Source organism: Vicugna pacos, chromosome 18 (assembly GCF_048564905.1).
Source record: "Vicugna pacos chromosome 18, VicPac4, whole genome shotgun sequence".
Classification (NCBI taxonomy): domain Eukaryota; kingdom Metazoa; phylum Chordata; class Mammalia; order Artiodactyla; family Camelidae; genus Vicugna; species Vicugna pacos.
Window position 1 is genome coordinate 9361617 of NC_133004.1, and position 72089 is coordinate 9433705.

Genomic DNA, 72089 nt, shown 5'->3' on the forward strand with positions numbered 1-72089 from the left:
AAGTGTTTCTCCTGCAACCCGTTCCCTTTGTGCTGGATGAACGAACGTCTCTCCACATGCTCAGTTCTCAGAGATAAGTGTGTGTGAAAGCCGTCCTTCATCTAGCTTGAAGGGAACACAAAGTTTCTTTTCAGTTGCAAACTCCACTCCATACATATATATGGGGAGGTACAAGCCCCAACTCGGTTTTACAGTGAAAACGGCAGGCACTTCAAACCGGCACTAGGAAACAGACTGAGAACCCAGAGTAAGTGTTTCTCCTGCAACCCGTTCCCTTTGTGCTGGATGAACGAACGTCTCTCCACATGCTCAGTTCTCAGAGATATGTGTGTGTGAAAGCCGTCCTTCACCTAGCTTGAAGGGAACACAAAGTTTCTTTTCAGTTGCAAACTCCACTCCATACATATATATAGGGAGGTACAAGCCCCAACCCGGTTTTACAGTGAAAACGGCAGGCACTTCAAACCGGCACTAGGAAACAGTCTGAGAACCCAGAGTAAGTGTTTCTCCTGCAACCCGTTCCCTTTGTGCTGGATGAACGAACGTCTCTCCACATGCTCAGTTCTCAGAGAGAAGTGTGTGTGAAAGCCGTCCTTCACCTAGGTTGAAGGGAAAACAAAGTTTCTTTTCAGTTGCAAACTCCACTCCATACATATATATGGGGAGGTACAAGCCCCAACTCGGTTTTACAGTGAAAACGGCAGGCACTTCAAACCAGCACTAGGAAACAGACTGAGAACCCAGAGTAAGTGTTTCTCCTGCAACCCGTTCCCTTTGTGCTGGATGAACGAACGTCTCTCCACATGCTCAGTTCTCAGAGAGAAGTGTGTGTGAAAGCCGTCCTTCACCTAGGTTGAAGGGAACACAAAGTTTCTTTTCAGTTGCAAACTCCACTCCATACATATATATGGGGAGGTACAAGCCCCAACTCGGTTTTACAGTGAAAACGGCAGGCACTTCAAACCGGCACTAGGAAACAGACTGAGAACCCAGAGTAAGTGTTTCTCCTGCAACCCGTTCCCTTTGTGCTGGATGAACGAACGTCTCTCCACATGCTCAGTTCTCAGAGATAAGTGTGTGTGAAAGCCGTCCTTCACCTAGCTTGAAGGGAACACAAAGTTTCTTTTCAGTTGCAAACTCCAATCCATACATATATATGGGGAGGTACAAGCCCCAACTCGGTTTTACAGTGAAAACGGCAGGCACTTCAAACCGGCACTAGGAAACAGACTGAGAACCCAGAGTAAGTGTTTCTCCTGCAAACCGTTCCCTTTGTGCTGGATGAACGAACGTCTCTCCACATGCTCAGTTCTCAGAGATAAGTGTGTGTGAAAGCCGTCCTTCACCTAGCTTGAAGGGAACACAAAGTTTCTTTTCAGTTGCAAACTCCACTCCATACATATATATGGGGAGGTACAAGCCCCAACTCGGTTTTACAGTGAAAATGGCAGGCACTTCAAACCGGCACTAGGAAACAGACTGAGAACCCAGAGGAAGTGTTTCTCCTGCAACCCGTTCCCTTTGTGCTGGATGAACGAACGTCTCTCCACATGCTCAGTTCTCAAAGATAAGTGTGTGTGAAAGCCGTCCTTCTCCTAGCTTGAAGGGAACACAAAGTTTCTTTTCAGTTGCAAACTCCACTCCATACATATATATGGGGAGGTACAAGCCCCAACTCGGTTTTACAGTGAAAACGGCAGGCACTTCAAACCGGCACTAGGAAACAGACTGAGAACCCAGAGTAAGTGTTTCTCCTGCAACCCGTTCCCTTTGTGCTGGATGAACGAACGTCTCTCCACATGCTCAGTTCTCAGAGATAAGTGTGTGTGAAAGCCGTCCTTCACCTAGCTTGAAGGGAACACAAAGTTTCTTTTCAGTTGCCAACTCCACTCCATACATATATATGGGGAGTTACAAGCCCCAACTCGGTTTTACAGTGAAAACGGCGGGCACTTCAAACCGGCACTAGGAAACAGTCTGAGAACCCAGAGTAAGTGTTTCTCCTGCAACCCGTTCCCTTTGTGCTGGATGAACGAACGTCTCTCCACATGCTCAGTTCTCAGAGATAAGTGTGTGTCAAAGCCGTCCTTCACCTAGCTTGAAGAGAACACAAAGTTTCTTTTCAGTTGCAAACTCCACTCCATACATATATATGGGGAGGTACAAGCCCCAACTCGGTTTTACAGTGAAAACGGCAGGCACTTTAAACCGGCACTAGGAAACAGACTGAGAACCCAGAGTAAGTGTTTCTCCTGCAACCCGTTCCCTTTGTGCTGGATGAACGAACGTCTCTCCACATGCTCAGTTCTCAGAGATAAGTGTGTGTGAAAGCCGTCCTTCACCTAGCTTGAAGGGAACACAAAGTTTCTTTTCAGTTGCCAACTCCACTCCATACATATATATGGGGAGGTACAAGCCCCAACTCGGTTTTACAGTGAAAACGGCAGGCACTTCAAACCGGCACTAGGAAACAGACTGATAACCCAGAGTAAGTGTTTCTCCTGCAACCCGTTCCCTTTGTGCTTGATGAACGAACGTCTATCCACATGCTCAGTTCTCAGAGAGAAGTGTGTGTGAAAGCCGTCCTTCACCTAGCTTGAAGGGAACACAAAGTTTCTTTTCAGTTGCAAACTCCACTCCATACATATATATGGGGAGGTACAAGCCCCAACTCGGTTTTACAGTGAAAACGGCAGGCACTTCCAACCGGCACTAGGAAACAGACTGAGAACCCAGAGTAAGTGTTTCTCCTGCAACCCGTTCCCTTTGTGCTTGATGAACGAACGTCTCTCCACATGCTCAGTTCTCAGAGAGAAGTGTGTGTGAAAGCCGTCCTTCACCTAGCTTGAAGGGAACACAAAGTTTCTTTTCAGTTGCAAACTCCACTCCATACATATATATGGGGAGGTACAAGCCCCAACTCGGTTTTACAGTGAAAACGGCAGGCACTTCAAACCGGCACTAGGAAACAGACTGAGAACCCAGAGTAAGTGTTTCTCCTGCAACCCGTTCCCTTTGTGCTGGATGAACGAACGTCTCTCCACATGCTCAGTTCTCAGAGATAAGTGTGTGTGAAAGCCGTCCTTCACCTAGCTTGAAGGGAACACAAAGTTTCTTTTCAGTTGCAAACTCCACTCCATACATATATATGGGGAGGTACAAGCCCCAACTCGGTTTTACAGTGAAAACGGCAGGCACTTCAAACCAGCACTAGGAAACAGACTGAGAACCCAGAGTAAGTGTTTCTCCTGCAACCCGTTCCCTTTGTGCTGGATGAACGAACGTCTCTCCACATGCTCAGTTCTCAGAGATAAGTGTGTGTGAAAGCCGTCCTTCATCTAGCTTGAAGGGAACACAAAGTTTCTTTTCAGTTGCAAACTCCACTCCATACATATATATGGGGAGGTACAAGCCCCAACTCGGTTTTACAGTGAAAACGGCAGGCACTTCAAACCGGCACTAGGAAACAGACTGAGAACCCAGAGTAAGTGTTTCTCCTGCAACCCGTTCCCTTTGTGCTGGATGAACGAACGTCTCTCCACATGCTCAGTTCTCAGAGATATGTGTGTGTGAAAGCCGTCCTTCACCTAGCTTGAAGGGAACACAAAGTTTCTTTTCAGTTGCAAACTCCACTCCATACATATATATAGGGAGGTACAAGCCCCAACCCGGTTTTACAGTGAAAACGGCAGGCACTTCAAACCGGCACTAGGAAACAGTCTGAGAACCCAGAGTAAGTGTTTCTCCTGCAACCCGTTCCCTTTGTGCTGGATGAACGAACGTCTCTCCACATGCTCAGTTCTCAGAGATAAGTGTGTGTCAAAGCCGTCCTTCACCTAGCTTGAAGAGAACACAAAGTTTCTTTTCAGTTGCAAACTCCACTCCATACATATATATGGGGAGGTACAAGCCCCAACTCGGTTTTACAGTGAAAACGGCAGGCACTTCAAACCGGCACTAGGAAACAGACTGAGAACCCAGAGTAAGTGTTTCTCCTGCAACCCGTTCCCTTTGTGCTGGATGAACGAACGTCTCTCCACATGCTCAGTTCTCAGAGATAAGTGTGTGTGACAGCCGTCCTTCACCTAGCTTGAAGGGAACACAAAGTTTCTTTTCAGTTGCCAACTCCACTCCATACATATATATGGGGAGGTACAAGCCCCAACTCGGTTTTACAGTGAAAACGGCAGGCACTACAAACCGGCACTAGGAAACAGACTGATAACCCAGAGTAAGTGTTTCTCCTGCAACCCGTTCCCTTTGTGCTTGATGAACGAACGTCTATCCACATGCTCAGTTCTCAGAGAGAAGTGTGTGTGAAAGCCGTCCTTCACCTAGCTTGAAGGGAACACAAAGTTTCTTTTCAGTTGCAAACTCCACTCCATACATATATATGGGGAGGTACAAGCCCCAACTCGGTTTTACAGTGAAAACGGCAGGCACTTCCAACCGGCACTAGGAAACAGACTGAGAACCCAGAGTAAGTGTTTCTCCTGCAACCCGTTCCCTTTGTGCTTGATGAACGAACGTCTCTCCACATGCTCAGTTCTCAGAGAGAAGTGTGTGTGAAAGCCGTCCTTCACCTAGCTTGAAGGGAACACAAAGTTTCTTTTCAGTTGCAAACTCCACTCCATACATATATATGGGGATGTACAAGCCCCAACTCGGTTTTACAGTGAAAACGGCAGGCACTTCAAACCGGCACTAGGAAACAGACTGAGAACCCAGAGTAAGTGTTTCTCCTGCAACCCGTTCCCTTTGTGCTGGATGAACGAACGTCTCTCCACATGCTCAGTTCTCAGAGATAAGTGTGTGTGAAAGCCGTCCTTCACCTAGCTTGAAGGGAACACAAAGTTTCTTTTCAGTTGCAAACTCCACTCCATACATATATATGGGGAGGTACAAGCCCCAACTCGGTTTTACAGTGAAAACGGCAGGCACTTCAAACCAGCACTAGGAAACAGACTGAGAACCCAGAGTAAGTGTTTCTCCTGCAACCCGTTCCCTTTGTGCTGGATGAACGAACGTCTCTCCACATGCTCAGTTCTCAGAGATAAGTGTGTGTGAAAGCCGTCCTTCATCTAGCTTGAAGGGAACACAAAGTTTCTTTTCAGTTGCAAACTCCACTCCATACATATATATGGGGAGGTACAAGCCCCAACTCGGTTTTACAGTGAAAACGGCAGGCACTTCAAACCGGCACTAGGAAACAGACTGAGAACCCAGAGTAAGTGTTTCTCCTGCAACCCGTTCCCTTTGTGCTGGATGAACGAACGTCTCTCCACATGCTCAGTTCTCAGAGATATGTGTGTGTGAAAGCCGTCCTTCACCTAGCTTGAAGGGAACACAAAGTTTCTTTTCAGTTGCAAACTCCACTCCATACATATATATAGGGAGGTACAAGCCCCAACCCGGTTTTACAGTGAAAACGGCAGGCACTTCAAACCGGCACTAGGAAACAGTCTGAGAACCCAGAGTAAGTGTTTCTCCTGCAACCCGTTCCCTTTGTGCTGGATGAACGAACGTCTCTCCACATGCTCAGTTCTCAGAGAGAAGTGTGTGTGAAAGCCGTCCTTCACCTAGGTTGAAGGGAAAACAAAGTTTCTTTTCAGTTGCAAACTCCACTCCATACATATATATGGGGAGGTACAAGCCCCAACTCGGTTTTACAGTGAAAACGGCAGGCACTTCAAACCAGCACTAGGAAACAGACTGAGAACCCAGAGTAAGTGTTTCTCCTGCAACCCGTTCCCTTTGTGCTGGATGAACGAACGTCTCTCCACATGCTCAGTTCTCAGAGAGAAGTGTGTGTGAAAGCCGTCCTTCACCTAGGTTGAAGGGAACACAAAGTTTCTTTTCAGTTGCAAACTCCACTCCATACATATATATGGGGAGGTACAAGCCCCAACTCGGTTTTACAGTGAAAACGGCAGGCACTTCAAACAGGCACTAGGAAACAGACTGAGAACCCAGAGTAAGTGTTTCTCCTGCAACCCGTTCCCTTTGTGCTGGATGTACGAACGTCTCTCCACATGCTCAGTTCTCAGAGTTAAGTGTGTGTGAAAGCCGTCCTTCACCTAGCTTGAAGGGAACACAAAGTTTCTTTTCAGTTGCAAACTCCACTCCATACATATATATGGGGAGGTACAAGCCCCAACTCGGTTTTACCGTGAAAAAGGCAGGCACTTCAAACCGGCACTAGGAAACAGACTGAGAACCCAGAGTAACTGTTTCTCCTGCAACCCGTTCCCTTTGTGCTGGATGAACGAACGTCTCTCCACATGCTCAGTTCTCAGAGATAAGTGTGTGTGAAAGCCGTCCTTCACCTAGCTTGAAGGGAACACAAAGTTTCTTTTCAGTTGCAAACTCCACTCCATACATATATATGGGGAGGTACAAGCCCCAACTCGGTTTTACAGTGAAAACGGCGGGCACTTCAAACCGGCACAAGGAAACAGACTGACAACCCAGAGTAAGTGTTTCTCCTGCAAACCATTCCCTTTGTGCTGGATGAACGAACGTCTCTCCACATGCTCAGTTCTCAGAGATAAGTGTGTGTGAAAGCCGTCCTTCACCTAGCTTGAAGGGAACACAAAGTTTCTTTTCAGTTGCAAACTCCACTCCATACATATATATGGGGAGGTACAAGCCCCAACTCGGTTTTACAGTGAAAACGGCAGGCACTTCAAACCGGCACTAGGAAACAGACTGAGAACCCAGAGTAAGTGTTTCTCCTGCAACCCGTTCCCTTTGTGCTGGATGAACGAACGTCTCTCCACATGCTCAGTTCTCAGAGAGAAGTGTGTGTGAAAGCCGTCCTTCACCTAGCTTGAAGGGAACACAAAGTTTCTTTTCAGTTGCAAACTCCACTCCATACATATATATGGGGAGGTACAAGCCCCCACTCGATTTTACAGAGAAAAAGGCAGGCACTTCAAATCGGCACTAGGAAACAGACTGAGAACCCAGAGTAAGTGTTTCTCCTGCAACCCGTTCCCTTTGTGCTGGATGAACGAACGTCTCTCCACATGCTCAGTTCTCAGAGATAAGTGTGTGTGAAAGCCGTCCTTCACCTAGCTTGAAGGGAACACAAAGTTTCTTTTCAGTTGCAAACTCCACTCCATACATATATATGGGGAGGTACAAGCCCCAACTCGGTTTTACAGTGAAAACGGCAGGCACTTCAAACCGGCACTAGGAAACAGACTGAGAACCCAGAGTAAGTGTTTCTCCTGCAACCCGTTCCCTTTGTGCTGGATGAACGAACGTCTCTCCACATGCTCAGTTCTCAGAGAGAAGTGTGTGTGAAAGCCGTCCTTCACCTAGCTTGAAGGGAACACAAAGTTTCTTTTCAGTTGCAAACTCCACTCCATACATTTATATGGGGAGGTACAAGCCCCAACTCGGTTTTACAGTGAAAACGGCAGGCACTTCAAACCGGCACTAGGAAACAGACTGAGAACCCAGAGTAAGTGTTTCTCCTGCAACCTGTTCCCTTTGTGCTGGATGAACGAACGTCTCTCCACATGCTCAGTTCTCAGAGATAAGTGTGTGTGAAAGCCGTCCTTCACCTAGCTTGAAGGGAACACAAAGTTTCTTTTCAGTTGCCAACTCCACTCCATACATATAAATGGGGAGGTACAAGCCCCAACTCGGTTTTACAGTGAAAACGGCGGGCACTTCAAACCGGCACTAGGAAACAGACTGAGAACCCAGAGTAAGTGTTTCTCCTGCAACCCGTTCCCTTTGTGCTGGATGAACGAACGTCTCTCCACATGCTCAGTTCTCAGAGATAAGTGTGTGTGAAAGCCGTCCTTCACCTAGCTTGAAGGGAACACAAAGTTTCTTTTCAGTTGCAAACTCCACTCCATACATATATATGGGGAGGTACAAGCCCCAACTCGGTTTTACAGTGAAAACGGCAGGCACTTCAAACCGGCACTAGGAAACAGACTGAGAACCCAGAGTAAGTGTTTCTCCTGCAACCCGTTCCCTTTGTGCTGGATGAACGAACGTCTCTCCACATGCTCAGTTCTCAGAGAGAAGTGTGTGTGAAAGCCGTCCTTCACCTAGCTTGAAGGGAACACAAAGTTTCTTTTCAGTTGCAAACTCCACTCCATACATATATATGGGGAGGTACAAGCCCCAACTCGGTTTTACAGTGAAAACGGCAGGCACTTCAAACCGGCACTAGGAAACAGACTGAGAACCCAGAGTAAGTGTTTCTCCTGCAACCTGTTCCCTTTGTGCTGGATGAACGAACGTCTCTCCACATGCTCAGTTCTCAGAGATAAGTGTGTGTGAAAGCCGTCCTTCACCTAGCTTGAAGGGAACACAAAGTTTCTTTTCAGTTGCCAACTCCACTCCATACATATAAATGGGGAGGTACAAGCCCCAACTCGGTTTTACAGTGAAAACGGCGGGCACTTCAAACCGGCACTAGGAAACAGACTGAGAACCCAGAGTAAGTGTTTCTCCTGCAACCCGTTCCATTTGTGCTGAATGAACGAACGTCTCTCCACATGCTCAGTTCTCAGAGAGAAGTGTGTGTGAAAGCCGTCCTTCACCTAGCTTGAAGGGAACACAAAGTTTCTTTTCAGGTGCAAACTCCACTCCATACATATATATGGGGAGGTACAAGCCCCAACTCGGTTTTACAGTGAAAATGGCAGGCACTTCAAACCGGCACTAGGAAACAGACTGAGAACCCAGAGTAAGTGTTTCTCCTGCAACCCGTTCCCTTTGTGCTGGATGAACGAACGTCTCTCCACATGCTCAGTTCTCAGAGATAAGTGTGTGTGAAAGCCGTCCTTCACCTAGCTTGAAGGGAACACAAAGTTTCTTTTCAGTTGCAAACTCCACTCCATACATATATATGGGGAGGTACAAGCCCCAACTCGGTTTTACAGTGAAAATGGCAGGCACTTCAAACCGGCACTAGGAAACAGACTGAGAACCCAGAGTAAGTGTTTCTCCTGCAACCCGTTCCCTTTTTGCTGGATGAACGAACGTCTCTCCACATGCTCAGTTCTCAAAGATAAGTGTGTGTGAAAGCCGTCCTTCTCCTAGCTTGAAGGGAACACAAAGTTTCTTTTCAGTTGCAAACTCCACTCCATACATATATATGGGGAGGTACAAGCCCCAACTCGGTTTTACAGTGAAAACGGCAGGCACTTCAAACCGGCACTAGGAAACAGACTGAGAACCCAGAGTAAGTGTTTCTCCTGCAACCCGTTCCCTTTGTGCTGGATGAACGAACGTCTCTCCACATGCTCAGTTCTCAGAGATAAGTGTGTGTGAAAGCCGTCCTTCACCTAGCTTGAAGGGAACACAAAGTTTCTTTTCAGTTGCAAACTCCACTCCATACATATATATGGAGAGGTACAAGCCCCAACTCGGTTTTACAGTGAAAACGGCAGGCACTTCCAACCGGCACTAGGAAACAGACTGAGAACCCAGAGTAAGTGTTTCTCCTGCAACCCGTTCCCTTTGAGCTGGATGAAAGAACGTCTCTCCACATGCTCAGTTCTCAGAGATAAGTGTGTGCGAAAGAAGTCCTTCACATAGCTTGAAGGGAACACAAAGTTTCTTTTCAGTTGCAAACTCCACTCCATACATATATATGGGGAGGTACAAGCCCCAACTCGGTTTTACATTGAAAACGGCAGGCACTTCAAACCGGCACTAGGAAACAGACTGAGAACCCAGAGTAAGTGTTTCTCCTGCAACCCGTTCCCTTTGTGCTGGATGAACGAACGTCTCTCCACATGCTCAGTTCTCAGAAATAAGTGTGTGTGAAAGCCGTTCTTCACCTAGCTTGAAGGGAACACAAAGTTTCTTTTCAGTTGCAAACTCCAATCCATACATATATATGGGGAGGTACAAGCCACAACTCGGTTTTACAGTGAAAACGGCAGGCACTTCAAACCGGCACTAGGAAACAGACTGAGAACCCAGAGTAAGTGTTTCTCCTGCAACCCGTTCCCTTTGTGCTGGATGAACGAACGTCTCTCCACATGCTCAGTTCTCAGAGATAAGTGTGTGTGAAAGCCGTCCTTCAACTAGCTTGAAGGGAACACAAAGTTTCTTTTCAGTTGCCAACTCCACTCCATACATATATATGGGGAGGTACAAGCCCCAACTCGGTTTTACAGTGAAAATGGCAGGCACTTCAAACCGGCTCTAGGAAACAGACTGAGAACCCAGAGGAAGTGTTTCTCCTGCAACCCGTTCCCTTTGTGCTGGATGAACGAACGTCTCTCCACATGCTCAGTTCTCAAAGATAAGTGTGTGTCAAAGCCGTCCTTCTCCTAGCTTGAAGGGAACACAAAGTTTCTTTTCAGTTGCAAACTCCACTCCATACATATATATGGGGAGGTACAAGCCCCAACTCGGTTTTACAGTGAAAACGGCAGGCACTTCAAACCGGCACTAGGAAACAGACTGAGAACCCAGAGTAAGTGTTTCTCCTGCAACCCGTTCCCTTTGTGCTGGATGAACGAACGTCTCTCCACATGCTCAGTTCTCAGAGAGAAGTGTGTGTGAAAGCCGTCCTTCACCTAGCTTGAAGGGAACACAAAGTGTCTTTTCAGTTGCAAACTCCACTCCATACATAATTATGGGGAGGTACAAGCCCCAACTCGGTTTTACAGTGAAAACGGCAGGCACTTCAAACCGGCACTTGGAAACAGACTGAGAACCCAGAGTAATTGTTTCTCCTGCAACCCGTTCCCTTTGTGCTGGATGAACGAACGTCTCTCCACATGCTAAGTTCTCAGAGATAAGTGTGTGTGAAAGCCGTCCTTCACCTAGCTTGAAGGGAACACAAAGTTTCTTTTCAGTTGCAAACTCCACTCCATACATATATATGGGGAGGTACAAGCCCCAACTCGGTTTTACAGTGAAAACGGCAGGCACTTCAAACCGGCACTAGGAAACAGACTGAGAACACAGAGTAAGTGTTTCTCCTGCAACCCGTTCACTTTGTGCTGGATGAACGAACGTCTCTCCACATGCTCAGTTCTCAGAGATAAGTGTGTGTGAAAGAAGTCCTTCACCTAGCTTGAAGGGAACACAAAGTTTCTTTTCAGTTGCAAACTCCACTCCATACATATATATGGGGAGGTACAAGCCCCAACTCGGTTTTACAGTGAAAACGGCAGGCACTTCCAACCGGCACTAGGAAACAGACTGAGAACACAGAGTAAGTGTTTCCCCTGCAAACCGTTCCCTTTGAGCTGGATGAAAGAACGTCTCTCCACATGCTCAGTTCTCAGAGATAAGTGTGTGCGAAAGAAGTCCTTCACCTAGCTTGAAGGGAACACAAAGTTTCTTTTCAGTTGCAAACTCCACTCCATACATATATATGGGGAGGTACAAGCCCCAACTCGGTTTTACAGTGAAAACGGCAGGCACTTCCAACCGGCACTAGGAAACAGACTGAGAACCCAGAGTAAGTGTTTCTCCTGCAACCCGTTCCCTTTGTGCTGGATGAACGAACGTCTCTCCACATGCTCAGTTCTCAGAGATAAGTGTGTGTGAAAGCCATCCTTCACCTAGCTTGAAGGGAACACAAAGTTTCTTTTCAGTTGCCAACTCCACTCCATACATATATATGGGGAGGTACAAGCTCCAACTCGGTTTTACAGTGAAAACGGCAGGCACTTCAAACCAGCACTAGGAAACAGACTGAGAACCCAGAGGAAGTGTATCACCTGCAACCCGTTCCCTTTGTGCTGGATGAACGAACGTCTCTCCACATGCTCAGTTCTCAGAGATAAGTGTGTGTGAAAGCCGTCCTTCTCCTAGCTTGAAGGGAACACAAAGTTTCTTTTCAGTTGCAAACTCCACTCCATACATATATATGGGGATGTACAAGCCCCAACTCGGTTTTACAGTGAAAACGGCAGGCACTTTCAACCGGCACTAGGAAACAGACTGAGAACCCAGAGTAAGTGTTTCTCCTGCAACCCGTTCCCTTTGTGCTGGATGAACGAACGTCTCTCCACATGCTCAGTTCTCAGAGATAAGTGTGTGTGAAAGCCGTCCTTCACCTAGCTTGAAGGGAACACAAAGTTTCTTTTCAGTTGCAAACTCCACTCCATACATATATATGGGGAGGTACAAGCCCCAACTCGGTTTTACAGTGAAAACGGCAGGCACTTCAAACCGGCACTAGGAAACAGACTGAGAACCCAGAGTAATTGTTTCTCCTGCAACCCGTTCCCTTTGTGCTGGATGAACGAACGTCTCTCCACATGCTCAGTTCTCAGGGATAAGTGTGTGTGAAAGCCGTCCTTCACCTAGCTTGAAGGGAACACAAAGTTTCTTTTCAGTTGCAAACTCCACTCCATACATATATATGGGGAGGTACAAGCCCCAACTCGGTTTTACAGTGAAAACGGCAGGCACTTCAAACCGGCACTAGGAAACAGACTGAGAACCCAGAGTAAGTGTTTCTCCTGCAACCCGTTCCCTTTGTGCTGGATGAACGAACGTCTCTCCACATGCTCAGTTCTCAGAGATAAGTGTGTGTGAAAGCCGTCCTTCACCTATCTTGAAGGGAACACAAAGTTTCTTTTCAGTTGCAAACTCCACTCCATACATATATATGGGGAGGTACAAGCCCCAACTCGGTTTTACAGTGAAAACGGCAGGCACTTCAAACCGGCACTAGGAAACAGACTGAGAACCCAGAGAAAGTCTTTCTCCTGCAACCCGTTCCCTTTGTGCTGGATGAACGAACGTCTCTCCACATGCTCAGTTCTCAGAGATAAGTGTGTGTGAAAGCCGTCCTTCACCTAGCTTGAAGGGAACACAAAGTTTCTTTTCAGTTGCAAACTCCACTCCATACATATATATGGGGAGGTACAAGCCCCAACTCGGTTTTACAGTGAAAACGGCAGGCACTTCAAACCGGCACTAGGAAACAGACTGAGAACACAGAGTAAGTGTTTCTCCTGCAACCCGTTCCCTTTGTGCTGGATGAACGAACGTCTCTCCACATGCTCAGTTCTCAGAGAGAAGTGTGTGTGAAAGAAGTCCTTCACCTAGCTTGAAGGGAACACAAAGTTTCTTTTCAGTTGCAAACTCCACTCCATACATATATATGGGGAGGTACAAGCCCCAACTCGGTTTTACAGTGAAAACGGCAGGCACTTCCAACCGGCACTAGGAAACAGACTGAGAACACAGAGTAAGTGTTTCCCCTGCAAACCGTTCCCTTTGAGCTGGATGAAAGAACGTCTCTCCACATGCTCAGTTCTCAGAGATAAGTGTGTGCGAAAGAAGTCCTTCACCTAGCTTGAAGGGAACACAAAGTTTCTTTTCAGTTGCAAACTCCACTCCATACATATATATGGGGAGGTACAAGCCCCAACTCGGTTTTACAGTGAAAACGGCAGGCACTTCCAACCGGCACTAGGAAACAGACTGAGAACCCAGAGTAAGTGTTTCTCCTGCAACCCGTTCCCTTTGTGCTGGATGAACGAACGTCTCTCCACATGCTCAGTTCTCAGAGATAAGTGTGTGTGAAAGCCGTCCTTCACCTAGCTTGAAGGGAACACAAAGTTTCTTTTCAGTTGCCAACTCCACTCCATACATATATATGGGGAGGTACAAGCTCCAACTCGGTTTTACAGTGAAAACGGCAGGCACTTCAAACCAGCACTAGGAAACAGACTGAGAACCCAGAGGAAGTGTTTCACCTGCAACCCGTTCCCTTTGTGCTGGATGAACGAACGTCTCTCCACATGCTCAGTTCTCAGAGATAAGTGTGTGTGAAAGCCGTCCTTCTCCTAGCTTGAAGGGAACACAAAGTTTCTTTTCAGTTGCAAACTCCACTCCATACATATATATGGGGAGGTACAAGCCCCAACTCGGTTTTACAGTGAAAACGGCAGGCACTTTCAACCGGCACTAGGAAACAGACTGAGAACCCAGAGTAAGTGTTTCTCCTGCAACCCGTTCCCTTTGTGCTGGATGAACGAACGTCTCTCCACATGCTCAGTTCTCAGAGAGAAGTGTGTGTGAAAGCCGTCCTTCACCTAGCTTGAAGGGAACACAAAGTTTCTTTTCAGTTGCAAACTCCACTCCATACATATATATGGGGAGGTACAAGCCCCAACTCGGTTTTACAGTGAAAACGGAAGGCACTTCAAACCGGCACTAGGAAACAGACTGAGAACCCAGAGTAAGTGTTTCTCCTGCAACCCGTTCCCTTTGTGCTGGATGAACGAACGTCTCTCCACATGCTCAGTTCTCAGAGAGAAGTGTGTGTGAAAGCCGTCCTTCACCTAGCTTGAAGGGAACACAAAGTTTCTTTTCAGTTGCAAACTCCACTCCATACATATATATGGGGAGGTACAAGCCCCAACTCGGTTTTACAGTGAAAACGGCAGGCACTTCCAACCGGCACTAGGAAACAGACTGAGAACCCAGAGTAAGTGTTTCTCCTGCAACCCGTTCCCTTTGTGCTGGATGAACGAACGTCTCTCCACATGCTCAGTTCTCAGAGATAAGTGTGTGTGAAAGCCGTCCTTCACCTAGCTTGAAGGGAACACAAAGTTTCTTTTCAGTTGCCAACTCCACTCCATACATATATATGGGGAGGTACAAGCTCCAACTCGGTTTTACAGTGAAAACGGCAGGCACTTCAAACCAGCACTAGGAAACAGACTGAGAACCCAGAGGAAGTGTTTCACCTGCAACCCGTTCCCTTTGTGCTGGATGAACGAACGTCTCTCCACATGCTCAGTTCTCAGAGATAAGTGTGTGTGAAAGCCGTCCTTCTCCTAGCTTGAAGGGAACACAAAGTTTCTTTTCAGTTGCAAACTCCACTCCATACATATATATGGGGAGGTACAAGCCCCAACTCGGTTTTACAGTGAAAACGGCAGGCACTTTCAACCGGCACTAGGAAACAGACTGAGAACCCAGAGTAAGTGTTTCTCCTGCAACCCGTTCCCTTTGTGCTGGATGAACGAACGTCTCTCCACATGCTCAGTTCTCAGAGAGAAGTGTGTGTGAAAGCCGTCCTTCACCTAGCTTGAAGGGAACACAAAGTTTCTTTTCAGTTGCAAACTCCACTCCATACATATATATGGGGAGGTACAAGCCCCAACTCGGTTTTACAGTGAAAACGGAAGGCACTTCAAACCGGCACTAGGAAACAGACTGAGAACCCAGAGTAAGTGTTTCTCCTGCAACCCGTTCCCTTTGTGCTGGATGAACGAACGTCTCTCCACATGCTCAGTTCTCAGAGAGAAGTGTGTGTGAAAGCCGTCCTTCACCTAGCTTGAAGGGAACACAAAGTTTCTTTTCAGTTGCAAACTCCACTCCATACATATATATGGGGAGGTACAAGCCCCAACTCGGTTTTACAGTGAAAACGGCAGGCACTTCAAACCGGCACTAGGAAACAGACTGAGAACCCAGAGTAAGTGTTTCTCCTGCAACCCGTTCCCTTTGTGCTGGATGAACGAACGTCTCTCCACATGCTCAGTTCTCAGAGAGAAGTGTGTGTGAAAGCCGTCCTTCACCTAGCTTGAAGGGAACACAAAGTTTCTTTTCAGTTGCAAACTCCACTCCATACATATATATGGGGAGGTACAAGCCCCAACTCGGTTTTACAGTGAAAACGGCAGGCACTTCAAACCGGCACTAGGAAACAGACTGAGAACCCAGAGTAAGTGTTTCTCCTGCAACCCGTTCCCTTTGTGCTGGATGAACGAACGTCTCTCCACATGCTCAGTTCTCAGAGATAAGTGTGTGTGAAAGCCGTCCTTCACCTATCTTGAAGGGAACACAAAGTTTCTTTTCAGTTGCAAACTCCACTCCATACATATATATGGGGAGGTACAAGCCCCAACTCGGTTTTACAGTGAAAACGGCAGGCACTTCAAACCGGCACTAGGAAACAGACTGAGAACCCAGAGTAAGTGTTTCTCCTGCAACCCGTTCCTTTTGTGCTGGATGAACGAACGTCTCTCCACATGCTCAGTTCTCAGAGAGAAGTGTGTGTGAAAGCCGTCCTTCACCTAGCTTGAAGGGAACACAAAGTTTCTTTTCAGTTGCAAACTCCACTCCATACATATATATGGGGAGGTACAAGCCCCAACTCGGTTTTACAGTGAAAACGGCAGGCACTTCAAACCGGCACTAGGAAACAGACTGAGAACCCAGAGTAAGGGTTTCTCCGGCAACACGTTCCCTTTGTGCTGGATGAACGAACGTCTCTCCACATGCTCAGTTCTCAGAGATAAGTGTGTGTGAAAGCCGTCCTTCACCTAGCTTGAAGGGAACACAAAGTTTCTTTTCAGTTGCAAACTCCACTCCATACATATATATGGGGAGGTACAAGCCCCAACTCGGTTTTACAGTGAAAACGGCAGGCACTTCCAACCGGCACTAGGAAACAGACTGAGAACACAGAGTAAGTGTTTCTCCTGCAACCCGTTCCCTTTGTGCTGGATGAACGAACGTCTCTCCACATGCTCAGTTCTCAGAGATAAGTGTGCGTGAAAGCCGTCCTTCACCTAGCTTGAAGGGAACACAAAGTTTCTTTTCAGTTGCAAACTCCACTCCATACATATATATGGGGAGGTACAAGCCCCAACTCGGTTTTACAGTGAAAACGGCAGGCACTTCAAACCGGCACTAGGAAACAGACTGAGAACCCAGAGTAAGGGTTTCTCCTGCAACCCGTTCCCTTTGTGCTGGATGAACGAACGTCTCTCCACATGCTCAGTTCTCAGAGAGAAGTGTGTGTGAAAGCCGTCCTTCACCTAGCTTGAAGGGAACACAAAGTTTCTTTTCAGTTGCAAACTCCACTCCATACATATATATGGGGAGGTACAAGCCCCAACTCGGTTTTACAGTGAAAACGGCAGGCACTTCAAACCGGCACTATGAAACAGACTGAGAACCCAGAGTAAGTGTTTCTCCTGCAACCCGTTCCCTTTGTGCTGGATGAACGAACGTCTCTCCACATGCTCAGTTCTCAGAGATATGTGTGTGTGAAAGCCGTCCTTCACCTAGCTTGAAGGGAACACAAAGTTTCTTTTCAGTTGCAAACTCCACTCCATACATATATATAGGGAGGTACAAGCCCCAACTCGGTTTTACAGTGAAAACGGCAGGCACTTCAAACCGGCACTAGGAAACAGTCTGAGAACCCAGAGTAAGTGTTTCTCCTGCAACCCGTTCCCTTTGTGCTGGATGAACGAACGTCTCTCCACATGCTCAGTTCTCAGAGAGAAGTGTGTGTGAAAGCCGTCCTTCACCTAGGTTGAAGGGAACACAAAGTTTCTTTTCAGTTGCAAACTCCACTCCATACATATATATGGGGAGGTACAAGCCCCAACTCGGTTTTACAGTGAAAACGGCAGGCACTTCAAACAGGCACTAGGAAACAGACTGAGAACCCAGAGTAAGTGTTTCTCCTGCAACCCGTTCCCTTTGTGCTGGATGAACGAACGTCTCTCCACATGCTCAGTTCTCAGAGTTAAGTGTGTGTGAAAGCCGTCTTTCACCTAGCTTGAAGGGAACACAAAGTTTCTTTTCAGTTGCAAACTCCACTCCATACATATATATGGGGAGTTACAAGCCCCAACTCGGTTTTACCGTGAAAAAGGCAGGCACTTCAAACCGGCACTAGGAAACAGACTGAGAACCCAGAGTAACTGTTTCTCCTGCAACCCGTTCCCTTTGTGCTGGATGAACGAACGTCTCTCCACATGCTCAGTTCTCAGAGATAAGTGTGTGTGAAAGCCGTCCTTCACCTAGCTTGAAGGGAACACAAAGTTTCTTTTCAGTTGCAAACTCCACTCCATACATATATATGGGGAGGTACAAGCCCCAACTCGGTTTTAAAGTGAAAACGGCGGGCACTTCAAACCGGCACAAGGAAACAGACTGACAACCCAGAGTAAGTGTTTCTCCTGCAAACCATTCCCTTTGTGCTGGATGAACGAACGTCTCTCCACATGCTCAGTTCTCAGAGATAAGTGTGTGTGAAAGCCGTCCTTCACCTAGCTTGAAGGGAACACAAAGTTTCTTTTCAGTTGCAAACTCCACTCCATACATATATATGGGGAGGTACAAGCCCCAACTCGGTTTTACAGTGAAAACGGCAGGCACTTCAAACCGGCACTAGGAAACAGACTGAGAACCCAGAGTAAGTGTTTCTCCTGCAACCCGTTCCCTTTGTGCTGGATGAACGAACGTCTCTCCACATGCTCAGTTCTCAGAGAGATGTGTGTGTGAAAGCCGTCCTTCACCTAGCTTGAAGGGAACACAAAGTTTCTTTTCAGTTGCAAACTCCACTCCATACATATATATGGGGAGGTACAAGCCCCAACTCGGTTTTACAGAGAAAAAGGCAGGCACTTCAAATCGGCACTAGGAAACAGACTGAGAACCCAGAGTAAGTGTTTCTCCTGCAACCCGTTCCCTTTGTGCTGGATGAACGAACGTCTCTCCACATGCTCAGTTCTCAGAGATAAGTGTGTGTGAAAGCCGTCCTTCACCTAGCTTGAAGGGAACACAAAGTTTCTTTTCAGTTGCAAAATCCACTCCATACATATATATGGGGAGGTACAAGCCCCAACTCGGTTTTACAGTGAAAACGGCAGGCACTTCAAACCGGCACTAGGAAACAGACTGAGAACCCAGACTAAGTGTTTCTCCTGCAACCCGTTCCCTTTGTGCTGGATGAACGAACGTCTCTCCACATGCTCATTTCTCAGAGAGAAGTGTGTGTGAAAGCCGTCCTTCACCTAGCTTGAAGGGAACACAAAGTTTCTTTTCAGTTGCAAACTCCACTCCATACATATATATGGGGAGGTACAAGCCCCAACTCGGTTTTAAAGTGAAAACGGCGGGCACTTCAAACCGGCACAAGGAAACAGACTGACAACCCAGAGTAAGTGTTTCTCCTGCAAACCATTCCCTTTGTGCTGGATGAACGAACGTCTCTCCACATGCTCAGTTCTCAGAGATAAGTGTGTGTGAAAGCCGTCCTTCACCTAGCTTGAAGGGAACACAAAGTTTCTTTTCAGTTGCAAACTCCACTCCATACATATATATGGGGAGGTACAAGCCCCAACTCGGTTTTACAGTGAAAACGGCAGGCACTTCAAACCGGCACTAGGAAACAGACTGAGAACCCAGAGTAAGTGTTTCTCCTGCAACCCGTTCCCTTTGTGCTGGATGAACGAACGTCTCTCCACATGCTCAGTTCTCAGAGAGATGTGTGTGTGAAAGCCGTCCTTCACCTAGCTTGAAGGGAACACAAAGTTTCTTTTCAGTTGCAAACTCCACTCCATACATATATATGGGGAGGTACAAGCCCCAACTCGGTTTTACAGAGAAAAAGGCAGGCACTTCAAATCGGCACTAGGAAACAGACTGAGAACCCAGAGTAAGTGTTTCTCCTGCAACCCGTTCCCTTTGTGCTGGATGAACGAACGTCTCTCCACATGCTCAGTTCTCAGAGATAAGTGTGTGTGAAAGCCGTCCTTCACCTAGCTTGAAGGGAACACAAAGTTTCTTTTCAGTTGCAAAATCCACTCCATACATATATATGGGGAGGTACAAGCCCCAACTCGGTTTTACAGTGAAAACGGCAGGCACTTCAAACCGGCACTAGGAAACAGACTGAGAACCCAGACTAAGTGTTTCTCCTGCAACCCGTTCCCTTTGTGCTGGATGAACGAACGTCTCTCCACATGCTCATTTCTCAGAGAGAAGTGTGTGTGAAAGCCGTCCTTCACCTAGCTTGAAGGGAACACAAAGTTTCTTTTCAGTTGCAAACTCCACTCCATACATATATATGGGGAGGTACAAGCCCCAACTCGGTTTTACAGTGAAAACGGCAGGCACTTCCAACCGGCACTAGGAAACAGACTGAGAACCCAGAGTAAGTGTTTCTCCTGCAACCTGTTCCCTTTGTGCTGGATGAACGAACGTCTCTCCACATGCTCAGTTCTCAGAGATAAGTGTGTGTGAAAGCCGTCCTTCACCTAGCTTGAAGGGAACACAAAGTTTCTTTTCAGTTGCAAACTCCACTCCATACATATATATGGGGAGGTACAAGCCCCAACTCGGTTTTACAGTGAAAACGGCAGGCACTTCAAACCGGCACTAGGAAATAGACTGAGAACCCAGAGTAAGTGTTTCTCCTGCAACCCGTTCCCTTTGTGCTGGATGAACGAACGTCTCTCCACATGCTCAGTTCTCAGAGATAAGTGTGTGTGAAAGAAGTCCTTCACCTAGCTTGAAGGGAACACAAAGTTTCTTTTCAGTTGCAAACTCCACTCCATACATATATATGGAGAGGTACAAGCCCCAACTCGGTTTTACAGTGAAAAAGGCAGGCACTTCCAACCGGCACTAGGAAACAGACTGAGAACCCAGAGTAAGTGTTTCTCCTGCAACCCGTTCCCTTTGAGCTGGATGAAAGAACGTCTCTCCACATGCTCAGTTCTCAGAGATAAGTGTGTGCGAAAGAAGTCCTTCACATAGCTTGAAGGGAACACAAAGTTTCTTTTCAGTTGCAAACTCCACTCCATACATATATATGGGGAGGTACAAGCCCCAACTCGGTTTTACAGTGAAAACGGCAGGCACTTCAAACCGGCACTAGGAAACAGACTGAGAACCCAGAGTAAGTGTTTCTCCTGCAACCCGTTCCCTTTGTGCTGGATGAACGAACGTCTCTCCACATGCTCAGTTCTCAGAGATAAGTGTGTGTGAAAGCCGTCCTTCAACTAGCTTGAAGGGAACACAAAGTTTCTTTTCAGTTGCCAACTCCACTCCATACATATATATGGGGAGGTACAAGCCCCAACTCGGTTTTACAGTGAAAATTGCAGGCACTTCAAACCGGATCTAGGAAACAGACTGAGAACCCAGAGGAAGTGTTTCTCCTGCAACCCGTTCCCTTTGTGCTGGATGAACGAACGTCTCTCCACATGCTCAGTTCTCAAAGATAAGTGTGTGTGAAAGCCGTCCTTCTCCTAGCTTGAAGGGAACACAAAGTTTCTTTTCAGTTGCAAACTCCACTCCATACATATATATGGGGAGGTACAAGCCCCAACTCGGTTTTACAGTGAAAACGGCAGGCACTTCAAACCGGCACTAGGAAACAGACTGAGAACTCAGAGTAAGTGTTTCTCCTGCAACCCGTTCCCTTTGTGCTGGATGAACGAACGTCTCTCCACATGCTAAGTTCTCAGAGATAAGTGTGTGTGAAAGCCGTCCTTCACCTAGCTTGAAGGGAACACAAAGTTTCTTTTCAGTTGCAAACTCCACTCCATACATATATATGGGGAGGTACAAGCCCCAACTCGGTTTTACAGTGAAAACGGCAGGCACTTCCAACCGGCACTAGGAAACAGACTGAGAACCCAGAGTAAGTGTTTCTCCTGCAACCCGTTCCCTTTGTGCTGGATGAACGAACGTCTCTCCACATGCTCATTTCTCAGAGATAAGTGTGTGTGAAAGCCGTCCTTCACCTAGCTTGAAGGGAACACAAAGTTTCTTTTCAGTTGCAAACTCCACTCCATACATATATATGGGGAGGTACAAGCCCCAACTCGGTTTTACAGTGAAAACGGCAGGCACTTCAAACAGGCACTAGGAAACAGACTGAGAACCCAGAGTAAGTGTTTCTCCTGCAACCCGTTCCCTTTGTGCTGGATGAACGAACGTCTCTCCACATGCTCAGTTCTCAAAGATAAGTGTGTGTGAAAGCCGTCCTTCTCCTAGCTTGAAGGGAACACAAAGTTTCTTTTCAGTTGCAAACTCCACTCCATACATATATATGGGGAGGTACAAGCCCCAACTCGGTTTTACAGTGAAAACGGCAGGCACTTCAAACCGGCACTAGGAAACAGACTGAGAACCCAGAGTAAGTGTTTCTCCTGCAACCCGTTCCCTTTGTGCTGGATGAACGAACGTCTCTCCACATGCTCAGTTCTCAGAGAGAAGTGTGTGTGAAAGCCGTCCTTCACCTAGCTTGAAGGGAACACAAAGTTTCTTTTCAGTTGCCAACACCACTCCATACATAATTATGGGGAGGTACAAGCCCCAACTCGGTTTTACAGTGAAAACGGCAGGCACTTCAAACCGGCACTAGGAAACAGACTGAGAACCCAGAGTAAGTGTTTCTCCTGCAACCCGTTCCCTTTGTGCTGGATGAACGAACGTCTCTCCACATGCTAAGTTCTCAGAGATAAGTGTGTGTGAAAGCCGTCCTTCACCTAGCTTGAAGGGAACACAAAGTTTCTTTTCAGTTGCAAACTCCACTCCATACATATATATGGGGAGGTACAAGCCCCAACTCGGTTTTACAGTGAAAACGGCAGGCACTTCCAACCGGCACTAGGAAACAGACTGAGAACCCAGAGTAAGTGTTTCTCCTGCAACCCGTTCCCTTTGTGCTGGATGAACGAACGTCTCTCCACATGCTCAGTTCTCAGAGATAAGTGTGTGTGAAAGCCGTCCTTCACCTAGCTTGAAGGGAACACAAAGTTTCTTTTCAGTTGCAAACTCCAATCCATACATATATATGGGGAGGTACAAGCCCCAACTCGGTTTTACAGTGAAAACGGCAGGCACTTCAAACCGGCACTAGGAAACAGATTGAGAACACAGAGTAAGTGTTTCTCCTGCAACCCGTTCCCTTTGTGCTGGATGAACGAACGTCTCTCCACATGCTCAGTTCTCAGAGATAAGTGTGTGTGAAAGAAGCCCTTCACCTAGCTTGAAGGGAACACAAAGTTCCTTTTCAGTTGCAAACTCCACTCCATACATATATATGGGGAGGTACAAGCCCCAACTCGGTTTTACAGTGAAAACGGCAGGCACTTCCAACCGGCACTAGGAAACAGACTGAGAACCCAGAGTAAGTGTTTCTCCTGCAACCCGTTCCCTTTGTGCTGGATGAACGAACGTCTCTCCACATGCTCAGTTCTCAGAGAGAAGTGTGTGTGAAAGCCGTCCTTCACCTAGCTTGAAGGGAACACAAAGTTTCTTTTCAGTTGCCAACTCCACTCCATACATATATATGGGGAGGTACAAGCTCCAACTCGGTTTTACAGTGAAAACGGCAGGCACTTCAAACCAGCACTAGGAAACAGACTGAGAACCCAGAGGAAGTGTTTCACCTGCAACCCGTTCCCTTTGTGCTGGATGAACGAACGTCTCTCCACATGCTCATTTCTCAGAGAGAAGTGTGTGTGATAGCCGTCCTTCTCCTAGCTTGAAGGGAACACAAAGTTTCTTTTCAGTTGCAAACTCCACTCCATACATATATATGGGGAGGTACAAGCCCCAACTCGGTTTTACAGTGAAAACGGCAGGCACTTTCAACCGGCACTAGGAAACAGACTGAGAACCCAGAGTAAGTGATTCTCCTGCAACCCGTTCCCTTTGTGCTGGATGAACGAACGTCTCTCCACATGCTCAGTTCTCAGAGAGAAGTGTGTGTGAAAGCCGTCCTTCACCTAGCTTGAAGGGAACACAAAGTTTCTTTTCAGTTGCCAACTCCACTCCATACATATATATGGGGAGGTACAAGCCCCAACTCGGTTTTACAGTGAAAACGGCAGGCACTTCAAACCGGCACTAGGAAACAGACTGAGAACCCAGAGTAATTGTTTCTCCTGCAACCCGTTCCCTTTGTGCTGGATGAACGAACGTCTCTCCACATGCTCAGTTCTCAGGGATAAGTGTGTGTGAAAGCCGTCCTTCACCTAGCTTGAAGGGAACACAAAGTTTCTTTTCAGTTGCAAACTCCACTCCATACATATATATGGGGAGGTACAAGCCCCAACTCGGTTTTACAGTGAAAACGGCAGGCACTTCAAACCGGCACTAGGAAACAGACTGAGAACCCAGAGTAAGTGTTTCTCCTGCAACCCGTTCCCTTTGTGCTGGATGAACGAACGTCTCTCCACATGCTCAGTTCTCAGAGAGAAGTGTGTGTGAAAGCCGTCCTTCACCTAGCTTGAAGGGAACACAAAGTTTCTTTTCAGTTGCAAACTCCACTCCATACATATATATGGGGAGGTACAAGCCCCAACTCGGTTTTACAGTGAAAACGGCAGGCACTTCAAACCGGCACTAGGAAACAGACTGAGAACCCAGAGTAAGTGTTTCTCCTGCAACCCGTTCCCTTTGTGCTGGATGAACGAACGTCTCTCCACATGCTCAGTTCTCAGAGAGAAGTGTGTGTGAAAGCCGTCCTTCACCTATCTTGAAGGGAACACAAAGTTTCTTTTCAGTTGCAAACTCCACTCCATACATATATATGGGGAGGTACAAGCCCCAACTCGGTTTTACAGTGAAAACGGCAGGCACTTCAAACCGGCACTAGGAAACAGACTGAGAACCCAGAGGAAGTCTTTCTCCTGCAACCCGTTCCCTTTGTGCTGGATGAACGAACGTCTCTCCACATGCTCAGTTCTCAGAGATAAGTGTGTGTGAAAGCCGTCCTTCACCTAGCTTGAAGGGAACACAAAGTTTCTTTTCAGTTGCAAACTCCACTCCATACATATATATGGGGAGGTACAAGCCCCAACTCGGTTTTACAGTGAAAACGGCAGGCACTTCAAACCGGCACTAGGAAACAGACTGAGAACACAGAGTAAGTGTTTCTCCTGCAACCCGTTCCCTTTGTGCTGGATGAACGAACGTCTCTCCACATGCTCAGTTCTCAGAGATAAGTGTGTGTGAAAGAAGTCCTTCACCTAGCTTGAAGGGAACACAAAGTTTCTTTTCAGTTGCAAACTCCACTCCATACATATATATGGGGAGGTACAAGCCCCAACTCGGTTTTACAGTGAAAACGGCAGGCACTTCCAACCGGCACTAGGAAACAGACTGAGAACACAGAGTAAGTGTTTCCCCTGCAACCCGTTCCCTTTGTGCTGGATGAAAGAACGTCTCTCCACATGCTCAGTTCTCAGAGATAAGTGTGTGCGAAAGAAGTCCTTCACCTAGCTTGAAGGGAACACAAAGTTTCTTTTCAGTTGCAAACTCCACTCCATACATATATATGGGGAGGTACAAGCCCCAACCCGGTTTTACAGTGAAAACGGCAGGCACTTCCAACCGGCACTAGGAAACAGACTGAGAACCCAGAGGAAGTGTTTCACCTGCAACCCGTTCCCTTTGTGCTGGATGAACGAAAGTCTCTCCACATGCTCAGTTCTCAGAGATAAGTGTGTGTGAAAGCCGTCCTTCTCCTAGCTTGAAGGGAACACAAAGTTTCTTTTCAGTTGCAAACTCCACTCCATACATATATATGGGGAGGTACAAGCCCCAACTCGGTTTTACAGTGAAAACGGCAGGCACTTTCAACCGGCACTAGGAAACAGACTGAGAACCCAGAGTAAGTGTTTCTCCTGCAACCCGTTCCCTTTGTGCTGGATGAACGAACGTCTCTCCACATGCTCAGTTCTCAGAGATAAGTGTGTGTGAAAGCCGTCCTTCACCTAGCTTGAAGGGAACACAAAGTTTCTTTTCAGTTGCAAACTCCACTCCATACATATATATGGGGAGGTACAAGCCCCAACTCGGTTTTACAGTGAAAACGGCAGGCACTTGAAACCGGCACTAGGAAACAGACTGAGAACCCAGAGTAATTGTTTCTCCTGCAACCCGTTCCCTTTGTGCTGGATGAACGAACGTCTCTCCACATGCTCAGTTCTCAGGGATAAGTGTGTGTGAAAGCCGTCCTTCACCTAGCTTGAAGGGAACACAAAGTTTCTTTTCAGTTGCAAACTCCACTCCATACATATATATGGGGAGGTACAAGCCCCAACTCGGTTTTACAGTGAAAACGGCAGGCACTTCAAACCGGCACTAGGAAACAGACTGAGAACCCAGAGTAAGTGTTTCTCCTGCAACCCGTTCCCTTTGTGCTGGATGAACGAACGTCTCTCCACATGCTCAGTTCTCAGAGATAAGTGTGTGTGAAAGCCGTCCTTCACCTATCTTGAAGGGAACACAAAGTTTCTTTTCAGTTGCAAACTCCACTCCATACATATATATGGGGAGGTACAAGCCCCAACTCGGTTTTACAGTGAAAACGGCAGGCACTTCAAACCGGCACTAGGAAACAGACTGAGAACCCAGAGTAAGTGTTTCTCCTGCAACCCGTTCCCTTTGTGCTGGATGAACGAACGTCTCTCCACATGCTCAGTTCTCAGAGAGAAGTGTGTGTGAAAGCCGTCCTTCACCTAGCTTGAAGGGAACACAAAGTTTCTTTTCAGTTGCAAACTCCACTCCATACATATATATGGGGAGGTACAAGCCCCAACTCGGTTTTACAGTGAAAACGGCAGGCACTTCAAACCGGCACTAGGAAACAGACTGAGAACCCAGAGTAAGGGTTTCTCCTGCAACCCGTTCCCTTTGTGCTGGATGAACGAACGTCTCTCCACATGCTCAGTTCTCAGAGATAAGTGTGTGTGAAAGCCGTCCTTCACCTATCTTGAAGGGAACACAAAGTATCTTTTCAGTTGCAAACTCCACTCCATACATATATATGGGGAGGTACAAGCCCCAACTCGGTTTTACAGTGAAAACGGCAGGCACTTCAAACCGGCACTAGGAAACAGTCTGAGAACCCAGAGGAAGTCTTTCTCCTGCAACCCGTTCCCTTTGTGCTGGATGAACGAACGTCTCTCCACATGCTCAGTTCTCAGAGATAAGTGTGTGTGAAAGCCGTCCTTCACCTAGCTTGAAGGGAACACAAAGTTTCTTTTCAGTTGCCAACTCCACTCCATACATATATATGGGGAGGTACAAGCCCCAACTCGGTTTTACAGTGAAAACGGCAGGCACTTCAAACCGGCACTAGGAAACAGACTGAGAACCCAGAGTAATTGTTTCTCCTGCAACCCGTTCCCTTTGTGCTGGATGAACGAACGTCTCTCCACATGCTCAGTTCTCAGGGATAAGTGTGTGTGAAAGCCGTCCTTCACCTAGCTTGAAGGGAACACAAAGTTTCTTTTCAGTTGCAAACTCCACTCCATACATATATATGGGGAGGTACAAGCCCCAACTCGGTTTTACAGTGAAAACGGCAGGCACTTCAAACCGGCACTAGGAAACAGACTGAGAACCCAGAGTAAGTGTTTCTCCTGCAACCCGTTCCCTTTGTGCTGGATGAACGAACGTCTCTCCACATGCTCAGTTCTCAGAGAGAAGTGTGTGTGAAAGCCGTCCTTCACCTAGCTTGAAGGGAACACAAAGTTTCTTTTCAGTTGCAAACTCCACTCCATACATATATATGGGGAGGTACAAGCCCCAACTCGGTTTTACAGTGAAAACGGCAGGCACTTCAAACCGGCACTAGGAAACAGACTGAGAACCCAGAGTAAGTGTTTCTCCTGCAACCCGTTCCCTTTGTGCTGGATGAACGAACGTCTCTCCACATGCTCAGTTCTCAGAGAGAAGTGTGTGTGAAAGCCGTCCTTCACCTATCTTGAAGGGAACACAAAGTTTCTTTTCAGTTGCAAACTCCACTCCATACATATATATGGGGAGGTACAAGCCCCAACTCGGTTTTACAGTGAAAACGGCAGGCACTTCAAACCGGCACTAGGAAACAGACTGAGAACACAGAGTAAGTGTTTCTCCTGCAACCCGTTCCCTTTGTGCTGGATGAACGAACGTCTCTCCACATGCTCAGTTCTCAGAGATAAGTGTGTGTGAAAGAAGTCCTTCACCTAGCTTGAAGGGAACACAAAGTTTCTTTTCAGTTGCAAACTCCACTCCATACATATATATGGGGAGGTACAAGCCCCAACTCGGTTTTACAGTGAAAACGGCAGGCACTTCCAACCGGCACTAGGAAACAGACTGAGAACACAGAGTAAGTGTTTCCCCTGCAACCCGTTCCCTTTGAGCTGGATGAAAGAACGTCTCTCCACATGCTCAGTTCTCAGAGATAAGTGTGTGCGAAAGAAGTCCTTCACCTAGCTTGAAGGGAACACAAAGTTTCTTTTCAGTTGCAAACTCCACTCCATACATATATATGGGGAGGTACAAGCCCCAACCCGGTTTTACAGTGAAAACGGCAGGCACTTCCAACCGGCACTAGGAAACAGACTGAGAACCCAGAGTAAGTGTTTCTCCTGCAACCCGTTCCCTTTGTGCTGGATGAACGAACGTCTCTCCACATGCTCAGTTCTCAGAGATAAGTGTGTGTGAAAGCCGTCCTTCACCTAGCTTGAAGGGAACACAAAGTTTCTTTTCAGTTGCCAACTCCACTCCATACATATATATGGGGAGGTACAAGCTCCAACTCGGTTTTACAGTGAAAACGGCAGGCACTTCAAACCAGCACTAGGAAACAGACTGAGAACCCAGAGGAAGTGTTTCACCTGCAACCCGTTCCCTTTGTGCTGGATGAACGAAAGTCTCTCCACATGCTCAGTTCTCAGAGATAAGTGTGTGTGAAAGCCGTCCTTCTCCTAGCTTGAAGGGAACACAAAGTTTCTTTTCAGTTGCCAACTCCACTCCATACATATATATGGGGAGGTACAAGCCCCAACTCGGTTTTACAGTGAAAACGGCAGGCACTTTCAACCGGCACTAGGAAACAGACTGAGAACCCAGAGTAAGTGTTTCTCCTGCAACCCGTTCCCTTTGTGCTGGATGAACGAACGTCTCTCCACATGCTCAGTTCTCAGAGAGAAGTGTGTGTGAAAGCCGTCCTTCACCTAGCTTGAAGGGAACACAAAGTTTCTTTTCAGTTGCAAACTCCACTCCATACATATATATGGGGAGGTACAAGCCCCAACTCGGTTTTACAGTGAAAACGGCAGGCACTTCAAACCGGCACTAGGAAACAGACTGAGAACCCAGAGTAATTGTTTCTCCTGCAACCCGTTCCCTTTGTGCTGGATGAACGAACGTCTCTCCACATGCTCAGTTCTCAGGGATAAGTGTGTGTGAAAGCCGTCCTTCACCTAGCTTGAAGGGAACACAAAGTTTCTTTTCAGTTGCAAACTCCACTCCATACATATATATGGGGAGGTACAAGCCCCAACTCGGTTTTACAGTGAAAACGGCAGGCACTTCAAACCGGCACTAGGAAACAGACTGAGAACCCAGAGTAAGTGTTTCTCCTGCAACCCGTTCCCTTTGTGCTGGATGAACGAACGTCTCTCCACATGCTCAGTTCTCAGAGATAAGTGTGTGTGAAAGCCGTCCTTCACCTATCTTGAAGGGAACACAAAGTTTCTTTTCAGTTGCAAACTCCACTCCATACATATATATGGGGAGGTACAAGCCCCAACTCGGTTTTACAGTGAAAACGGCAGGCACTTCAAACCGGCACTAGGAAACAGACTGAGAACCCAGAGTAAGTGTTTCTCCTGCAACCCGTTCCCTTTGTGCTGGATGAACGAACGTCTCTCCACATGCTCAGTTCTCAGAGAGAAGTGTGTGTGAAAGCCGTCCTTCACCTAGCTTGAAGGGAACACAAAGTTTCTTTTCAGTTGCAAACTCCACTCCATACATATATATGGGGAGGTACAAGCCCCAACTCGGTTTTACAGTGAAAACGGCAGGCACTTCAAACCGGCACTAGGAAACAGACTGAGAACCCAGAGTAAGGGTTTCTCCTGCAACCCGTTCCCTTTGTGCTGGATGAACGAACGTCTCTCCACATGCTCAGTTCTCAGAGATAAGTGTGTGTGAAAGCCGTCCTTCTCCTAGCTTGAAGGGAACACAAAGTTTCTTTTCAGTTGCAAACTCCACTCCATACATATATATGGGGAGGTACAAGCCCCAACTCGGTTTTACAGTGAAAACGGCAGGCACTTTCAACCGGCACTAGGAAACAGACTGAGAACCCAGAGTAAGTGTTTCTCCTGCAACCCGTTCCCTTTGTGCTGGATGAACGAACGTCTCTCCACATGCTCAGTTCTCAGAGAGAAGTGTGTGTGAAAGCCGTCCTTCACCTAGCTTGAAGGGAACACAAAGTTTCTTTTCAGTTGCAAACTCCACTCCATACATATATATGGGGAGGTACAAGCCCCAACTCGGTTTTACAGTGAAAACGGCAGGCACTTCCAACCGGCACTAGGAAACAGACTGAGAACCCAGAGTAAGTGTTTCTCCTGCAACCCGTTCCCTTTGTGCTGGATGAACGAACGTCTCTCCACATGCTCAGTTCTCAGAGAGAAGTGTGTGTGAAAGCCGTCCTTCACCTAGCTTGAAGGGAACACAAAGTTTCTTTTCAGTTGCAAACTCCACTCCATACATATATATGGGGAGGTACAAGCCCCAACTCGGTTTTACAGTGAAAACGGCAGGCACTTCAAACAGGCACTAGGAAACAGAATGAGAACCCAGAGTAAGTGTTTCTCCTGCAACCCGTTCCCTTTGTGCTGGATGAACGAACGTCTCTCCACATGCTCAGTTCTCAGAGTTAAGTGTGTGTGAAAGCCGTCCTTCACCTAGCTTGAAGGGAACACAAAGTTTCTTTTCAGTTGCAAACTCCACTCCATACATATATATGGGCAGGTACAAGCCCCAACTCGGTTTTACCGTGAAAAAGGCAGGCACTTCAAACCGGCACTAGGAAACAGACTGAGAACCCAGAGTAAGTGTTTCTCCTGCAACCCGTTCCCTTTGTGCTGGATGAACGAACGTCTCTCCACATGCTCAGTTCTCAGAGATAAGTGTGTGTGAAAGCCGTCCTTCACCTAGCTTGAAGGGAACACAAAGTTTCTTTTCAGTTGCAAACTCCACTCCATACATATATATGGGGAGGTACAAGCCCCAACTCGGTTTTACAGTGAAAACGGCGGGCACTTCAAACCGGAACAAGGAAACAGACTGACAACCCAGAGTAAGTGTTTCTCCTGCAAACCATTCCCTTTGTGCTGGATGAACGAACGTCTCTCCACATGCTCAGTTCTCAGAGAGAAGTGTGTGTGAAAGCCGTCCTTCACCTAGCTTGAAGGGAACACAAAGTTTCTTTTCAGTTGCAAACTCCACTCCATACATATATATGGGGAGGTACAAGCCCCAACTCGGTTTTACAGTGAAAACGGCAGGCACTTCAAACCGGCACTAGGAAACAGACTGAGAACCCAGAGTAAGTGTTTCTCCTACAACCCGTTCCCTTTGTGCTGGATGAACGAACGTCTCTCCACATGCTAAGTTCTCAGAGAGAAGTGTGTGTGAAAGCCGTCCTTCACCTAGCTTGAAGGGAACACAAAGTTTCTTTTCAGTTGCAAACTCCACTCCATACATATATATGGGGAGGTACAAGCCCCAACTCGGTTTTACAGTGAAAACGGCAGGCACTTCCAACCGGCACTAGGAAGCAGACTGAGAACCCAGAGTAAGTGTTTCTCCTGCAACCCGTTCCCTTTGTGCTGGATGAACGAACGTCTCTCCACATGCTCAGTTCTCAGAGATAAGTGTGTGTGAAAGCCGTCCTTCACCTAGCTTGAAGGGAACACAAAGTTTCTTTTCAGTTGCAAACTCCACTCCATACATATATATGGGGAGGTACAAGCCCCAACTCGGTTTTACAGTGAAAACGGCAGGCACTTCAAACCGGCACTAGGAAACAGACTGAGAACACAGAGTAAGTGTTTCTCCTGCAACCCGTTCCCTTTGTGCTGGATGAACGAACGTCTCTCCACATGCTCAGTTCTCAGAGATAAGTGTGTGTGAAAGAAGTCCTTCACCTAGCTTGAAGGGAACACAAAGTTCCTTTTCAGTTGCAAACTCCACTCCATACATATATATGGGGAGGTACAAGCCCCAACTCGGTTTTACAGTGAAAACGGCAGGCACTTCCAACCGGCACTAGGAAACAGACTGAGAACCCAGAGTAAGTGTTTCTCCTGCAACCCGTTCCCTTTGTGCTGGATGAACGAACGTCTCTCCACATGCTCAGTTCTCAGAGAGAAGTGTGTGTGAAAGCCGTCCTTCACCTAGCTTGAAGGGAACACAAAGTTTCTTTTCAGTTGCCAACTCCACTCCATACATATATATGGGGAGGTACAAGCCCCAACTCGGTTTTACAGTGAAAACGGCAGGCACTTCAAACCAGCACTAGGAAACAGACTGAGAACCCAGAGGAAGTGTTTCACCTGCAACCCGTTCCCTTTGTGCTGGATGAACGAACGTCTCTCCACATGCTCAGTTCTCAGAGAGAAGTGTGTGTGATAGCCGTCCTTCTCCTAGCTTGAAGGGAACACAAAGTTTCTTTTCAGTTGCAAACTCCACTCCATACATATATATGGGGAGGTACAAGCCCCAACTCGGTTTTACAGTGAAAACGGCAGGCACTTTCAACCGGCACTAGGAAACAGACTGAGAACCCAGAGTAAGTGATTCTCCTGCAACCCGTTCCCTTTGTGCTGGATGAACGAACGTCTCTCCACATGCTCAGTTCTCAGAGAGAAGTGTGTGTGAAAGCCGTCCTTCACCTAGCTTGAAGGGAACACAAAGTTTCTTTTCAGTTGCCAACTCCACTCCATACATATATATGGGGAGGTACAAGCCCCAACTCGGTTTTACAGTGAAAACGGCAGGCACTTCAAACCGGCACTAGGAAACAGACTGAGAACCCAGAGTAATTGTTTCTCCTGCAACCCGTTCCTTTTGTGCTGGATGAACGAACGTCTCTCCACATGCTCAGTTCTCAGGGATAAGTGTGTGTGAAAGCCGTCCTTCACCTAGCTTGAAGGGAACACAAAGTTTCTTTTCAGTTGCAAACTCCACTCCATACATATATATGGGGAGGTACAAGCCCCAACTCGGTTTTACAGTGAAAACGGCAGGCACTTCAAACCGGCACTAGGAAACAGACTGAGAACCCAGAGTAAGTGTTTCTCCTGCAACCCGTTCCCTTTGTGCTGGATGAACGAACGTCTCTCCACATGCTCAGTTCTCAGAGAGAAGTGTGTGTGAAAGCCGTCCTTCACCTAGCTTGAAGGGAACACAAAGTTTCTTTTCAGTTGCAAACTCCACTCCATACATATATATGGGGAGGTACAAGCCCCAACTCGGTTTTACAGTGAAAACGGCAGGCACTTCAAACCGGCACTAGGAAACAGACTGAGAACCCAGAGTAAGTGTTTCTCCTGCAACCCGTTCCCTTTGTGCTGGATGAACGAACGTCTCTCCACATGCTCAGTTCTCAGAGAGAAGTGTGTGTGAAAGCCGTCCTTCACCTATCTTGAAGGGAACACAAAGTTTCTTTTCAGTTGCAAACTCCACTCCATACATATATATGGGGAGGTACAAGCCCCAACTCGGTTTTACAGTGAAAACGGCAGGCACTTCAAACCGGCACTAGGAAACAGACTGAGAACCCAGATTAAGTGTTTCTCCTGCAACCCGTTCCCTTTGTGCTGGATGAACGAACGTCTCTCCACATGCTCAGTTCTCAGAGATAAGTGTGTGTGAAAGCCGTCCTTCACCTAGCTTGAAGGGAACACAAAGTTTCTTTTCAGTTGCAAACTCCACTCCATACATATATATGGGGAGGTACAAGCCCCAACTCGGTTTTACAGTGAAAACGGCAGGCACTTCAAACCGGCACTAGGAAACAGACTGAGAACACAGAGTAAGTGTTTCTCCTGCAACCCGTTCCCTTTGTGCTGGATGAACGAACGTCTCTCCACATGCTCAGTTCTCAGAGATAAGTGTGTGTGAAAGAAGTCCTTCACCTAGCTTGAAGGGAACACAAAGTTTCTTTTCAGTTGCAAACTCCACTCCATACATATATATGGGGAGGTACAAGCCCCAACTCGGTTTTACAGTGAAAACGGCAGGCACTTCCAACCGGCACTAGGAAACAGACTGAGAACACAGAGTAAGTGTTTCCCCTGCAACCCGTTCCCTTTGAGCTGGATGAAAGAACGTCTCTCCACATGCTCAGTTCTCAGAGATAAGTGTGTGCGAAAGAAGTCCTTCACCTAGCTTGAAGGGAACACAAAGTTTCTTTTCAGTTGCAAACTCCACTCCATACATATATATGGGGAGGTACAAGCCCCAACCCGGTTTTACAGTGAAAACGGCAGGCACTTCCAACCGGCACTAGGAAACAGACTGAGAACCCAGAGTAAGTGTTTCTCCTGCAACCCGTTCCCTTTGTGCTGGATGAACGAACGTCTCTCCACATGCTCAGTTCTCAGAGATAAGTGTGTGTGAAAGCCGTCCTTCACCTAGCTTGAAGGGAACACAAAGTTTCTTTTCAGTTGCCAACTCCACTCCATACATATATATGGGGAGGTACAAGCTCCAACTCGGTTTTACAGTGAAAACGGCAGGCACTTCAAACCAGCACTAGGAAACAGACTGAGAACCCAGAGGAAGTGTTTCACCTGCAACCCGTTCCCTTTGTGCTGGATGAACGAAAGTCTCTCCACATGCTCAGTTCTCAGAGATAAGTGTGTGTGAAAGCCGTCCTTCTCCTAGCTTGAAGGGAACACAAAGTTTCTTTTCAGTTGCAAACTCCACTCCATACATATATATGGGGAGGTACAAGCCCCAACTCGGTTTTACAGTGAAAACGGCAGGCACTTTCAACCGGCACTAGGAAACAGACTGAGAACCCAGAGTAAGTGTTTCTCCTGCAACCCGTTCCCTTTGTGCTGGATGAACGAACGTCTCTCCACATGCTCAGTTCTCAGAGAGAAGTGTGTGTGAAAGCCGTCCTTCACCTAGCTTGAAGGGAACACAAAGTTTCTTTTCAGTTGCAAACTCCACTCCATACATATATATGGGGAGGTACAAGCCCCAACTCGGTTTTACAGTGAAAACGGCAGGCACTTCAAACCGGCACTAGGAAACAGACTGAGAACCCAGAGTAATTGTTTCTCCTGCAACCCGTTCCCTTTGTGCTGGATGAACGAACGTCTCTCCACATGCTCAGTTCTCAGGGATAAGTGTGTGTGAAAGCCGTCCTTCACCTAGCTTGAAGGGAACACAAAGTTTCTTTTCAGTTGCAAACTCCACTCCATACATATATATGGGGAGGTACAAGCCCCAACTCGGTTTTACAGTGAAAACGGCAGGCACTTCAAACCGGCACTAGGAAACAGACTGAGAACCCAGAGTAAGTGTTTCTCCTGCAACCCGTTCCCTTTGTGCTGGATGAACGAACGTCTCTCCACATGCTCAGTTCTCAGAGATAAGTGTGTGTGAAAGCCGTCCTTCACCTATCTTGAAGGGAACACAAAGTTTCTTTTCAGTTGCAAACTCCACTCCATACATATATATGGGGAGGTACAAGCCCCAACTCGGTTTTACAGTGAAAACGGCAGGCACTTCAAACCGGCACTAGGAAACAGACTGAGAACCCAGAGTAAGTGTTTCTCCTGCAACCCGTTCCCTTTGTGCTGGATGAACGAACGTCTCTCCACATGCTCAGTTCTCAGAGAGAAGTGTGTGTGAAAGCCGTCCTTCACCTAGCTTGAAGGGAACACAAAGTTTCTTTTCAGTTGCAAACTCCACTCCATACATATATATGGGGAGGTACAAGCCCCAACTCGGTTTTACAGTGAAAACGGCAGGCACTTCAAACCGGCACTAGGAAACAGACTGAGAACCCAGAGTAAGGGTTTCTCCTGCAACCCGTTCCCTTTGTGCTGGATGAACGAACGTCTCTCCACATGCTCAGTTCTCTGAGATAAGTGTGTGTGAAAGCCGTCCTTCACCTATCTTGAAGGGAACACAAAGTATCTTTTCAGTTGCAAACTCCACTCCATACATATATATGGGGAGGTACAAGCCCCAACTCGGTTTTACAGTGAAAACGGCAGGCACTTCAAACCGGCACTAGGAAACAGTCTGAGAACCCAGAGGAAGTCTTTCTCCTGCAACCCGTTCCCTTTGTGCTGGATGAACGAACGTCTCTCCACATGCTCAGTTCTCAGAGATAAGTGTGTGTGAAAGCCGTCCTTCACCTAGCTTGAAGGGAACACAAAGTTTCTTTTCAGTTGCAAACTCCACTCCATACATATATATGGGGAGGTACAAGCCCCAACTCGGTTTTACAGTGAAAACGGCAGGCACTTCAAACCGGCACTAGGAAACAGACTGAGAACACAGTGTAAGTGTTTCTCCTGCAACCCGTTCCCTTTGTGCTGGATGAACGAACGTCTCTCCACATGCTCAGTTCTCAGAGATAAGTGTGTGTGAAAGAAGTCCTTCACCTAGCTTGAAGGGAACACAAAGTTTCTTTTCAGTTGCAAACTCCACTCCATACATATATATGGGGAGGTATAAGCCCCAACTCGGTTTTACAGTGAAAACGGCAGGCACTTCAAACCAGCACTAGGAAACAGACTGAGAACCCAGAGGAAGTGTTTCACCTGCAACCCGTTCCCTTTGTGCTGGATGAACGAACGTCTCTCCACATGCTCAGTTCTCAGAGAGAAGTGTGTGTGATAGCCGTCCTTCTCCTAGCTTGAAGGGAACACAAAGTTTCTTTTCAGTTGCAAACTCCATTCCATACATATATATGGGGAGGTACAAGCCCCAACTCGGTTTTACAGTGAAAACGGCAGGCACTTTCAACCGGCACTAGGAAACAGACTGAGAACCCAGAGTAAGTGATTCTCCTGCAACCCGTTCCCTTTGTGCTGGATGAACGAACGTCTCTCCACATGCTCAGTTCTCAGAGAGAAGTGTGTGTGAAAGCCGTCCTTCACCTAGCTTGAAGGGAACACAAAGTTTCTTTTCAGTTGCCAACTCCACTCCATACATATATATGGGGAGGTACAAGCCCCAACTCGGTTTTACAGTGAAAACGGCAGGCACTTCAAACCGGCACTAGGAAACAGACTGAGAACCCAGAGTAATTGTTTCTCCTGCAACCCGTTCCCTTTGTGCTGGATGAACGAACGTCTCTCCACATGCTCAGTTCTCAGGGATAAGTGTGTGTGAAAGCCGTCCTTCACCTAGCTTGAAGGGAACACAAAGTTTCTTTTCAGTTGCAAACTCCACTCCATACATATATATGGGGAGGTACAAGCCCCAACTCGGTTTTACAGTGAAAACGGCAGGCACTTCAAACCGGCACTAGGAAACAGACTGAGAACACAGAGTAAGTGTTTCTCCTGCAACCCGTTCCCTTTGTGCTGGATGAACGAACGTCTCTCCACATGCTCAGTTCTCAGAGAGAAGTGTGTGTGAAAGCCGTCCTTCACCTAGCTTGAAGGGAACACAAAGTTTCTTTTCAGTTGCAAACTCCACTCCATACATATATATGGGGAGGTACAAGCCCCAACTCGGTTTTACAGTGAAAACGGCAGGCACTTCAAACCGGCACTAGGAAACAGACTGAGAACCCAGAGTAAGTGTTTCTCCTGCAACCCGTTCCCTTTGTGCTGGATGAACGAACGTCTCTCCACATGCTCAGTTCTCAGAGAGAAGTGTGTGTGAAAGCCGTCCTTCACCTATCTTGAAGGGAACACAAAGTTTCTTTTCAGTTGCAAACTCCACTCCATACATATATATGGGGAGGTACAAGCCCCAACTCGGTTTTACAGTGAAAACGGCAGGCACTTCAAACCGGCACTAGGAAACAGACTGAGAACCCAGAGGAAGTCTTTCTCCTGCAACCCGTTCCCTTTGTGCTGGATGAACGAACGTCTCTCCACATGCTCAGTTCTCAGAGATAAGTGTGTGTGAAAGCCGTCCTTCACCTAGCTTGAAGGGAACACAAAGTTTCTTTTCAGTTGCAAACTCCACTCCATACATATATATGGGGAGGTACAAGCCCCAACTCGGTTTTACAGTGAAAACGGCAGGCACTTCAAACCGGCACTAGGAAACAGACTGAGAACACAGAGTAAGTGTTTCTCCTGCAACCCGTTCCCTTTGTGCTGGATGAACGAACGTCTCTCCACATGCTCAGTTCTCAGAGATAAGTGTGTGTGAAAGAAGTCCTTCACCTAGCTTGAAGGGAACACAAAGTTTCTTTTCAGTTGCAAACTCCACTCCATACATATATATGGGGAGGTACAAGCCCCAACTCGGTTTTACAGTGAAAACGGCAGGCACTTCCAACCGGCACTAGGAAACAGACTGAGAACACAGAGTAAGTGTTTCCCCTGCAACCCGTTCCCTTTGAGCTGGATGAAAGAACGTCTCTCCACATGCTCAGTTCTCAGAGATAAGTGTGTGCGAAAGAAGTCCTTCACCTAGCTTGAAGGGAACACAAAGTTTCTTTTCAGTTGCAAACTCCACTCCATACATATATATGGGGAGGTACAAGCCCCAACCCGGTTTTACAGTGAAAACGGCAGGCACTTCCAACCGGCACTAGGAAACAGACTGAGAACCCAGAGTAAGTGTTTCTCCTGCAACCCGTTCCCTTTGTGCTGGATGAACGAACGTCTCTCCACATGCTCAGTTCTCAGAGATAAGTGTGTGTGAAAGCCGTCCTTCACCTAGCTTGAAGGGAACACAAAGTTTCTTTTCAGTTGCCAACTCCACTCCATACATATATATGGGGAGGTACAAGCTCCAACTCGGTTTTACAGTGAAAACGGCAGGCACTTCAAACCAGCACTAGGAAACAGACTGAGAACCCAGAGGAAGTGTTTCACCTGCAACCCGTTCCCTTTGTGCTGGATGAACGAAAGTCTCTCCACATGCTCAGTTCTCAGAGATAAGTGTGTGTGAAAGCCGTCCTTCTCCTAGCTTGAAGGGAACACAAAGTTTCTTTTCAGTTGCAAACTCCACTCCATACATATATATGGGGAGGTACAAGCCCCAACTCGGTTTTACAGTGAAAACGGCAGGCACTTTCAACCGGCACTAGGAAACAGACTGAGAACCCAGAGTAAGTGTTTCTCCTGCAACCCGTTCCCTTTGTGCTGGATGAACGAACGTCTCTCCACATGCTCAGTTCTCAGAGAGAAGTGTGTGTGAAAGCCGTCCTTCACCTAGCTTGAAGGGAACACAAAGTTTCTTTTCAGTTGCAAACTCCACTCCATACATATATATGGGGAGGTACAAGCCCCAACTCGGTTTTACAGTGAAAACGGCAGGCACTTCAAACCGGCACTAGGAAACAGACTGAGAACCCAGAGTAATTGTTTCTCCTGCAACCCGTTCCCTTTGTGCTGGATGAACGAACGTCTCTCCACATGCTCAGTTCTCAGGGATAAGTGTGTGTGAAAGCCGTCCTTCACCTAGCTTGAAGGGAACACAAAGTTTCTTTTCAGTTGCAAACTCCACTCCATACATATATATGGGGAGGTACAAGCCCCAACTCGGTTTTACAGTGAAAACGGCAGGCACTTCAAACCGGCACTAGGAAACAGACTGAGAACCCAGAGTAAGTGTTTCTCCTGCAACCCGTTCCCTTTCTGCTGGATGAACGAACGTCTCTCCACATGCTCAGTTCTCAGAGATAAGTGTGTGTGAAAGCCGTCCTTCACCTATCTTGAAGGGAACACAAAGTTTCTTTTCAGTTGCAAACTCCACTCCATACATATATATGGGGAGGTACAAGCCCCAACTCGGTTTTACAGAGAAAACGGCAGGCACTTCAAATCGGCACTAGGAAACAGACTGAGAACCCAGAGTAAGTGTTTCTCCTGCAACCCGTTCCCTTTGTGCTGGATGAACGAACGTCTCTCCACATGCTCAGTTCTCAGAGATAAGTGTGTGTGAAAGCCGTCCTTCACCTAGCTTGAAGGGAACACAAAGTTTCTTTTCAGTTGCAAACACCACTCCATACATATATATGGGGAGGTACAAGCCCCAACTCGGTTTTACAGTGAAAACGGCAGGCACTTCAAACCGGCACTAGGAAACAGACTGAGAACCCAGAGTAAGTGTTTCTCCTGCAACCCGTTCCCTTTGTGCTGGATGAACGAACGTCTCTCCACATGCTCATTTCTCAGAGAGAAGTGTGTGTGAAAGCCGTCCTTCACCTAGCTTGAAGGGAACACAAAGTTTCTTTTCAGTTGCAAACTCCACTCCATACATATATATGGGGAGGTACAAGCCCCAACTCGGTTTTACAGTGAAAACGGCGGGCACTTCAAACCGGCACTAGGAAACAGACTGAGAACCCAGAGTAAGTGTTTCTCCTGCAACCTGTTCCCTTTGTGCTGGATGAACGAACGTCTCTCCACATGCTCAGTTCTCAGAGAGAAGTGTGTGTGAAAGCCGTCCTTCACCTAGCTTGAAGGGAACACAAAGTTTCTTTTCAGTTGCAAACTCCACTCCATACATATATATGGGGAGGTACAAGCCCCAACTCTGTTTTACAGTGAAAACGGCGGGCACTTCAAACCGGCACTAGGAAACAGACTGAGAACCCAGAGTAAGTGTTTCTCCTGCAACCCGTTCCCTTTGTGCTGGATGAACGAAAGTCTCTCCACATGCTCAGTTCTCAGAGAGAAGTGTGTGTGAAAGCCGTCCTTCACCTAGCTTGAAGGGAACACAAAGTTTCTTTTCAGGTGCAAACTCCACTCCATACATATATATGGGGAGGTACAAGCCCCAACTCGGTTTTACAGTGAAAACGGCAGGCACTTCAAACCGGCACTAGGAAACAGACTGAGAACCCAGAGTAAGTGTTTCTCCTGCAACCCGTTCCCTTTGTGCTGGATGAACGAACGTCTCTCCACATGCTCAGTTCTCAGAGATAAGTGTGTGTGAAAGCCGTCCTTCACCTAGCTTGAAGGGAACACAAAGTTTCTTTTCAGTTGCAAACTCCACTCCATACATATATATGGGGAGGTACAAGCCCCAACTCGGTTTTACAGTGAAAACGCCAGGCACATCAAACCAGCACTAGGAAACAGACTGAGAACCCAGAGGAAGTGTTTCACCTGCAAACCGTTCCCTTTGTGCTGGATGAACGAACGTCTCTCCACATGCTCAGTTCTCAGAGATAAGTGTGTGTGAAAGCCGTCCTTCTCCTAGCTTGAAGGGAACACAAAGTTTCTTTTCAGTTGCAAACTCCACTCCGTACATATATATGGGGAGGTACAAGCCCCAACTCGGTTTTACAGTGAAAACGGCAGGCACTTTCAACCGGCACTAGGAAACATACTGAGAACCCAGAGTAAGTGTTTCTCCTGCAACCCGTTCCCTTTGTGCTGGATGAACGAACGTCTCTCCACATGCTCAGTTCTCAGAGAGAAGTATGTGTGAAAGCCGTCCTTCACCTAGCTTGAAGGGAACACAAAGTTTCTTTTCAGTTGCAAACTCCACTCCATACATATATATGGGGAGGTACAAGCCCCAACTCGGTTTTACAGTGAAAACGGCAGGCACTTCCAACTGGCACTAGGAAACAGACTGAGAACCCAGAGTAAGTGTTTCTCCTGCAACCCGTTCCCTTTGTGCTGGATGAACGAACGTCTCTCCACATGCTCAGTTCTCAGAGATAAGTGTGTGTGAAAGCCGTCCTTCACCTAGCTTGAAGGGAACACAAAGTTTCTTTTCAGTTGCAAACTCCACTCCATACATATATATGGGGAGGTACAAGCCCCAACTCGGTTTTACAGTGAAAACGGCAGGCACTTCAAACCAGCACTAGGAAACAGACTGAGAACCCAGAGTAAGTGTTTCTCCTGCAACCCGTTCCCTTTGTGCTGGATGAACGAACGTCTCTCCACATGCTCAGTTCTCAGAGATAAGTGTGTGTGAAAGCCGTCCTTCACCTAGCTTGAAGGGAACACAAAGTTTCTTTTCAGTTGCAAACTCCACTCCATACATATATATGGGGAGGTACAAGCCCCAACTCGGTTTTACAGTGAAAACGGCAGGCACTTCCAACCGGCACTAGGAAACAGACTGAGAACCCAGAGGAAGTGTTTCTCCTGTAACCCGTTCCCTTTGTGCTGGATGAAAGAACGTCTCTCCACATGCTCAGTTCTCAGAGATATGTGTGTGTGAAAGCCGTCCTTCACCTAGCTTGAAGGGAACACAAAGTTTCTTTTCAGTTGCAAACTCCACTCCATACATATATATGGGGAGGTACAAGCCCCAACTCGGTTTTACAGTGAAAACGGCAGGCACTTCAAACCGGCACTAGGAAACAGTCTGAGAACCCAGAGTAAGTGTTTCTCCTGCAACCCGTTCCCTTTGTGCTGGATGAACGAACGTCTCTCCACATGCTCAGTTCTCAGAGAGAAGTGTGTGTGAAAGCCGTCCTTCACCTAGGTTGAAGGGAAAACAAAGTTTCTTTTCAGTTGCAAACTCCACTCCATACATATATATGGGGAGGTACAAGCCCCAACTCGGTTTTACAGTGAAAACGGCAGGCACTTCAAACCGGCACTAGGAAACAGACTGAGAACCCAGAGTAAGTGTTTCTCCTGCAACCCGTTCCCTTTGTGCTGGATGAACGAACGTCTCTCCACATGCTCAGTTCTCAGAGAGAAGTGTGTGTGAAAGCCGTCCTTCACCTAGGTTGAAGGGAACACAAATTTTCTTTTCAGTTGCAAACTCCACTCCATACATATATATGGGGAGGTACAAGCCCCAACTCGGTTTTACAGTGAAAACGGCAGGCACTTCAAACAGGCACTAGGAAACAGAATGAGAACCCAGAGTAAGTGTTTCTCCTGCAAGCCGTTCCCTTTGTGCTGGATGAACGAACGTCTCTCCACATGCTCAGTTCTCAGAGTTAAGTGTGTGTGAAAGCCGTCCTTCACCTAGCTTGAAGGGAACACAAAGTTTCTTTTCAGTTGCAAACTCCACTCCATACATATATATGGGCAGGTACAAGCCCCAACTCGGTTTTACCGTGAAAAAGGCAGGCACTTCAAACCGGCACTAGGAAACAGACTGAGAACCCAGAGTAACTGTTTCTCCTGCAACCCGTTCCCTTTGTGCTGGATGAACGAACGTCTCTCCACATGCTCAGTTCTCAGAGATAAGTGTGTGTGAAAGCCGTCCTTCACCTAGCTTGAAGGGAACACAAAGTTTCTTTTCAGTTGCAAACTCCACTCCATACATATATATGGGGAGGTACAAGCCCCAACTCGGTTTTACAGTGAAAACGGCAGGCACTTTAAACCGGCACTAGGAAACAGACTGAGAACCCAGAGTAAGTGTTTCTCCTGCAACCCGTTCCCTTTGTGCTGGATGAACGAACGTCTCTCCACATGCTCAGTTGTCAGAGAGAAGTGTGTGTGAAAGCCGTCCTTCACCTAGCTTGAAGGGAACACAAAGTTTCTTTTCAGTTGCAAACTCCACTCCATACATATATATGGGGAGGTACAAGCCCCAACTCGGTTTTACAGTGAAAACGGCAGGCACTTCAAACCGGCACTAGGAAACAGACTGAGAACCCAGAGTAAGTGTTTCTCCTGCAACCTGTTCCCTTTGTGCTGGATGAACGAACGTCTCTCCACATGCTCAGTTCTCAGAGATAAGTGTGTGTGAAAGCCGTCCTTCACCTAGCTTGAAGGGAACACAAAGTTTCTTTTCAGTTGCAAACTCCACTCCATACATATATATGGGGAGGTACAAGCCCCAACTCTGTTTTACAGTGAAAACGGCGGGCACTTCAAACCGGCACTAGGAAACAGACTGAGAACCCAGAGTAAGTGTTTCTCCTGCAACCCGTTCCCTTTGTGCTGGATGAACGAACGTCTCTCCACATGCTCAGTTCTCAGAGAGAAGTGTGTGTGAAAGCCGTCCTTCACCTAGCTTGAAGGGAACACAAAGTTTCTTTTCAGGTGCAAACTCCACTCCATACATATATATGGGGAGGTACAAGCCCCAACTCGGTTTTACAGTGAAAACGGCAGGCACTTCAAACCGGCACTAGGAAACAGACTGAGAACCCAGAGTAAGTGTTTCTCCTGCAACCCGTTCCCTTTGTGCTGGATGAACGAACGTCTCTCCACATGCTCAGTTCTCAGAGATAAGTGTGTGTGAAAGCCGTCCTTCACCTATCTTGAAGGGAACACAAAGTTTCTTTTCAGTTGCAAACTCCACTCCATACATATATATGGGGAGGTACAAGCCCCAACTCGGTTTTACAGTGAAAACGGCAGGCACTTTCAACCGGCACTAGGAAACAGACTGAGAACCCAGAGTAAGTGTTTCTCCTGCAACCCGTTCCCTTTGTGCTGGATGAACGAACGTCTCTCCACATGCTCAGTTCTCAGAGAGAAGTGTGTGTGAAAGCCGTCCTTCACCTAGCTTGAAGGGAACACAAAGTTTCTTTTCAGTTGCAAACTCCACTCCATACATATATATGGGGAGGTACAAGCCCCAACTCGGTTTTAGAGTGAAAACGGCAGGCACTTGAAACCGGCACTAGGAAACAGACTGAGAACCCAGAGTAATTGTTTCTCCTGCAACCCGTTCCCTTTGTGCTGGATGAACGAACGTCTCTCCACATGCTCAGTTCTCAGGGATAAGTGTGTGTGAAAGCCGTCCTTCACCTAGCTTGAAGGGAACACAAAGTTTCTTTTCAGTTGCAAACTCCACTCCATACATATATATGGGGAGGTACAAGCCCCAACTCGGTTTTACAGTGAAAACGGCAGGCACTTCAAACCGGCACTAGGAAACAGACTGAGAACACAGAGTAAGTGTTTCTCCTGCAACCCGTTCCCCTTGTGCTGGATGAACGAACGTCTCTGCACATGCTCAGTTCTCAGAGATAAGTGTGTGTGAAAGAAGTCCTTCACCTAGCTTGAAGGGAACACAAAGTTTCTTTTCAGTTGCAAACTCCACTCCATACATATATATGGGGAGGTACAAGCCCCAACTCGGTTTTACAGTGAAAACGGCAGGCACTTCCAACCGGCACTAGGAAACAGACTGAGAACCCAGAGTAAGTGTTTCTCCTGCAACCCGTTCCCTTTGAGCTGGATGAAAGAACGTCTCTCCACATGCTCAGTTCTCAGAGATAAGTGTGTGCGAAAGAAGTCCTTCACCTTGCTTGAAGGGAACACAAAGTTTCTTTTCAGTTGCAAACTCCACTCCATACATATATATGGGGAGGTACAAGCCCCAACTCGGTTTTACAGTGAAAACGGCAGGCACTTCCAACCGGCACTAGGAAACAGACTGAGAACCCAGAGTAAGTGTTTCTCCTGCAACCCGTTCCCTTTGTGCTGGATGAACGAACGTCTCTCCACATGCTCAGTTCTCAGAGATAAGTGTGTGTGAAAGCCGTCCTTCCCCTAGCTTGAAGGGAACACAAAGTTTCTTTTCAGTTGCCAACTCCACTCCATACATATATATGGGGAGGTACAAGCTCCAACTCGGTTTTACAGTGAAAACGGCAGGCACTTCAAACCAGCACTAGGAAACAGACTGAGAACCCAGAGGAAGTGTTTCACCTGCAACCCGTTCCCTTTGTGCTGGATGAACGAACGTCTCTCCACATGCTCAGTTCTCAGAGAGAAGTGTGTGTGAAAGCCGTCCTTCACCTAGCTTGAAGGGAACACAAAGTTTCTTTTCAGTTGCAAACTCCACTGCATACATATATATGGGGAGGTACAAGCCCCAACTCGGTTTTACAGTGAAAACGGCAGGCACTTCAAACCGGCACTAGGAAACAGACTGAGAACACAGAGTAAGTGTTTCTCCTGCAACCCGTTCCCCTTGTGCTGGATGAACGAACGTCTCTGCACATGCTCAGTTCTCAGAGATAAGTGTGTGTGAAAGAAGTCCTTCACCTAGCTTGAAGGGAACACAAAGTTTCTTTTCAGTTGCAAACTCCACTCCATACATATATATGGGGAGGTACAAGCCCCAACTCGGTTTTACAGTGAAAACGGCAGGCACTTCCAACCGGCACTAGGAAACAGACTGAGAACACAGAGTAAGTGTTTCTCCTGCAACCCGTTCCCTTTGAGCTGGATGAAAGAACGTCTCTCCACATGCTCAGTTCTCAGAGATAAGTGTGTGCGAAAGAAGTCCTTCACCTAGCTTGAAGGGAACACAAAGTTTCTTTTCAGTTGCAAACTCCACTCCATACATATATATGGGGAGGTACAAGCCCCAACTCGGTTTTACAGTGAAAACGGCAGGCACTTCAAACCGGCACTAGGAAACAGACTGAGAACACAGAGTAAGTGTTTCTCCTGCAACCCGTTCCCCTTGTGCTGGATGAACGAACGTCTCTGCACATGCTCAGTTCTCAGAGATAAGTGTGTGTGAAAGAAGTCCTTCACCTAGCTTGAAGGGAACACAAAGTTTCTTTTCAGTTGCAAACTCCACTCCATACATATATATGGGGAGGTACAAGCCCCAACTCGGTTTTACAGTGAAAACGGCAGGCACTTCCAACCGGCACTAGGAAACAGACTGAGAACACAGAGTAAGTGTTTCTCCTGCAACCCGTTCCCTTTGAGCTGGATGAAAGAACGTCTCTCCACATGCTCAGTTCTCAGAGATAAGTGTGTGCGAAAGAAGTCCTTCACCTAGCTTGAAGGGAACACAAAGTTTCTTTTCAGTTGCAAACTCCACTCCATACATATATATGGGGAGGTACAAGCCCCAACTCGGTTTTACAGTGAAAACGGCAGGCACTTCCAACCGGCACTAGGAAACAGACTGAGAACCCAGAGTAAGTGTTTCTCCTGCAACCCGTTCCCTTTGTGCTGGATGAACGAACGTCTCTCCACATGCTCAGTTCTCAGAGATAAGTGTGTGTGAAAGCCGTCCTTCCCCTAGCTTGAAGGGAACACAAAGTTTCTTTTCAGTTTCCAACTCCACTCCATACATATATATGGGGAGGTACAAGCCCCAACTCGGTTTTACAGTGAAAACGGCAGGCACTTTCAACCGGCACTAGGAAACAGACTGAGAACCCAGAGTAAGTGTTTCTCCTGCAACCCGTTCCCTTTGTGCTGGATGAACGAACGTCTCTCCACATGCTCAGTTCTCAGAGAGAAGTGTGTGTGAAAGCCGTCCTTCACCTAGCTTGAAGGGAACACAAAGTTTCTTTTCAGTTGCAAACTCCACTCCATACATATATATGGGGAGGTACAAGCCCCATCTCGGTTTTACAGTGAAAACGGCAGGCACTTCCAACCGGCACTAGGAAACAGACTGAGAACCCAGAGTAAGTGTTTCTCCTGCAACCCTTTCCCTTTGTGCTGGATGAACGAACGTCTCTCCACATGCTCAGTTCTCAGAGATAAGTGTGTGTGAAAGCCGTCCTTCACCTAGCTTGAAGGGAACACAAAGTTTCTTTTCAGTTGCCAACTCCACTCCATACATATATATGGGGAGGTACAAGCTCCAACTCGGTTTTACAGTGAAAACGGCAGGCACTTCAAACCAGCACTAGGAAACAGACTGAGAACCCAGAGGAAGTGTTTCACCTGCAACCCGTTCCCTTTGTGCTGGATGAACGAACGTCTCTCCACATGCTCAGTTCTCAGAGAGAAGTGTGTGTGAAAGCCGTCCTTCACCTAGCTTGAAGGGAACACAAAGTTTCTTTTCAGTTGCAAACTCCACTGCATACATATATATGGGGAGGTACAAGCCCCAACTCGGTTTTACAGTGAAAACGGCAGGCACTTCAAACCGGCACTAGGAAACAGACTGAGAACACAGAGTAAGTGTTTCTCCTGCAACCCGTTCCCCTTGTGCTGGATGAACGAACGTCTCTGCACATGCTCAGTTCTCAGAGATAAGTGTGTGTGAAAGAAGTCCTTCACCTAGCTTGAAGGGAACACAAAGTTTCTTTTCAGTTGCAAACTCCACTCCATACATATATATGGGGAGGTACAAGCCCCAACTCGGTTTTACAGTGAAAACGGCAGGCACTTCCAACCGGCACTAGGAAACAGACTGAGAACACAGAGTAAGTGTTTCTCCTGCAACCCGTTCCCTTTGAGCTGGATGAAAGAACGTCTCTCCACATGCTCAGTTCTCAGAGATAAGTGTGTGCGAAAGAAGTCCTTCACCTAGCTTGAAGGGAACACAAAGTTTCTTTTCAGTTGCAAACTCCACTCCATACATATATATGGGGAGGTACAAGCCCCAACTCGGTTTTACAGTGAAAACGGCAGGCACTTCCTACCGGCACTAGGAAACAGACTGAGAACCCAGAGGAAGTGTTTCACCTGCAACCCGTTCCCTTTGTGCTGGATGAACGAACGTCTCTCCACATGCTCAGTTCTCAGAGATAAGTGTGTGTGAAAGCCGTCCTTCTCCTAGCTTGAAGGGAACACAAAGTTTCTTTTCAGTTGCAAACTCCACTCCATACATATATATGGGGAGGTACAAGCCCCAACTCTGTTTTACAGTGAAAACGGCAGGCACTTTCAACCGGCACTAGGAAACAGACTGAGAACCCAGAGTAAGTGTTTCTCCTGCAACCCGTTCCCTTTGTGCTGGATGAACGAACGTCTCTCCACATGCTCAGTTCTCAGAGAGAAGTGTGTGTGAAAGCCGTCCTTCACCTAGCTTGAAGGGAACACAAAGTTTCTTTTCAGTTGCAAACTCCACTCCATACATATATATGGGGAGGTACAAGCCCCAACTCGGTTTTACAGTGAAAACGGCAGGCACTTCAAACCGGCACTAGGAAACAGACTGAGAACCCAGAGTAATTGTTTCTCCTGCAACCCGTTCCCTTTGTGCTGGATGAACGAACGTCTCTCCACATGCTCAGTTCTCAGGGATAAGTGTGTGTGAAAGCCGTCCTTCACCTAGCTTGAAGGGAACACAAAGTTTCTTTTCAGTTGCAAACTCCACTCCATACATATATATGGGGAGGTACAAGCCCCAACTCGGTTTTACAGTGAAAACGGCAGGCACTTCAAACCGGCACTAGGAAACAGACTGAGAACCCAGAGTAAGTGTTTCTCCTGCAACCCGTTCCCTTTGTGCTGGATGAACGAACGTCTCTCCACATGCTCTGTTCTCAGAGATAAGTGTGTGTGAAAGCCGTCCTTCACCTAGCTTGAAGGGAACACAAAGTTTCTTTTCAGTTGCAAACTCCACTCCATACATATATATGGGGAGGTACAAGCCCCAACTCGGTTTTACAGTGAAAACGGCAGGCACTTCCAACCGGCACTAGGAAACAGACTGAGAACACAGAGTAAGTGTTTCTCCTGCAACCCGTTCCCTTTGTGCTGGATGAACGAACGTCTCTCCACATGCTCAGTTCTCAGAGATAAGTGTGTGTGAAAGAAGTCCTTCACCTAGCTTGAAGGGAACACAAAGTTTCTTTTCAGTTGCAAACTCCACTCCATACATATATATGGGGAGGTACAAGCCCCAACTCGGTTTTACAGTGAAAACGGCAGGCACTTCCAACCGGCACTAGGAAACACACTGAGAACACAGAGTAAGTGTTTCCCCTGCAACCCGTTCCCTTTGAGCTGGATGAAAGAACGTCTCTCCACATGCTCAGTTCTCAGAGATAAGTGGGTGCGAAAGAAGTCCTTCACCTAGCTTGAAGGGAACACAAAGTTTCTTTTCAGTTGCAAACTCCACTCCATACATATATATGGGGAGGTACAAGACCCAACTCGGTTTTACAGTGAAAACCGCAGGCACTTCCAACCGGCACTAGGAAACAGACTGAGAACCCAGAGTAAGTGTTTCTCCTGCAACCCGTTCCCTTTGTGCTGGATGAACGAACGTCTCTCCACATGCTCAGTTCTCAGAGAGAATTGTGTGTGAAAGTCGTCCTTCACCTAGCTTGAAGGGAACACAAAGTTTCTTTTCAGGTGCAAACTCCACTCCATACATATATATGGGGAGGTACAAGCCCCAACTCGGTTTTACAGTGAAAACGGCAGGCACTTCAATCCGGCACTAGGAAACAGACTGAGAACCCAGAGTAAGTGTTTCTCCTGCAACCCGTTCCCTTTGTGCTGGATGAACGAACGTCTCTCCACATGCTCAGTTCTCAGAGATAAGTGTGTGTGAAAGCCGTCCTTCACCTAGCTTGAAGGGAACACAAAGTTTCTTTTCAGTTGCAAATTCCACTCCATACATATATATGGGGAGGTACAAGCCCCAACTCGGTTTTACAGTGAAAACGGCAGGCACTTCAATCCGGCACTAGGAAACAGACTGAGAACCCAGAGTAAGTGTTTCTCCTGCAACCCGTTCCCTTTGTGCTGGATGAACGAACGTCTCTCCACATGCTCAGTTCTCAGAGATAAGTGTGTGTGAAATCCGTCCTTCACCTAGCTTGAAGGGAACACAAAGTTTCTTTTCAGTTGCAAACTCCACTCCATACATATATATGGGGAGGTACAAGCCCCAACTCGGTTTTACAGTGAAAATGGCAGGCACTTCAAACCGGCACTAGGAAACAGACTGAGAACACAGAGGAAGTGTTTCTCCTGCAACCCGTTTCCTTTGTGCTGGATGAACGAACGTCTCTCCACATGCTCAGTTCTCAGAGAGAAGTGTGTGTGAAAGCCGTCCTTCACCTAGCTTGAAGGGAACACAAAGTTTCTTTTCAGTTGCAAACTCCACTCCATACATATATATGGGGAGGTACAAGCCCCAACTCGGTTTTACAGTGAAAACGGCAGGCACTTCAAACCGGCACTAGGAAACAGACTGAGAACCCAGAGGAAGTGTTTCTCCTGCAACCCGTTCCCTTTGTGCTGGATGAACGAACGTCTCTCCACATGCTAAGTTCTCAGAGATAAGTGTGTGTGAAAGCCGTCCTTCACCTAGCTTGAAGGGAACACAAAGTTTCTTTTCAGTTGCAAACACCCCTCCATACATATATATGGGGAGGTACAAGCCCCAACTCGGTTTTACAGTGAAAACGGCAGGCACTTCCAACCGGCACTAGGAAACAGACTGAGAACCCAGAGTAAGTGTTTCTCCTGCAACCCGTTCCCTTTGTGCTGGATGAACGAACGTCTATCCACATGCTCAGTTCTCAGAGATAAGTGTGTGTGAAAGCCGTCCTTCACCTAGCTTGAAGGGAACACTAAGTTTCTTTTCAGTTGCAAACTCCACTCCATACATATATATGGGGAGGTACAAGCCCCAACTCGGTTTTACAGTGAAAACGGCAGGCACTTCAAACCGGCACTAGGAAACAGACTGAGAACACAGAGTAAGTGTTTCTCCTGCAAACCTTTCCATTTGTGCTGGATGAACGAACGTCTCTCCACATGCTCAGTTCTCAGAGATAAGTGTGTGTGAAAGAAGTCCTTCACCTAGCTTGAAGGGAACACAAAGTTTCTTTTCAGTTGCAAACTCCACTCCATACATATATATGGGGAGGTACAAGCCCCAACTCGGTTTTACAGTGAAAACGGCAGGCACTTCCAACCGGCACTAGGAAACAGACTGAGAACCCAGAGTAAGTGTTTCTCCTGCAACCCGTTCCCTTTGTGCTGGATGAACGAACGTCTCTCCACATGCTCAGTTCTCAGAGATAAGTGTGTGTGAAAGCCGTCCTTCACCTAGCTTGAAGGGAACACAAAGTTTCTTTTCAGTTGCCAACTCCACTCCATACATATATATGGGGAGGTACAAGCTCCAACTCGGTTTTACAGTGAAAACGGCAGGCACTTCAAACCAGCACTAGGAAACAGACTGAGAACCCAGAGGAAGTGTTTCACCTGCAACCCGTTCCCTTTGTGCTGGATGAACGAACGTCTCTCCACATGCTCAGATCTCAGAGATAAGTGTGTGTGAAAGCCGTCCTTCTCCTAGCTTGAAGGGAACACAAAGTTTCTTTTCAGTTGCAAACTCCACTCCATACATATATATGGGGAGGTACAAGCCCCAACTCGGTTTTACAGTGAAAACGGCAGGCACTTTCAACCGGCACTAGGAAACAGACTGAGAACCCAGAGTAAGTGTTTCTCCTGCAACCCGTTCCCTTTGTGCTGGATGAACGAACGTCTCTCCACATGCTCAGTTCTCAGAGAGAAGTGTGTGTGAAAGCCGTCCTTCACCTAGCTTGAAGGGAACACAAAGTTTCTTTTCAGTTGCAAACTCCACTCCATACATATATATGGGGAGGTACAAGCCCCAACTCGGTTTTACAGTGAAAACGGCAGGCACTTCAAACCGGCACTAGGAAACAGACTGAGAACCCAGAGTAATTGTTTCTCCTGCAACCCGTTCCCTTTGTGCTGGATGAACGAACGTCTCTCCACATGCTCAGTTCTCAGGGATAAGTGTGTGTGAAAGCCGTCCTTCACCTAGCTTGAAGGGAACACAAAGTTTCTTTTCAGTTGCAAACTCCACTCCATACATATATATGGGGAGGTACAAGCCCCAACTCGGTTTTACAGTGAAAACGGCAGGCACTTCAAACCGGCACTAGGAAACAGACTGAGAACCCAGAGTAAGTGTTTCTCCTGCAACCCGTTCCCTTTGTGCTGGATGAACGAACGTCTCTCCACATGCTCAGTTCTCAGAGATAAGTGTGTGTGAAAGCCGTCCTTCACCTAGCTTGAAGGGAACACAAAGTTTCTTTTCAGTTGCAAACTCCACTCCATACATATATATGGGGAGGTACAAGCCCCAACTAGGTTTTACAGTGAAAACGGCAGGCACTTCCAACCGGCACTAGGAAACAGACTGAGAACCCAGAGTAAGTGTTTCTCCTGCAACCCGTTCCCTTTGTGCTGGATGAACGAACGTCTCTCCACATGCTCAGTTCTCAGAGAGAAGTGTGTGTGAAAGCCGTCCTTCACCTAGCTTGAAGGGAACACAAAGTTTCTTTTCAGTTGCAAACTCCACTCCATACATATATATGGGGAGGTACAAGCCCCAACTCGGTTTTACAGTGAAAACGGCAGGCACTTCAAACCGGCACTAGGAAACAGACTGAGAACCCAGAGGAAGTGTTTCTCCTGCAACCCGTTCCCTTTGTGCTGGATGAACGAACGTCTCTCCACATGCTCAGTTCTCAGAGATAAGTGTGTGTGAAAGCCGTCCTTCTCCTAGCTTGAAGGGAACACAAAGTTTCTTTTCAGTTGCAAACTCCACTCCATACATATATATGGGGAGGTACAAGCCCCAACTCGGTTTTACAGTGAAAACGGCAGGCACTTCAAACCGGCACTAGGAAACAGAATGAGAACCCAGAGTAAGTGTTTCTCCTGCAACCCGTTCCCTTTGTGCTGGATGAACGAACGTCTCTCCACATGCTCAGTTCTCAGAGAGAAGTGTGTGTGAAAGCCGTCCTTCACCTAACTTGAAGGGAACACAAAGTTTCTTTTCAGTTGCAAACTCCACTCCATACATATATATGGGGAGGTACAAGCCGCAACTCGGTTTTGCAGTGAAAACGGCAGGCACTTCCAACCGGCACTAGGAAACAGACTGAGAACACAGAGTAAGTGTTTCTCCTGCAACCCGTTCCCTTTGAGCTGGATGAAAGAACGTCTCTCCACATGCTCAGTTCTCAGAGATAAGTGTGTGCGAAAGAAGTCCTTCACCTAGCTTGAAGGGAACACAAAGTTTCTTTTCAGTTGCAAACTCCACTCCATACATATATATGGGGAGGTACAAGCCCCAACTCGGTTTTACAGTGAAAACGGCAGGCACTTCCAACCGGCACTAGGAAACAGACTGAGAACCCAGAGTAAGTGTTTCTCCTGCAACCCGTTCCCTTTGTGCTGGATGAACGAACGTCTCTCCACATGCTCAGTTCTCAGAGATAAGTGTGTGTGAAAGCCGTCCTTCACCTAGCTTGAAGGGAACACAAAGTTTCTTTTCAGTTGCAAACTCCACTCCATACATATATATGGGGAGGTACAAGCCCCAACTCGGTTTTACAGTGAAAACGGCAGGCACTTCAAACCGGCACTAGGAAACAGACTGAGAACCCAGAGTAATTGTTTCTCCTACAACCCGTTCCCTTTGTGCTGGATGAACGAACGTCTCTCCACATGCTCAGTTCTCAGGGATAAGTGTGTGTGAAAGCCGTCCTTCACCTAGCTTGAAGGGAACACAAAGTTTCTTTTCAGTTGCAAACTCCACTCCATACATATATATGGGGAGGTACAAGCCCCAACTCGGTTTTACAGTGAAAACGGCAGGCACTTCAAACCGGCACTAGGAAACAGACTGAGAACCCAGAGTAAGTGTTTCTCCTGCAACCCGTTCCCTTTGTGCTGGATGAACGAACGTCTCTCCACATGCTCAGTTCTCAGAGATAAGTGTGTGTGAAAGCCGTCCTTCACCTAGCTTGAAGGGAACACAAAGTTTCTTTTCAGTTGCAAACTCCACTCCATACATATATATGGGGAGGTACAAGCCCCAACTCGGTTTTACAGTGAAAACGGCAGGCACTTCAAACCGGCACTAGGAAACAGAATGAGAACCCAGAGTAAGTGTTTCTCCTGCAACCCGTTCCCTTTGTGCTGGATGAACGAACGTCTCTCCACATGCTCAGTTCTCAGAGAGAAGTGTGTGTGAAAGCCGTCCTTCACCTAGCTTGAAGGGAACACAAAGTTTCTTTTCAGTTGCAAACTCCACTCCATACATATATATGGGGAGGTACAAGCCCCAATTCGGTTTTACAGTGAAAACGGCAGGCACTTCAAACCGGCACTAGGAAACAGACTGAGAACCCAGAGTAAGGGTTTCTCCTGCAACCCGTTCCCTTTGTGCTGGATGAACGAACGTCTCTCCACATGCTCAGTTCTCAGAGATAAGTGTGTGTGAAAGCCGTCCTTCACCTATCTTGAAGGGAACACAAAGTTTCTTTTCAGTTGCAAACTCCACTCCATACATATATATGGGGAGGTACAAGCCCCAACTCGGTTTTACAGTGAAAACGGCAGGCACTTCAAACCGGCACTAGGAAACAGACTGAGAACCCAGAGGAAGTCTTTCTCCTGCAACCCGTTCCCTTTGTGCTGGATGAACGAACGTCTCTCCACATGCTCAGTTCTCAGAGATAAGTGTGTGTGAAAGAAGTCCTTCACCTAGCTTGAAGGGAACACAAAGTTTCTTTTCAGGTGCAAACTCCACTCCATACATATATATGGGGAGGTACAAGCCCCAACTCGGTTTTACAGTGAAAACGGCAGGCACTTCCAACAGGCACTAGGAAATACACTGAGAACACAGAGTAAGTGTTTCCCCTGCAACCGTTCCCTTTGAGCTGGATGAAAGAACGTCTCTCCACATGCTCAGTTCTCAGAGATAAGTGTGTGCGAAAGAAGTCCTTCACCTAGCTTGAAGGGAACACAAAGTTTCTTTTCAGTTGCAAACTCCACTCCATACATATATATGGGGAGGTACAAGCCCCAACTCGATTTTACAGTGAAAACGGCAGGCACTTCCAACCGGCACTAGGAAACAGACTGAGAACCCAGAGTAAGTGTTTCTCCTGCAACCCGTTCCCTTTGTGCTGGATGAACGAACGTCTCTCCACATGCTCAGTTCTCAGAGATAAGTGTGTGTGAAAGCCGTCCTTCACCTAGCTTGAAGGGAACACAAAGTTTCTTTTCAGTTGCCAACTCCAATCCATACATATATATGGGGAGGTACAAGCTCCAACTCGGTTTTACAGTGAAAACGGCAGGCACTTCAAACCAGCACTAGGAAACAGACTGAGAACCCAGAGGAAGTGTTTCACCTGCAACCCGTTCCCTTTGTGCTGGATGAACGAACGTCTCTCCGCATGCTCAGTTCTCAGAGATAAGTGTGTGTGAAAGCCGTCCTTCTCCTAGCTTGATGGGAACACAAAGTTTCTTTTCAGTTGCAAACTCCACTCCATACATATATATGGGGAGGTACAAGCCCCAACTCGGTTTTACAGTGAAAACGGCAGGCACTTTCAACCGGCACTAGGAAACAGACTGAGAACCCAGAGTAAGTGTTTCTCCTGCAACCCTTTCCCTTTGTGCTGGATGAACGAACGTCTCTCCACATGCTCAGTTCTCAGAGAGAAGTGTGTGTGAAAGCCGTCCTTCACCTAGCTTGAAGGGAACACAAAGTTTCTTTTCAGTTGCAAACTCCACTCCATACATATATATGGGGAGGTACAAGCCCCAACTCGGTTTTACAGTGAAAACGGCAGGCACTTCAAACCGGCACTAGGAAACAGACTGAGAACCCAGAGGAAGTCTTTCTCCTGCAACCCGTTCCCTTTGTGCTGGATGAACGAACGTCTCTCCACATGCTCAGTTCTCAGAGAGAAGTGTGTGTGAAAGCCGTCCTTCACCTAGCTTGAAGGGAACACAAAGTTTCTTTTCAGTTGCAAACTCCACTCCATACATATATATGGGGAGGTACAAGCCCCAACTCGGTTTTACAGTGAAAACGGCAGGCACTTCAAACCGGCACTAGGAAACAGACTGAGAACACAGAGTAAGTGTTTCTCCTGCAACCCGTTCCCTTTGTGCTGGATGAACGAACGTCTCTCCACATGCTCAGTTCTCAGAGATAAGTGTGTGTGAAAGAAGTCCTTCACCTAGCTTGAAGGGAACACAAAGTTTCTTTTCAGTTGCAAACTCCACTCCATACATATATATGGGGAGGTACAAGCCCCAACTCGGTTTTACAGTGAAAACGGCAGGCACTTCCAACCGGCACTAGGAAACAGACTGAGAACACAGAGTAAGTGTTTCTCCTGCAACCCGTTCCCTTTGAGCTGGATGAAAGAACGTCTCTCCACATGCTCAGTTCTCAGAGATAAGTGTGTGCGAAAGAAGTCCTTCACCTAGCTTGAAGGGAACACAAAGTTTCTTTTCAGTTGCAAACTCCACTCCATACATATATATGGGGAGGTACAAGCCCCAACTCGGTTTTACAGTGAAAACGGCAGGCACTTCCAACCGGCACTAGGAAACAGACTGAGAACCCAGAGTAAGTGTTTCTCCTGCAACCCGTTCCCTTTGTGCTGGATGAACGAACGTCTCTCCACATGCTCAGTTCTCAGAGATAAGTGTGTGTGAAAGCCGTCCTTCACCTAGCTTGAAGGGAACACAAAGTTTCTTTTCAGTTGCCAACTCCACTCCATACACATATATGGGGAGGTACAAGCTCCAACTCGGTTTTACAGTGAAAACGGCAGGCACTTCAAACCAGCACTAGGAAACAGACTGAGAACCCAGTGGAAGTGTTTCACCTGCAACCCGTTCCCTTTGTGCTGGATGAACGAACGTCTCTCCACATGCTCAGTTCTCAGAGATAAGTGTGTGTGAAAGCCGTCCTTCTCCTAGCTTGAAGGGAACACAAAGTTTCTTTTCAGTTGCAAACTCCACTCCATACATATATATGGGGAGGTACAAGCCCCAACTCGGTTTTACAGTGAAAACGGCAGGCACTTCAAACCGGCACTAGGAAACAGACTGAGAACCCAGAGTAAGTGTTTCTCCTGCAACCCGTTCCCTTTGTGCTGGATGAACGAACGTCTCTCCACATGCTCAGTTCTCAGAGATAAGTGTGTGTGAAAGCCGTCCTTCACCTAGCTTGAAGGGAACACAAAGTTTCTTTTCAGTTGCAAACTCCACTCCATACATATATATGGGGAGGTACAAGCCCCAACTCGGTTTTACAGTGAAAACGGCAGGCACTTCAAACCGGCACTAGGAAACTGAATGAGAACCCAGAGTAAGTGTTTCTCCTGCAACCCGTTCCCTTTGTGCTGGATGAACGAACGTCTCTCCACATGCTCAGTTCTCAGAGAGAAGTGTGTGTGAAAGCCGTCCTTCACCTAGCTTGAAGGGAACACAAAGTTTCTTTTCAGTTGCCAACTCCACTCCATACATATATATGGGGAGGTACAAGCCCCAACTCGGTTTTACAGTGAAAACGGCAGGCACTTCAAACCGGCACTAGGAAACAGACTGAGAACACAGAGTAAGGGTTTCTCCTGCAACCCGTTCCCTTTGTGCTGGATGAACGAACGTCTCTCCACATGCTCAGTTCTCAGAGATAAGTGTGTGTGAAAGCCGTCCTTCACCTATCTTGAAGGAAACACAAAGTTTCTTTTCAGTTGCAAACTAAACTCCATACATATATATGGGGAGGTACAAGCCCCAACTCGGTTTTACAGTGAAAACGGCAGGCACTTCAAACCGGCACTAGGAAACAGACTGAGAACCCAGAGTAAGTGTTTCTCCTGCAACCCGTTCCCTTTGTGCTGGATGAACGAACGTCTCTCCACATGCTCAGTTCTCAGAGATAAGTGTGTGTGAAAGCCGTCCTTCACCTAGCTTGAAGGGAACACAAAGTTTCTTTTCAGTTGCAAACTCCACTCCATACATATATATGGGGAGGTACAAGCCCCAACCCGGTTTTACAGTGTAAACGGCAGGCACTTCCAACCGGCACTAGGAAACAGACTGAGAACACAGAGTAAGTGTTTCTCCTGCAACCCGTTCCCTTTGTGCTGGATGAACGAACGTCTCTCCACATGCTCAGTTCTCAGAGATAAGTGTGTGTGAAAGAAGTCCTTCACCTAGCTTGAAGGGAACACAAAGTTTCTTTTCAGTTGCAAACTCCACTCCATACATATATATGGGGAGGTACAAGCCCCAACTCGGTTTTACAGTGAAAACGGCAGGCACTTTCAACCGGCACTAGGAAACAGACTGAGAACCCAGAGTAAGTGTTTCTCCTGCAACCCGTTCCCTTTGTGCTGGATGAACGAACGTCTCTCCACATGCTCAGTTCTCAGAGATAAGTGTGTGTGAAAGCCGTCCTTCACCTAGCTTGAAGGGAACACAAAGTTTCTTTTCAGTTGCAAACTCCACTCCATACATATATATGGGGAGATACAAGCCCCAACTCGGTTTTACAGTGAAAACGGCAGGCACTTCAAACCGGCACTAGGAAACAGACTGAGAACACAGAGTAAGTGTTTCTCCTGCAACCCGTTCCCTTTGAGCTGGATGAAAGAACGTCTCTCCACATGCTCAGTTCTCAGAGATAAGTGTGTGCGAAAGAAGTCCTTCACCTAGCTTGAAGGGAACACAAAGTTTCTTTTCAGTTGCAAACTCCACTCCATACATATATATGGGGAGGTACAAGCCCCAACTCGGTTTTACAGTGAAAACGGCAGGCACTTCCAACCGGCACTAGGAAACAGACTGAGAACCCAGAGTAAGTGTTTTTCCTGCAACCCGTTCCCTTTGTGCTGGATGAACGAACGTCTCTCCACATGCTCAGTTCTCAGAGATAAGTGTGTGTGAAAGCCGTCCTTCACCTAGCTTGAAGGGAACACAAAGTTTCTTTTCAGTTGCCAACTCCACTCCATACATATATATGGGGAGGTACAAGCTCCAACTCGGTTTTACAGTGAAAACGGCAGGCACTTCAAACCAGCACTAGGAAACAGACTGAGAACCCAGTGGAAGTGTTTCACCTGCAACCCGTTCCCTTTGTGCTGGATGAACGAACGTCTCTCCACATGCTCAGTTCTCAGAGATAAGTGTGTGTGAAAGCCGTCCTTCTCCTAGCTTGAAGGGAACACAAAGTTTCTTTTCAGTTGCAAACTCCACTCCATACATATATATGGGGAGGTACAAGCCCCAACTCGGTTTTACAGTGAAAACGGCAGGCACTTCAAACCGGCACTAGGAAACAGACTGAGAACCCAGAGTAAGTGTTTCTCCTGCAACCCGTTCCCTTTGTGCTGGATGAACGAACGTCTCTCCACATGCTCAGTTCTCAGAGATAAGTGTGTGTGAAAGCCGTCCTTCACCTAGCTTGAAGGGAACACAAAGTTTCTTTTCAGTTGCAAACTCCACTCCATACATATATATGGGGAGGTACAAGCCCCAACTCGGTTTTACAGTGAAAACGGCAGGCACTTCAAACCGGCACTAGGAAACTGAATGAGAACCCAGAGTAAGTGTTTCTCCTGCAACCCGTTCCCTTTGTGCTGGATGAACGAACGTCTCTCCACATGCTCAGTTCTCAGAGAGAAGTGTGTGTGAAAGCCGTCCTTCACCTAGCTTGAAGGGAACACAAAGTTTCTTTTCACTTGCAAACTCCACTCCATACATATATATGGGGAGGTACAAGCCCCAACCCGGTTTTACAGTGTAAACGGCAGGCACTTCCAACCGGCACTAGGAAACAGACTGAGAACACAGAGTAAGTGTTTCTCCTGCAACCCGTTCCCTTTGTGCTGGATGAACGAACGTCTCTCCACATGCTCAGTTCTCAGAGATAAGTGTGTGTGAAAGAAGTCCTTCACCTAGCTTGAAGGGAACACAAAGTTTCTTTTCAGTTGCAAACTCCACTCCATACATATATATGGGGAGGTACAAGCCCCAACTCGGTTTTACAGTGAAAACGGCAGGCACTTTCAACCGGCACTAGGAAACAGACTGAGAACACAGAGTAAGTGTTTCTCCTGCAACCCGTTCCCTTTGTGCTGGATGAACGAACGTCTCTCCACATGCTCAGTTCTCAGAGATAAGTGTGTGTGAAAGCCGTCCTTCACCTAGCTTGAAGGGAACACAAAGTTTCTTTTCAGTTGCAAACTCCACTCCATACATATATATGGGGAGGTACAAGCCCCAACTCGGTTTTACAGTGAAAACGGCAGGCACTTCCAACCGGCACTAGGAAACAGACTGAGAACACAGAGTAAGTGTTTCTCCTGCAACCCGTTCCCTTTGAGCTGGATGAAAGAACGTCTCTCCACATGCTCAGTTCTCAGAGATAAGTGTGTGCGAAAGAAGTCCTTCACCTAGCTTGAAGGGAACACAAAGTTTCTTTTCAGTTGCAAACTCCACTCCATACATATATATGGGGAGGTACAAGCCCCAACTCGGTTTTACAGTGAAAACGGCAGGCACTTCCAACCGGCACTAGGAAACAGACTGAGAACCCAGAGTAAGTGTTTCTCCTGCAACCCGTTCCCTTTGTGCTGGATGAACGAACGTCTCTCCACATGCTCAGTTCTCAGAGATAAGTGTGTGTGAAAGCCGTCCTTCACCTAGCTTGAAGGGAACACAAAGTTTCTTTTCAGTTGCAAACTCCACTCCATACATATATATGGGGAGGTACAAGCCCCAACTCGGTTTTACAGTGAAAACGGCAGGCACTTCAAACCGGCACTAGGAAACTGAATGAGAACCCAGAGTAAGTGTTTCTCCTGCAACCCGTTCCCTTTGTGCTGGATGAACGAACGTCTCTCCACATGCTCAGTTCTCAGAGAGAAGTGTGTGTGAAAGCCGTCCTTCACCTAGCTTGAAGGGAACACAAAGTTTCTTTTCAGTTGCCAACTCCACTCCATACATATATATGGGGAGGTACAAGCCCCAACTCGGTTTTACAGTGAAAACGGCAGGCACTTCAAACCGGCACTAGGAAACAGACTGAGAACACAGAGTAAGGGTTTCTCCTGCAACCCGTTCCCTTTGTGCTGGATGAACGAACGTCTCTCCACATGCTCAGTTCTCAGAGATAAGTGTGTGTGAAAGCCGTCCTTCACCTATCTTGAAGGAAACACAAAGTTTCTTTTCAGTTGCAAACTAAACTCCATACATATATATGGGGAGGTACAAGCCCCAACTCGGTTTTACAGTGAAAACGGCAGGCACTTCAAACCGGCACTAGGAAACAGACTGAGAACCCAGAGGAAGTCTGTCTCCTTCAACCCGTTCCCTTTGTGCTGGATGAACGAACGTCTCTCCACATGCTCAGTTCTCAGAGATAAGTGTGTGTGAAAGCCGTCCTTCACCTAGCTTGAAGGGAACACAAAGTTTCTTTTCAGTTGCAAACTCCACTCCATACATATATATGGGGAGGTACAAGCCCCAACCCGGTTTTACAGTGTAAACGGCAGGCACTTCCAACCGGCACTAGGAAACAGACTGAGAACACAGAGTAAGTGTTTCTCCTGCAACCCGTTCCCTTTGTGCTGGATGAACGAACGTCTCTCCACATGCTCAGTTCTCAGAGATAAGTGTGTGTGAAAGAAGACCTTCACCTAGCTTGAAGGGAACACAAAGTTTCTTTTCAGTTGCAAACTCCACTCCATACATATATATGGGGAGGTACAAGCCCCAACTCGGTTTTACAGTGAAAACGGCAGGCACTTTCAACCGGCACTAGGAAACAGACTGAGAACCCAGAGTAAGTGTTTCTCATGCAACCCGTTCCCTTTGTGCTGGATGAACGAACGTCTCTCCACATGCTCAGTTCTCAGAGATAAGTGTGTGTGAAAGCCGTCCTTCACCTAGCTTGAAGGGAACACAAAGTTTCTTTTCAGTTGCAAACTCCACTCCATACATATATATGGGGAGGTACAAGCCCCAACTCGGTTTTACAGTGAAAACGGCAGGCACTTCAAACCGGCACTAGGAAACAGACTGAGAACACAGAGTAAGTGTTTCTCCTGCAACCCGTTCCCTTTGAGCTGGATGAAAGAACGTCTCTCCACATGCTCAGTTCTCAGAGATAAGTGTGTGCGAAAGAAGTCCTTCACCTAGCTTGAAGGGAACACAAAGTTTCTTTTCAGTTGCAAACTCCACTCCATACATATATATGGGGAGGTACAAGCCCCAACTCGGTTTTACAGTGAAAACGGCAGGCACTTCCAACCGGCACTAGGAAACAGTCTGAGAACCCAGAGTAAGTGTTTCTCCTGCAACCCGTTCCCTTTGTGCTGGATGAACGAACGTCTCTCCACATGCTCAGTTCTCAGAGATAAGTGTGTGTGAAAGCCGTCCTTCACCTAGCTTGAAGGGAACACAAAGTTTCTTTTCAGTTGCAAACTCCACTCCATACATATATATGGGGAGGTACAAGCTCCAACTCGGTTTTACAGTGAAAACGGCAGGCACTTCAAACCAGCACTAGGAAACAGACTGAGAACCCAGTGGAAGTGTTTCACCTGCAACCCGTTCCCTTTGTGCTGGATGAACGAACGTCTCTCCACATGCTCAGTTCTCAGAGATAAGTGTGTGTGAAAGCCGTCCTTCTCCTAGCTTGAAGGGAACACAAAGTTTCTTTTCAGTTGCAAACTCCACTCCATACATATATATGGGGAGGTACAAGCCCCAACTCGGTTTTACAGTGAAAACGGCAGGCACTTCAAACCGGCACTAGGAAACAGACTGAGAACCCAGAGTAAGTGTTTCTCCTGCAACCCGTTCCCTTTGTGCTGGATGAACGAACGTCTCTCCACATGCTCAGTTCTCAGAGATAAGTGTGTGTGAAAGCCGTCCTTCACCTAGCTTGAAGGGAACACAAAGTTTCTTTTCAGTTGCAAACTCCACTCCATACATATATATGGGGAGGTACAAGCCCCAACTCGGTTTTACAGTGAAAACGGCAGGCACTTCAAACCGGCACTAGGAAACTGAATGAGAACCCAGAGTAAGTGTTTCTCCTGCAACCCGTTCCCTTTGTGCTGGATGAACGAACGTCTCTCCACATGCTCAGTTCTCAGAGATAAGTGTGTGTGAAAGCCGTGCTTCACCTAGCTTGAAGGGAACACAAAGTTTCTTTTCAGTTGCAAACTCCACTCCATACATATATATGGGGAGGTACAAGCCCCAACTCGGTTTTACAGTGAAAACGGCAGGCACTTCAAACCGGCACTACGAAACAGACTGAGAACCCAGAGTAAGTGTTTCTCCTGCAACCCGTTCCCTTTGTGCTGGATGAACGAACGTCACTCCACATGCTCAGTTCTCAGAGATAAGTGTGTGTGAAAGAAGTCCTTCACCTAGCTTGAAGGGAACACAAAGTTTCTTTTCAGTTGCAAACTCCACTCCATACATATATATGGGGAGGTACAAGCCCCATCTCGGTTTTACAGTGAAAACGGCAGGCACTTCAAACCGGCACTAGGAAACAGACTGAGAACCCAGAGTAAGTGTTTCTCCTGCAACCCGTTCCCTTTGTGCTGGATGAACGAACGTCTCTCCACATGCTCAGTTCTCAGAGATAAGTGTGTGTGAAAGCCGTTCTTCACCTAGCTTGAAGGGAACACAAAGTTTCTTTTCAGTTGCCAACTCCACTCCATACATATATATGGGGAGGTACAAGCTCCAACTCGGTTTTACAGTGAAAACGGCAGGCACTTCAAACCAGCACTAGGAAACAGACTGAGAACCCAGAGGAAGTGTTTCACCTGCAACCCGTTCCCTTTGTGCTGGATGAACGAACGTCTCTCCACATGCTCAGTTCTCAGAGATAAGTGTGTGTGAAAGCCGTCCTTCACCTATCTTGAAGGGAACACAAAGTTTCTTTTCAGTTGCAAACTCCACTCCATACATATATATGGGGAGGTACAAGCCCCAACTCGGTTTTACAGTGAAAACGGCAGGCACTTTCAACCGGCACTAGGAAACAGACTGAGAACCCAGAGTAAGTGTTTCTCCTGCAACCCGTTCCCTTTGTGCTGGATGAACGAACGTCTCTCCACATGCTCAGTTCTCAGAGAGAAGTGTGTGTGAAAGCCGTCCTTCACCTAGCTTGAAGGGAACACAAAGTTTCTTTTCAGTTGCAAACTCCACTCCATACATATATATGGGGAGGTACAAGCCCCAACTCGGTTTTAGAGTGAAAACGGCAGGCACTTCAAACCGGCACTAGGAAACAGACTGAGAACCCAGAGTAATTGTTTCTCCTGCAACCCGTTCCCTTTGTGCTGGATGAACGAACGTCTCTCCACATGCTCAGTTCTCAGGGATAAGTGTGTGTGAAAGCCGTCCTTCACCTAGCTTGAAGGGAACACAAAGTTTCTTTTCAGTTGCAAACTCCACTCCATACATATATATGGGGAGGTACAAGCCACAACTCGGTTTTACAGTGAAAACGGCAGGCACTTCAAACCGGCACTAGGAAACAGACTGAGAACCCAGAGTAAGTGTTTCTCCTGCAACCCGTTCCCTTTGTGCTGGATGAACGAACGTCTCTCCACATGCTCAGTTCTCAGAGATAAGTGTGTGTGAAAGCCGTCCTTCACCTAGCTTGAAGGGAACACAAAGTTTCTTTTCAGTTGCAAACTCCACTCCATACATATATATGGGGAGGTACAAGCCCCAACTCGGTTTTACAGTGAAAACGGCAGGCACTTCCAACCGGCACTAGGAAACAGACTGAGAACCCAGAGTAAGTGTTTCTCCTGCAACCCGTTCCCTTTGTGCTGGATGAACGAACGTCTCTCCACATGCTCAGTTCTCAGAGAGAAGTGTGTGTGAAAGCCGTCCTTCACCTAGCTTGAAGGGAACACAAAGTTTCTTTTCAGTTGCAAACTCCACTCCATACATATATATGGGGAGGTACAAGCCCCAACTCGGTTTTACAGTGAAAACGGCAGGCACTTCAAACCGGCACTAGGAAACAGACTGAGAACACAGAGTAAGTGTTTCTCCTGCAACCCGTTCCCCTTGTGCTGGATGAACGAACGTCTCTGCACATGCTCAGTTCTCAGAGATAAGTGTGTGTGAAAGAAGTCCTTCACCTAGCTTGAAGGGAACACAAAGTTTCTTTTCAGTTGCAAACTCCACTCCATACATATATATGGGGAGGTACAAGCCCCAACTCGGTTTTACAGTGAAAACGGCAGGCACTTCCAACCGGCACTAGGAAACAGACTGAGAACACAGAGTAAGTGTTTCTCCTGCAACCCGTTCCCTTTGAGCTGGATGAAAGAACGTCTCTCCACATGCTCAGTTCTCAGAGATAAGTGTGTGCGAAAGAAGTCCTTCACCTAGCTTGAAGGGAACACAAAGTTTCTTTTCAGTTGCAAACTCCACTCCATACATATATATGGGGAGGTACAAGCCCCAACTCGGTTTTACAGTGAAAACGGCAGGCACTTCCAACCGGCACTAGGAAACAGACTGAGAACCCAGAGTAAGTGTTTCTCCTGCAACCCGTTCCCTTTGTGCTGGATGAACGAACGTCTCTCCACATGCTCAGTTCTCAGAGAAAAGTGTGTGTGAAAGCCGTCCTTCCCCTAGCTTGAAGGGAACACAAAGTTTCTTTTCAGTTGCCAACTCCACTCCATACATATATATGGGGAGGTACAAGCTCCAACTCGGTTTTACAGTGAAAACGGCAGGCACTTCAAACCAGCACTAGGAAACAGACTGAGAACCCAGAGGAAGTGTTTCACCTGCAACCCGTTCCCTTTGTGCTGGATGAACGAACGTCTCTCCACATGCTCAGTTCTCAGAGAGAAGTGTGTGTGAAAGCCGTCCTTCACCTAGCTTGAAGGGAACACAAAGTTTCTTTTCAGTTGCAAACTCCACTCCATACATATATATGGGGAGGTACAAGCCCCAACTCGGTTTTACAGTGAAAACGGCAGGCACTTCAAACCGGCACTAGGAAACAGACTGAGAACACAGAGTAAGTGTTTCTCCTGCAACCCGTTCCCCTTGTGCTGGATGAACGAACGTCTCTGCACATGCTCAGTTCTCAGAGATATGTGTGTGTGAAAGAAGTCCTTCACCTAGCTTGAAGGGAACACAAAGTTTCTTTTCAGTTGCAAACTCCACTCCATACATATATATGGGGAGGTACAAGCCCCAACTCGGTTTTACAGTGAAAACGGCAGGCACTTCCAACCGGCACTAGGAAACAGACTGAGAACACAGAGTAAGTGTTTCTCCTGCAACCCGTTCCCTTTGAGCTGGATGAAAGAACGTCTCTCCACATGCTCAGTTCTCAGAGATAAGTGTGTGCGAAAGAAGTCCTTCACCTAGCTTGAAGGGAACACAAAGTTTCTTTTCAGTTGCAAACTCCACTCCATACATATATATGGGGAGGTACAAGCCCCAACTCGGTTTTACAGTGAAAACGGCAGGCACTTCCAACCGGCACTAGGAAACAGACTGAGAACCCAGAGTAAGTGTTTCTCCTGCAACCCGTTCCCTTTGTGCTGGATGAACGAACGTCTCTCCACATGCTCAGTTCTCAGAGATAAGTGTGTGTGAAAGCCGTCCTTCCCCTAGCTTGAAGGGAACACAAAGTTTCTTTTCAGTTGCCAACTCCACTCCATACATATATATGGGGAGGTACAAGCCCCAACTCGGTTTTACAGTGAAAACGGCAGGCACTTTCAACCGGCACTAGGAAACAGACTGAGAACCCAGAGTAAGTGTTTCTCCTGCAACCCGTTCCCTTTGTGCTGGATGAACGAACGTCTCTCCACATGCTCAGTTCTCAGAGAGAAGTGTGTGTGAAAGCCGTCCTTCACCTAGCTTGAAGGGAACACAAAGTTTCTTTTCAGTTGCCAACTCCACTCCATACATATATATGGGGAGGTACAAGCCCCATCTCGGTTTTACAGTGAAAACGGCAGGCACTTCCAACCGGCACTAGGAAACAGACTGAGAACCCAGAGTAAGTGTTTCTCCTGCAACCCGTTCCCTTTGTGCGAGATGAACGAACGTCTCTCCACATGCTCAGTTCTCAGAGATAAGTGTGTGTGAAAGCCGTCCTTCACCTAGCTTGAAGGGAACACAAAGTTTCTTTTCAGTTGCCAACTCCACTCCATACATATATATGGGGAGGTACAAGCTCCAACTCGGTTTTACAGTGAAAACGGCAGGTACTTCAAACCAGCACTAGGAAACAGACTGAGAACCCAGAGGAAGTGTTTCACCTGCAACCCGTTCCCTTTGTGCTGGATGAACGAACGTCTCTCCACATGCTCAGTTCTCAGAGATAAGTGTGTGTGAAAGCCGTCCTTCTCCTAGCTTGAAGGGAACACAAAGTTTCTTTTCAGTTGCAAACTCCACTCCATACATATATATGGGGAGGTACAAGCCCCAACTCTGTTTTACAGTGAAAACGGCAGGCACTTTCAACCGGCACTAGGAAACAGACTGAGAACCCAGAGTAAGTGTTTCTCCTGCAACCCGTTCCCTTTGTGCTGGATGAACGAACGTCTCTCCACATGCTCAGTTCTCAGAGATAAGTGTGTGTGAAAGCCGTCCTTCACCTAGCTTGAAGGGAACACAAAGTTTCTTTTCAGTTGCAAACTCCACTCCATACATATATATGGGGAGGTACAAGCCCCAACTCGGTTTTACAGTGAAAACGGCAGGCACTTCCAACCGGCACTAGGAAACAGACTGAGAACCCAGAGTAAGTGTTTCTCCTGCAACCCGTTCCCTTTGTGCTGGATGAACGAACGTCTCTCCACATGCTCAGTTCTCAGAGAGAAGTGTGTGTGAAAGCCGTCCTTCACCTAGCTTGAAGGGAACACAAAGTTTCTTTTCAGTTGCAAACTCCACTCCATACATATATATAGGGAGGTACAAGCCCCAACTCGGTTTTACAGTGAAAACGGCAGGCACTTCAAACCGGCACTAGGAAACAGACTGAGAACACAGAGTAAGTGTTTCTCCTGCAACCCGTTCCCCTTGTGCTGGATGAACGAACGTCTCTGCACATGCTCAGTTCTCAGAGATAAGTGTGTGTGAAAGAAGTCCTTCACCTAGCTTGAAGGGAACACAAAGTTTCTTTTCAGTTGCAAACTCCACTCCATACATATATATGGGGAGGTACAAGCCCCAACTCGGTTTTACAGTGAAAACGGCAGGCACTTCCAACCGGCACTAGGAAACAGACTGAGAACACAGAGTAAGTGTTTCTCCTGCAACCCGTTCCCTTTGAGCTGGATGAAAGAACGTCTCTCCACATGCTCAGTTCTCAGAGATAAGTGTGTGCGAAAGAAGTCCTTCACCTAGCTTGAAGGGAACACAAAGTTTCTTTTCAGTTGCAAACTCCACTCCATACATATATATGGGGAGGTACAAGCCCCAACTCGGTTTTACAGTGAAAACGGCAGGCACTTCCAACCGGCACTAGGAAACAGACTGAGAACCCAGAGTAAGTGTTTCTCCTGCAACCCGTTCCCTTTGTGCTGGATGAACGAACGTCTCTCCACATGCTCAGTTCTCAGAGATAAGTGTGTGTGAAAGCCGTCCTTCCCCTAGCTTGAAGGGAACACAAAGTTTCTTTTCAGTTTCCAACTCCACTCCATACATATATATGGGGAGGTACAAGCCCCAACTCGGTTTTACAGTGAAAACGGCAGGCACTTTCAACCGGCACTAGGAAACAGACTGAGAACCCAGAGTAAGTGTTTCTCCTGCAACCCGTTCCCTTTGTGCTGGATGAACGAACGTCTCTCCACATGCTCCGTTCTCAGAGAGAAGTGTGTGTGAAAGCCGTCCTTCACCTAGCTTGAAGGGAACACAAAGTTTCTTTTCAGTTGCAAACTCCACTCCATACATATATATGGGGAGGTACAAGCCCCATCTCGGTTTTACAGTGAAAACGGCAGGCACTTCCAACCGGCACTAGGAAACAGACTGAGAACCCAGAGTAAGTGTTTCTCCTGCAACCCGTTCCCTTTGTGCTGGATGAACGAACGTCTCTCCACATGCTCAGTTCTCAGAGATAAGTGTGTGTGAAAGCCGTCCTTCACCTAGCTTGAAGGGAACACAAAGTTTCTTTTCAGTTGCCAACTCCACTCCATACATATATATGGGGAGGTACAAGCTCCAACTCGGTTTTACAGTGAAAACGGCAGGCACTTCAAACCAGCACTAGGAAACAGACTGAGAACCCAGAGTAAGTGTTTCTCCTGCAACCCGTTCCCCTTGTGCTGGATGCACGAACGTCTCTGCACATGCTCAGTTCTCAGAGATAAGTGTGTGTGAAAGAAGTCCTTCACCTAGCTTGAAGGGAACACAAAGTTTCTTTTCAGTTGCAAACTCCACTCCATACATATATATGGGGAGGTACAAGCCCCAACTCGGTTTTACAGTGAAAACGGCAGGCACTTCCAACCGGCACTAGGAAACAGACTGAGAACACAGAGTAAGTGTTTCTCCTGCAACCCGTTCCCTTTGAGCTGGATGAAAGAACGTCTCTCCACATGCTCAGTTCTCAGAGATAAGTGTGTGCGAAAGAAGTCCTTCACCTAGCTTGAAGGGAACACAAAGTTTCTTTTCAGTTGCAAACTCCACTCCATACATATATATGGGGAGGTACAAGCCCCAACTCGGTTTTACAGTGAAAACGGCAGGCACTTCCAACCGGCACTAGGAAACAGACTGAGAACCCAGAGTAAGTGTTTCTCCTGCAACCCGTTCCCTTTGTGCTGGATGAACGAACGTCTCTCCACATGCTCAGTTCTCAGAGATAAGTGTGTGTGAAAGCCGTCCTTCCCCTAGCTTGAAGGGAACACAAAGTTTTTTTTCAGTTGCCAACTCCACTCCATACATATATATGGGGAGGTACAAGCCCCAACTCGGTTTTACAGTGAAAACGGCAGGCACTTTCAACCGGCACTAGGAAACAGACTGAGAACCCAGAGTAAGTGTTTCTCCTGCAACCCGTTCCCTTTGTGCTGGATGAACGAACGTCTCTCCACATGCTCAGTTCTCAGAGAGAAGTGTGTGTGAAAGCCGTCCTTCACCTAGCTTGAAGGGAACACAAAGTTTCTTTTCAGTTGCAAACTCCACTCCATACATATATATGGGGAGGTACAAGCCCCATCTCGGTTTTACAGTGAAAACGGCAGGCACTTCCAACCGGCACTAGGAAACAGACTGAGAACCCAGAGTAAGTGTTTCTCCTGCAACCCGTTCCCTTTGTGCTGGATGAACGAACGTCTCTCCACATGCTCAGTTCTCAGAGATAAGTGTGTGTGAAAGCCGTCCTTCACCTAGCTTGAAGGGAACACAAAGTTTCTTTTCAGTTGCCAACTCCACTCCATACATATATATGGGGAGGTACAAGCTCCAACTCGGTTTTACAGTGAAAACGGCAGGCACTTCAAACCAGCACTAGGAAACAGACTGAGAACCCAGAGGAAGTGTTTCACCTGCAACCCGTTCCCTTTGTGCTGGATGAACGAACGTCTCTCCACATGCTCAGTTCTCAGAGATAAGTGTGTGTGAAAGCCGTCCTTCTCCTAGCTTGAAGGGAACACAAAGTTTCTTTTCAGTTGCAAACTCCACTCCATACATATATATGGGGAGGTACAAGCCCCAACTCTGTTTTACAGTGAAAACGGCAGGCACTTTCAACCGGCACTAGGAAACAGACTGAGAACCCAGAGTAAGTGTTTCTCCTGCAACCCGTTCCCTTTGTGCTGGATGAACGAAAGTCTCTCCACATGCTCAGTTCTCAGAGAGAAGTGTGTGTGAAAGCCGTCCTTCACCTAGCTTGAAGGGAACACAAAGTTTCTTTTCAGTTGCAAACTCCACTCCATACATATATATGGGGAGGTACAAGCCCCAACTAGGTTTTACAGTGAAAACGGCAGGCACTTCAAACCGGCACTAGGAAACAGACTGAGAACCCAGAGTAATTGTTTCTCCTGCAACCCGTTCCCTTTGTGCTGGATGAACGAACGTCTCTCCACATGCTCAGTTCTCAGGGATAAGTGTGTGTGAAAGCCGTCCTTCACCTAGCTTGAAGGGAACACAAAGTTTCTTTTCAGTTGCAAACTCCACTCCATACATATATATGGGGAGGTACAAGCCCCAACTCGGTTTTACAGTGAAAACGGCAGGCACTTCAAACCGGCACTAGGAAACAGACTGAGAACCCAGAGTAAGTGTTTCTCCTGCAACCCGTTCCCTTTGTGCTGGATGAACGAACGTCTCTCCACATGCTCAGTTCTCAGAGATAAGTGTGTGTGAAAGCCGTCCTTCACCTAGCTTGAAGGGAACACAAAGTTTCTTTTCAGTTGCAAACTCCACTCCATACATATATATGGGGAGGTACAAGCCCCAACTCGGTTTTACAGTGAAAACGGCAGGCACTTCCAACCGGCACTAGGAAACAGACTGAGAACACAGAGTAAGTGTTTCTCCTGCAACCCGTTCCCTTTGTGCTGGATGAACGAACGTCTCTCCACATGCTCAGTTCTCAGAGATAAGTGTGTGTGAAAGAAGTCCTTCACCTAGCTTGAAGGGAACACAAAGTTTCTTTTCAGTTGCAAACTCCACTCCATACATATATATGGGGAGGTACAAGCCCCAACTCGGTTTTACAGTGAAAACGGCAGGCACTTCCAACCGGCACTAGGAAACACACTGAGAACACAGAGTAAGTGTTTCCCCTGCAACCCGTTCCCTTTGAGCTGGATGAAAGAACGTCTCTCCACATGCTCAGTTCTCAGAGATAAGTGTGTGCGAAAGAAGTCCTTCACCTAGCTTGAAGGGAACACAAAGTTTCTT